General features: G+C 40.8%; 2 protein-coding genes across 2 annotated transcripts in view; both read left to right on the top strand.

Annotated features, from left to right (window-relative positions):
* Positions 1 to 12,579, top strand: part of sypb (synaptophysin b) — a 24,330-nt gene extending 11,751 nt beyond the window's left edge. The window contains exons 3-8 of the mRNA XM_060930732.1: positions 4,018 to 4,142; positions 6,388 to 6,586; positions 9,523 to 9,714; positions 11,286 to 11,424; positions 11,776 to 11,953; positions 12,513 to 12,579. Of these exons, the coding sequence (XP_060786715.1) occupies positions 4,018 to 4,142; positions 6,388 to 6,586; positions 9,523 to 9,714; positions 11,286 to 11,424; positions 11,776 to 11,921 (801 nt within the window). The 3' untranslated portion in view covers positions 11,922 to 11,953; positions 12,513 to 12,579. The remainder of the gene's footprint in view (positions 1 to 4,017; positions 4,143 to 6,387; positions 6,587 to 9,522; positions 9,715 to 11,285; positions 11,425 to 11,775; positions 11,954 to 12,512) is intronic.
* Positions 12,580 to 23,472: 10,893 nt separating this feature from the next.
* On the top strand, positions 23,473 to 55,928 carry plp2b (proteolipid protein 2b). The gene is made up of 5 exons (XM_060930731.1): positions 23,473 to 23,945; positions 50,559 to 50,714; positions 51,940 to 52,038; positions 53,467 to 53,563; positions 54,438 to 55,928. The coding sequence occupies exons 1-5, from the start codon at positions 23,856 to 23,858 to the stop codon at positions 54,443 to 54,445; spliced, it is 450 nt and encodes a 149-aa protein (XP_060786714.1). The 5' UTR covers positions 23,473 to 23,855; the 3' UTR covers positions 54,446 to 55,928.
* The last annotated feature ends 16,161 nt before the right edge of the window (positions 55,929 to 72,089 follow it).

The following is a 72,089-nucleotide window of genomic DNA, read 5'->3' as shown; positions in this document are numbered from 1 at the left end:
GCTAGAGATAATGAGATAAGATGAGATGTTTCAAGAGTGAACTATGTACTCCAAGTACGGTATAAGAGTACATTCAGCTTGTTACATTCCAACTCTGCACTTTACATATTTCTCCTTATGACACATGGTGTTGGTTCTGTACATTCCATACACTTGACGAGCTGCTTGTGCCCGATGCAATGATGTTACATTTTTAATTTATGTGCAGCTGAAATACCAGTAATTAACTGGCTGGTCAGACTCCACTGGCATTAGAGCTGTCTAATTGTCTATCCTGTCTAATTATTCATCTTTTAGCCCGCAATTATCTACTCAAATTAGGGAAAGATTATAGGCTATAAAAGCTGGCTAAAAGATTTGGCTTGGTTCTAGAGTAGTCGTCGTGATCTTGCTTGGCTCCTGTCACATATGAAGCCAAACACGGTCCAAGCAATCACAAAAGCCATAATTATGGAACTGAAAATCATATTGTAGAATGAATTGTACAATGGAGATGTCATTTAATATGATTAAACCAAAAGCATGCAGGTTATGTTGTTTATAATGGGCTCGTTAAGAATCTGCCCTACAAAAAGCACATGAAATTAACCATTAGCTCTCAGACAATGTCTCATCTCATCTCATTATCTCTAGCCGCTTTATCCTGTTCTACAGGGTCGCAGGCAAGCTGGAGCCTATCCCAGCTGACTACGGGCGAAAGGCGGGGTACACCCTGGACAAGTCGCCAGGTCATCACAGGGCTGACACATAGACACAGACAACCATTCACACTCACATTCACACCTACGGTCAATTTAGAGTCACCAGTTAACCTAACCTGCATGTCTTTGGACTGTGGGGGAAACCGGAGCACCCGGAGGAAACCCACGCAGACACGGGGAGAACATGCAAACTCCACACAGAAAGGCCCTCGCCGGCCACGGGGCTCGAACCCAGGACCTTCTTGCTGTGAGGCGACAGCGCTAACCACTACACCACCGTGCCGCCCCTCTCAGGCAATGTCAAATAAGTTAAATGTGAGACTATACACTGATCAGCCATAATGTTATGACCACTGACAGGTGAATTTATAATAAACAGTTATTCCATGAAATCGGGTCGTACATGAGCTGATAGCCGATGAGGTGCATAGCACCAAGTTGGCTATAAGCCATGTACGATGAGATTGAGTAGAATAACTGTTTGATTCTATCCACATTCACTGGATTAAGAGAAACAGAGCATTTTTATTCTTATTTTTTGCCAATTCGATAAATAAAAACTTTATACAAAACGTCCGACAAAATCATTTCCACTTAGAATGTAAACAAACCGGCGAAATGACAGTAGCAATTTGTGAAAAATGCTATAATAATAATTTTTGAAAAATAAAAAAGTTCTTACGATCAAATACTTTTATTCCATATTTTGTTGCTTTTTTTTTGGTATTTCCTGGGGTTTTCTTCTTCTTCTTCTTTAGGGTTTTTTGGCGGTTAGCAAACCAACTTAAAGGTGCATTACTGCCACTGACTGGGCTGGAGTGTGGAACAGGCGATATTGGGGAAACACAAACAAAAAACTATATTCTTTTAGCTATTTCTGTTTCTTTTAAAGACTTGACAACAGTTTTTGGGGTTTTGTTTTCAAGTAGAGTTTTTATTTCGTCCTCGGTTGGTTCAGCAACATGCTCTGCCATTTTGTTTTTCTCTACTCACGGTGTATGAGCTGATAGCCTAGTAGTAGAGTAGCCAATCAGAGCACATGATTGCTCATATCCAGTGAATGTGGATAGAATAACAATGATTATCTAATTACAGTGGCACCTGTCAAGGGGTGGGATATATTAGGCAGCAAGAGTCAGTCAGTTCTTGAAGTTGATGTGTTGGAAGCAGGAAAAATGGGCAAGCATAAGGATCTGAGTGACTTTGACAAGGGCCAAACTGTGATGGCTAGATGACTGGGTCTGAGCATCTCCAAAATGACACATCTTGTGGGATGTTCCTGGTATGCAGTGGTTAGTACCTACCAAAAGTGGTCCAAGGAGGGACAACCGGTAAACTGGCGACAAGGTCCTAGGCGTCAAAGGCTCATTGATTCATATGGGGTATGAAGGCTAGTCCATATGGTCCAATCCCACAGAAGAGCTACTGTAGCACAAACTGCTGAAAAAGTAAATGCTGGCTAAAACAGAAAGGTGTCAGCATTAACTTATTCAGGAGTTTTTTTTTTTCAGCAGTAAGTAGATTCTAGGATAAAAATGCTGGGGTATTCCTAATAACTGGTAAGCTTGTGTTGTTGCATTTATTTGTATTTTTGTCCACAATTATTGTTGGTTTTACGCTGCCTTTCACCCAGTGCCAGCTGGAATTGGCTCCAGCTCACCTGCAGTCCTTAAGGATAAGTGGTATAGATATTGGATGGATGGATGGATGGATGGATGGATGGATGGATTTTCTGTTCGAAAGAAATGAACTATGATTATTTTAGCTCGATTGACTCAAGCATCTGAACACAGGTTATTTTTTTCCCCGCCTCATTTTCGCTCCTTGGTGTGTTATTCTCACCTTCCTCCACATTTTCATATTCTCTCGTTCTCCTCCTCCACCCCCACAACAACAATCACTTGAAACTGTTAATGGCCTGATTGTAATTCCACGTCAAGCTCGGCTAGTTAGGCTTGATAGAAGGCAAACTAAACTGCTTTGGGCTTTTCCTTGTCCCTTTGCGTGTAGTGTGTGACAGGAATTTGTGTTCTTTTTTGTGTGGGGAGAGAAAACATGATGAGATGTGAGTTCACACTGTGTGTCTAATGCCAGTGTAAGACCTGTGTGTGTGTGTGTGTGTGTGTTGGGTGGTGAGCACAGTGTGTTCAGCGACAGATGGTGAAGCACCTCAGTGAGTTTAATATCCAGATTTTCCATTCAATCAGATAAGCAAAAGGAGGGAGGGGCAGCAAAAATATTCTGACTAACTAATCTCTCAGTGTGTATCGGGGGAAAGGCAGGTACTTCATTCCTTTTTGAATAAAAAAGGGATTAATATTAATTCTGTAACCATATTCCCAACACGTACCGTACCTTTATTTTATTTTAATGGACTATGTTACTGAATTAATCAGTATTCAGTCACATGCACATCTAATCCTAAAGCATTTTGTGTGAATTTACATGAAAACTGTCCATATTACTAATAAGACAATTTTACAATGAAATTTTCTAATCTCATGTGAGTATCTCAGAACTTTTATTATCACAATAGTGTTGGTTTTATATTAGAAACGATTTTTGCCAAAATATACACTCACCGGCCGCTTTAATAGGAACTTGTTCTTGATTCTAAGATTCCTGTTCTTGGCTGCAGGAGTGGAACCCAATGTGTTGTTCTGCTGTTGCATGCTGAGATGCTTTTCTGCTCACCACGGTTGTAAAGAGTTACTATGAGTTGCTATGTCCTTCCTGGCAGCTCGAACCAATCTGGCCATTTTCCCCTGACCTCTCTTATCAACAAGACGTTTGTTTCCACCCACAGAACTATCGCTCACTCAATATTTTTTGTTTTTCACACCATTCTGTATAAAGTCTAGAGACTGTTGTGTGTGGAAAAAAAACAAAACAAAACAGGAGATCAGCGGTTTCTGAAATACTCAAACCAGTCCATCTGGCTCAAACCTACACCCATGCTACAGTGAAAGTCATGCTTTGAGATCACAGTTTTTCCCATTTCTGATGTTTGAAGTGAACATTAATTAACTGAAGCTCTTGATTTGTATCTGCATACTTTTATGTATCGTGCTGTTGTCAAGGGATTGGCTGATTAGATAACTGCATAAAACAGCAGGTGGATGGATGTACTTAATAAAATGGCTGGTGAGTGTATGTATATAAACAGTCTGTGAAAAAAAGACTTGCCTTATGTACAGAACCCACTCTCATGTTTATTCGCTTTTACATCCAATTGATATTTTATTTTAAATAAGAAGCGTTCACAAAGTGGTTAATATTATTGTATTTTCTCCTTTGTCTCCATTTTCTTTGCCAGTTTTTCGCCATCTTTGCTTTCTCCACCTGTGGCTCTTACTCTGGCATCTTCCGCTTGAGTGTGGAGTGTAAAAACCGCTCGGAAAGTGACCTGGACATCGATGTTGAGTTCGATTACCCATTCAGGTCAGGGTTATGGTACCATTAATACAACCCCGATTCCAAAAAAGTTGGGACAAAGTACAAATTGTAAATAAAAACAGAATGCAATGATGTGGAAGTTTCAAAATTCCGTATTTTATTCAAAATAGAACATAGATGACATATCAAATGTTTAAACTGAGAAAATGTATCATTTAAAGAGAAAAATTAGGTGATTTTAAATTTCATGACAATACCACATCTCAAAAAAGTTGGGACAAGGCCATGTTTACCACTGTGAGACATCCCCTTTTCTCTTTACAACAGTCTGTAAACGTCTGGGGACTGAGGAGACAAGCTGCTCAAGTTTAGGGATAGGAATGTTAACCCATTCTTGTCTAATGTAGGATTCTAGTTGCTCAACTGTCTTAGGTCTTTTTTGTCGTACCTTCTGTTTTATGATGCGCCAAATGTTTTCTATGGGTGAAAGATCTGGACTGCAGGCTGGCCAGTTCAGTACCCGGACCCTTCTTCTACGCAGCCATGATGCTGTAATTGATGCAGTATGTGGTTTGGCATTGTCATGTTGGAAAATGCAAGGTCTTCCCTGAAAGAGACGTCGTCTGGATGGGAGCATATGTTGCTCTAGAACCTGGATATACCTTTCAGCATTGATGGCGTTTTTCCAGATGTGTAAGCTGCCCATGCCACACGCACTAATGCAACCCCATACCATCAGAGATGCAGGCTTCTGAACTGACTGCTGATAACAACTTGGGTCGTCCTTCTTCTCTTTAGTCCGAATGACACGGCGTCCCTGATTTCCATAAAGAACTTCAAATTTTGATTCGTCTGACCACAGAACAGTTTTCCACTTTGCCACAGTCCATTTTAAATGAGCCTTGGCCCAGAGAAGACGTCTGCGCTTCTGGATCATGTTTAGATATGGCTTCTTCTTTGAACTATAAAGTTTTAGCTGGCAACAATGGATGGCACGGTGAATTGTGTTCACAGATAATGTTCTCTGGAAATATTCCTGAGCCCATTTTGTGATTTCCAATACAGAAGCATGCCTGTATGTGATGCAGTGCCGTCTAAGGGCCCGAAGATCACAGGCACCCAGTATGGTTTTCCGGCCTTGACCCTTACGCACAGAGATTCTTCCCGATTCTCTGAATCTTTTGATGATATTATGCACTGTAGATGATGATATGTTCAAACTCTTTGCAATTTTACACTGTCGAACTCCTTTCTGGTATTGCTCCACTATTTGTTGGCGCAGAATTAGGGGGATTGGTGATCCTCTTCCCATCTTTACTTCTGAGAGCCGCTGCCACTCCAAGATGCTCTTTTTATACCCAGTCATGTTAATGACCTATTGCCAATTGACCTAATGAGTTGCAATTTGCTCCTCCAGCTGTTCCTTTTTTGTACCTTTAACTTTTCCAGCCTCTTATTGCCCCTGTCCCAACTTTTTTGAGATGTGTTGCTGTCATGAAATTTCAAATGAGCCAATATTTGGCATGAAATTTCAAAATGTCTCACTTTCGACATTTTATATGTTGTCTATGTTCTATTGTGAATACAATATCAGTTTTTGAGATTTATAAATTATTGCATTCCGTTTTTATTTACAATTTGTAATTTGTCCCAACTTTTTTGGAATCGGGGTTGTAGCATTTTCAATTTGCAACAGTAATTATTCATGAATGAATGAATAATTATCGATGTTCTGCTGGTGGATAAATCATTCTGCTTGGTTCATTTAGTTTTCATATTGCACCAGAAGTCAGGATGAAGCAATGTTGTTGGAGCTCAGGGATGCTCTATTGGGCTTTGTTTAATAAACGTGAGAAACAGAATGAAGGAAAATATTGCTATCCCAAAATGTTTGAAAGCAGCATTGATAACTTGACTATGAATCCTATAAGACAGATGTACACAGAGCCTTAAATACACTAAATTAACTAATATACCTTTGACATTATAATATTAATTGACTAGTTGAAGTTAACAGAGGCCCTTTTAAACTCATAGCCTCCTGGTCATGAACACAGAACCTTAACCTCTGGAAGATGTACTGCTTAGATTACATACATGCCTATGTACAATCAGTGAAGAGCCTCAGTCATTAACCTAGCCCTGACATACAGTTTTAACATTTATTATCACTTTTAATTAGTGTGCAAATATGGACTCCACCTGCTTTAGATACTACACAGCAGAGTAAACAGTAAGAACACACACAGCCACATACACCAACACGTTCGCTCTTTCTATGTCCAAATAGACTCCATCAAGTGTGGTTTGACGTGCCCACATGTAAAGGTGCCGAGCCGGAGCGGCTGTTCCTCGAAGGTGACTACTCTTCCTCAGCTGAGTTCTTCGTCACTATTGGTGTTTTCTCCTTCCTTTACTCTATGGCAGCTCTGTCTGTCTACATATTCCTGCTCGAGAAATACCGCGAGGGAAACCGTGGCGCACAGGCCGTAAGTGTTCTTATACTGATCGCTCAGTGTTTCATACACTCTTTATCATATTAACATTTTCATCAAGCACTGGCTATGGAAAATCTTACTCTAGGAAATTTTGTTTATTTTGTATTATTTATGAATGAGCAGGGATGCCCCATGAACGAAAGCAATACTATCCATAGTTGTAACTCAATCTCCATGATCCTGGTATCTTCCTGGAGTCAATATTGCAATTCAGGCTGATTGATTTTAATAAAAGATACTGAAGGGTACAAAGCCAAGTGGTTAAATTTAATCAAAAACTAATACAGAGCTCCCGAGCAGCCTGTCCATTTGGCAGTATGGGTCACTAGTGTGTTAAAGGGGCTTCATTATGGTGCTTTTTACGACTCCTCATTGCCAATATTACCACTTTGGCCAACGATGAGCAGCTTTGAGAGAAAAGCTGAACGGGCAGTTGATGTTGAAAATGAGTGTATTTATCATTATCTAGAGCAAATGTAATCTAAAAGTTAATCTCAGCCTCAGACACTCTGCGCATGTGCTATGGAGCATCTGTTACCTTTTGTACACTTTTCTGGCAATAACCTTCAGAATCTTACTAGCTCTCTGCACTTCTGTGTATTGTTACAGTGGGGCAAAAAAGTATTTAGTCAGTCACCAATTGTGCAAGTTCTCCCACTTAAAAAGATGAGAGAGGCCTGTAATTTTCATCATAGGTATACCTCAACTATGAGAGACAAAATGAGTAAAAAAAAAATCCAGAAAATCACATTGTCTGATTTTTAAAGAATTTATTTGCAAATTATGGTGGAAAATAAGTATTTGGTCAGTAACAAAAGTTCATCTCAATACTTTGTTATATACCCTTTGTTGGCAATGACAGAGGTCAAACGTTTTCTGTAAGTCTTCACAAGGTTTTCACACACTGTTGCTGGTATTTTGGCCCATTCCTCCATGCAGATCTCCTCTAGAGCAGTGATGTTTTGGGGCTGTTGCTGGGCAACACGGATTTTCAACTCCCTCCAAAGCTTTTCTATGGGGTTGAGATCTGGAGACTGGCTAGGCCACTCCAGGACCTTGAAATGCTTCTTACAAAGTCACTCCTTCGTTGCCCGGGCGGTGTGTTTGGGATCATTGTCATGCTGAAAGACCCAGCCACGTTTCATCTTCAATGCCCTTGCTGATGGAAGGAGGTTTTCACTCAAAATCTCACGATACATGGCCCCATTCATTCTTTCCTTTACACGGATCAGTTGTCCTGGTCCCTTTGCAGAAAAACAGCCCCAAAGTATGATGTTTCCACCCCCATGCTTCACAGTAGGTATGGTGTTCTTTGGATGCAACTCAGCATTCTTTCTCCTCCAAACACAACAAGTTGAGTTTTTACCAAAAAGTTCTATTTTGGTTTCATCTGACCATATGACATTCTCCCAATCCTCTTCTGGATCATCCAAATGCTCTCTAGCAAACTTCAGACGGGCCTGGACATGTACTGGCTTAAGCAGGGGGACACGTCTGGCACTGCAGGATTTGAGTCCCTGGCGGCGTAGTGTGTTACTGATGGTAGCCTTTGTTACTTTGGTCCCAGCTCTCTGCAGGTCATTCACTAGGTCCCCCCGTGTGGTTCTGGGATTTTTGCTCACTGTTCTTGTGATCATTTTGACCCCATGGGGTAAGATCTTGCGTGGAGCCCCAGATCGAGGGAGATTATCAGTGGTCTTGTATGTCTTCCATTTTCTAATAATTGCTCCCACAGTTGATTTCTTCACACCAAGCTGCTTACCTATTGCAGATTCAGTCTTCCCAGCCTGGTGCAGGTCTACAATTTTGTTTCTGGTGTCCTTTGACAGCTCTTTGGTCTTGGCCATAGTGGAGTTTGGAGTGTGACTGTTTGAGGTTGTGGACAGGTGTCTTTTATACTGATAACGAGTTCAAACAGGTGCCATTAATACAGGTAACGAGTGGAGGACAGAGGAGCCTCTTAAAGAAGAAGTTACAGGTCTGTGAGAGCCAGAAATCTTGCTTGTTTGTAGGTGACCAAATACTTATTTTACCAAGGAATTTACCAATTAATTAATTAAAAATCCTACAATGTGATTTCCTGGATTCTTTCCCCCCATTCTGTCTCTCATAGTTGAAGTTTACCTATGATGAAAATTACAGGCCTCTCTCATCTTTTTAAGTGAGAGAACTTGCACAATTGGTGGCTGACTAAATACTTTTTTGCCCCACTGTATGTGCTGGTTTTCAGTGACAAAACAAACTTATGAATACTGCGACATGTGTAATCTCTTCTTCAAAAGTTATTAGTGTTGACCAAACAAAGTAATATATTTGTTGGCATGCTATAGGAACAGATCAGTGAATGGTTATATACTGTACCGTGTCATTCATATGGCCTCATTCTTGACTGCGTTTAATGACAAAAGGTAACAGACTCTGTAGAGAAGCAAGTGGTCTAGCACGTCAGACTATCTAAGCATGTCTTAGCTAGCTAGTTATGCTACCTACCTTGGTGCTTGATAGTTTGCTAACGCTGGTACCATTTATACATTACATGAGAGTGACTCTGAGAAGTCAAAATATTGGTTTGTACTGTAGGCATTTCTTTCATAATTAGCCCAAATAAATGTAAAACGTTTTCTCTTGTTGTTGTTGCTTGGTGGTTTGGAGTCTTTAGTTATTTTTGACTGTTTATAGTTTTAACTACTGGCAGTAAAATAGGTAAAATAATTTAAGTATGTGGCAAGAGTATGGCTTCTAGCTAGAAAATACAAAATACAGTATATTGCACAATGCAATGCAATGTTGTGTATGACCATGGCAAACATTCCAAAACACACTTTCAAAACACTTCCTAAATACAACCTGGTGTGCATTTGGTGTAGATGGATAATAATCTAATACATTCGTACTGTTTGTTACATTACTGTTTGGCTGTTCCTCAGGATTTTGTGGTGACAGCTATTTTCACCTTCTTTTGGTTGGTGAGCTCAGCAGCATGGGCTAAAGGCCTCTCAGATGTTAAGGAAGCCACCGACCCTGATGAGGTCATCAAGCTCATACCAGCCTGTCGGCATGAGGAGAACCGCTGCAAAGAAGTGCATGAGCCCATTGTGTCTGGCCTAAACACGTCTGTGGTTAGTGCTCTAGTTGCCCTATTTTCTCCTGTATATCTTTATTTGTTTACAGTGTGTTTTAACTTTTGATACTTGTAGATGGATGATTGGTTGGGATGGATGCATAATACATGGATGGACATATGGTTGGAAGGATGGGTGAGTGGTGAGATGGATGGATGGATGTGTAGATGAATGGATGGATGGTATTTGGTGAAATGGATGGTAACATTGGTTGAGTGGTTCGGATGGATGGATGAATTAGTGATAATATGGATGGATGTTAGAATGAACAGATGGATGGATGGATGGATGGATGGATGGATGGATGGATGGATGATGGATGGATGGTTAGAATGAATGGATGGATTAATTCATGGTGATATGGATGAATGTTAGAATGGATGGATGAATTAGTGATGATATGGATAGATGGTTGGGATGGATGAATTAGTGGAGATATGGATGGATGGTTGGAATGGATGGATAGATGGATGGATGGATGAATTAATGGTGATATGGATGAATGGTTAGAATGGATGGATAAATTAGGAATTATATGGATGTATAGTTGGAATGGATGGATGGATGAATTAGTGATGATATGGATGGATAGTTGGAATGGATGGATGGATGATTTAGTGGTGATATGGATGAATGGGTAGAATAGATGGATGCATGAATTAGTGGTGATATGGATGGATAGTTGGAATGGATGTATGGATGAATTAGTGGCGATACAGATGGATGGATGAATTAGTGGCAATATGGATGGATGGATGGATGGATGGATGGATGGATGGATGGATGGATGGATGGATGGATGGATGGATGGATGGCGATATGGATGGATCATTGGACTGGATAGATGGATGAATTAGTGGTGATATGGATGGATAGTGGGAATGGATGGATGAATTAATGGTGATATGGATGTATGGTTGGACTGGATGGATGAATTAGTGGCAATATGGATGAATGTTTAGAATGGATGGATGGATGGATGAATTAGTGGTGATATGGATGAAAGCTTAGAATGGATGGATGGATGGATGGATGGATGGATGGATGGATGGATGGATGGATGGATGGATGAATTAATGGCGATATGAATGGATGGTTGGACTGGATAGATGGATGAATTAGTAGTGATATAGATGTATGGTGGAAATGGATGGATGGATGAATTAGTGGTGATATGGATGGATGTGGGAATGGATGGATGGATGGATGAATTAGTGGCAATATGGATGAATGTTTAGAATGGATGGATTAATTAATGGCGATATGGATGGATGGATGGATGGATGGATGGATGGATGGATTAATGGCGATATGGATGGTTGGACTGGATAGATGGATGAATTAGTGGCGATATGGATGTATGGTGGGAATGGATGATGGATGAATTAGTGGCAATATGGATAAATGCTTAGAATGGATGGATGGATGGATGGATGGATGGATGGATGGATTAGTGGTGATATGGATGGATGATTGGAATAGATGGATGGATGTCTGAAATGGATGGATGAGTGGTTAAATGGATAGATGGACATGTAATGAGTCATTTTGCTCCCACTGTCCTGCAGGCATTTGGGTTCTGTAACCTGGTGCTATGGGCAGGGAACCTCTGGTTTGTGTTTAAGGAGACTGGCTGGCTTGGTGCTGTTGCTGGCACCTACGTGCCCTCGGAAGGAAAACAGCCAGCACCAGACTCTTATGGCCAGGGTGAGTGAATAAACTGAACACACACAGGCTAGAGGTGAAATACAATACAGATTGAGTCAAGAATAAACAATTGTTTTGGTCAAGGAATTAAAATTTTAATCAACAAATTGAGTTTTGTGGACCAACAGAAACTTTTATGTTTATAATAGGTCTTAATTAACCTTTTAATGTTTGAGAGTATAAGATACACTGCACATACGTGGGGAAATCAGGGTCAGGGTTAGATAATTGTGGATGCTCAGGTGAAATGTAGGGGTCAATATGCAGGATATGATCCTCATTAGTAGGAATTAGGTGTAACAGCAGGTTATACATGACTATACATGACATCACTACTTCCTTTTCTGGTAGCGGGTTATGGTCAGGACCCTTATGCTGGCTCTCAGGGTGGATATCAGCCCGACTACGGGCAACAAGCAGGCGGATACGAGGGAGGAAGCTACAACCAGGGAGGGTATGATCAGGGTGGACCGACCTCCTTCTCGAATGAAATATGAGTAAATTCACACAACAGAGCAGCTCTGTGCAGGTGAGTGGACACTGACAAGGGACTAAGGTTTGCATTTGTCTTGCTGTCATATGCTGACTTTCATATAACTGCTTCATCACAGTTTATGATATTATCACAGTATTGTGGTGGGAAGCCTCTGCCTTTGAAATTCTTTTCACTTCTAGTATATTGTGCACATTGCAGTTTTACTTGCAATGCTTGTTGGCTTTATGTAAGCTACTGAGCTTAATTTAACTATGAGAGAACGCTGCATTATTTCCTTGGCCCTCCATTTTTCATAAGCTTGACAAACATTAAGAACAGTAACCAAGTGTGGGTGTGGCTTTGCATGAATCACTTCGAAAAAACTGTCTGCCATGTTTTCACAAATTCATGTCTAGTGAAATGACTTCCATGACTGAGCAGGGTACATCCCTACATCGGCAGCCTTAAAAAAAAAAAGAAAAAAAAGAAAAAGGAAGAATATTCATTATTATTATTATTATTATTATTATTATTATTATTATTATGTATTACGTGTTATTAATCAATCTTACTTAATATCTGTGTTTGCATGACCTGTCATTTCTACCTGCAGAGCACATGAGAGGCCGGTTACATAAGCAAGGAGAAAGGAGCCTGCCTATTACCCATGATCCCACACTCCTCTGTTACCCTATATGAACAACGTGTGTACAGTCTGAGGGAGGGAGGGAGGGAGGGGAGGGTACATGTTGGAATTTGGGACAGGGATGTTCATCATATTCAGTGGGAAATGTACTTGTCTAGGAGAAACAAAGGCTGTAAATTAAACACAGGGTTTTTTTTTTTTCTTGCTTGGAAATCTCTGCAGGAGAAATTTAGGGAATGTCTATTTTATTAAAGACCCGAGTACACTACCAAAATATCAATTATAAAATATGTGTTATATATGTATATGGAAGTGATATTAGTTTAACGAGATTATAGAAATGTTAAAGTACCCCTGAACTTGTAATTGTAAACCATAAAAAAAAAATACTGTGCAGAATAATATGTTGTTTAATATATTTTATTTAATGACCATAGAACCATTAAATGGCATTGGAACATCTCAACACCAATACCTCTCAATAAATATACAAAATATGCATGCTGGAAACAATCCTGTGTCCTTCGACTATTGCAGATAGCTAGCTAGTTAACGTCTACGAAACTAGCTCGCATGTGTGATAGGTAGACATGAGTGGGATTTCAGTATCCGAGGCACTATATACAGTATGTTGTCGTATTCTCAGTGGAAATATTCTGAAACAAACACAATTGTGTATATTAGTTAAGTAGAGTTTAGTTAACGACTAGCTAGCTTTAGCATGTGGGTTCTGTGGCTAAAATCTACCACCATTTAATAATTTGCATATTAAACACCATGATCTCAAGCCATTGAGCATATTTCATCTTATTTTTCAGCAACTGATCTTGTACATAATCCTTCATGAATTTCACGATAGGGTTCAGGGGTACTTTAAACATCAGTGTATTTCAGTGTGCTGTGTAAATATATATATATATATATATATATATATATATATATATATATATATATATATATATATAATGTGTGTGTGTGTGTATATATATATATATATATATATATATATATATATATATAAAATGCAAATATTAATGGTTATAGTCCAACAACAGAAGGATTCAGCTGTGTCTATGTGTTTAGAAGCACAATAATACATTCGTGTTTTCTTTCTTACCTTGAGTTGAATTTAACCTGTCTGTGTTGTTTGTCAGAACGAAATTATTTTTAAAAAAGCATATATATATATATATATATATATATATATATATATATATATATATATATATATATACAGTGCCTTGAAAAAGTATTCATACCCCTTGAACTTGAATGTGAAAACATTTTTCCACCTTACAACCACGAACTTAAAAGTTTATCATTGAGATTTTATGTGATAGACCAACACAGAGTAGCACATAATTGTGAAGTGAAACGAAAATGATAAATGGTCTTCACAATTTTAAACAAGTAAAAATCTGAAAAATGTGATGTGCATTAGTATTCAGCTCTCCCGCATCAATACTTTGTAGAGCCACCTTTTGCTGCAATTACAGCTGCAAGTCTTTTGTGGTATGTCTCTACCAGCTTTGCACATCTAGACACTGAAATTTTTGTCCATTCTTCTTTGCAAAATAGCTCAAGCTCAGCCAGATTGGATGGAGAGCGTCTGTGAACAGCAATTTTCAAGTCTTGCCATAGATGCTCAATGGGATTTAGGTCTGGACTTTGATTGGGCCATTCTAACACATGAATATTCTTTGATCTAAACCATTCCATTGTAGCTCTGGCTGTATGTTTAGGGTCATTGTCTTGCTGGAAGGTGAATCTCCTTCCCAGTCTCAAGTCTTTTGCAGCCTCCAACAGGTTTTCTTCCAGGATTGCCCTGTATTTAGCTCCATCCATCTTCCCATCAACTCTGACCAGCTTCCCTGTCCTGCTGAAGAAAAGCATCCCCATAGCATGATGTTGCCACCACCATGTTTCACAGTGGGGATGGTGTGTGCAGGGTGATGAGCAGTGTTAGTTTTCCGCCACACATAGCGCTTTGCATTTAGGCCAAAAAGTTCAACTTTGGTCTCATCTGACCAAAGCACCTTCTTCCACATGTTTGCTGTGTCCCCTACATGGCTTCTGGCAAACTGCAAATGGGACTTCTTATGCCTGTCTTTCAACAATGGCTTTCTTCTTGCCACTCTTCCAAAAAGGCCAGATTTGTGGAGTGTACGACTTATAGTTGTCCTGTGCACAGATTCTCCCACCTGAGCTGTGGATTTCTGCAGCTCCTCCAGAGTGATCATGGGCCTCTTGGCTGCTTCTCTGACCAGTGCTCTCCTTGCTCGCTCTGTCAGTTTAGGTGGACGGCCATGTCTTGGTAGGTTTGCAGTTGTGCCATACTTTTTCCATTTTTGAGTGATGGATTGAACAGTGCTTCTTGAGATGTTCAGAGCTTGGGATATTTTTTTTATAACCTAACCCTGCTTTAAACTTCTCCAGAACTTTATCCCTGACCTGTCTGGTGAGTTCTTTGGTCTTCATGATTCTGTTTGTTCTTCAGTGTTCTCTAACAAACCACTGAGGCCTTCACAGAACAAGTGTATTTATGCTGAGAGTAAATTACACACAGTAGGACTCCATTAACTAATTAGATGACTTCTGAAGGCAATTGATTGCACTGGATTGTATTTAGAGGTATCAGAGTACAGGGGGCTGAATACTAATGCACACCACATTTTTCAGATTTTTATTTGTTTAAAATTTTGAAGACCATTTATCATTTTCGTTTCACTTCACAATTATGTGCTACTCTGTGTTGGTCTATCACATAAAATCTCAATAAAAAACTTTTAAGTTCGTGGTTGTAAGGTGGAAAAATGTGAAAAAGTTCAAGGGGTATGAATACTTTTTCAAGGCACTGTATATATATATATATATATATATATATATATATATATATATATATATGTATATATATATATATGTGTGTGTGTGTGTGCGTGTTTGTGTGTGTGTGTATATATATGTATATATATATATATATATATATATATATATATATATATATAGAGTGGTGAGTGCTGATGAATGTGTGATTTTTTTTTATTTATAAAATAAATGTAGAACAGCAAAGGAAGAAGTGATACTTTTTGGCAAAAATATCTTGAAAAATCAAAAAGTCTTGAGGAAGAGAGATATTGAGAAAAGAGAATTTCCACAGGAAGGAAGAGAGAGAAAAAGAGCAAAACCCAAGAGTAAAGTCCAAGCTTTAAACTTACGTTCTACAGATTCTTCAACATTATATAATATAGTTTATAAAGTCAGTATTTGGCAAACGTGACCTAATGGTTCTGTTTACATTCCATGCACGTAGCAGACACTCTTATCCAGAGCGACGTACAACATACCCAGAGCAACCTGGGGAGCATTTGGGAGTTAGGTGCCTTGCTCAAGGGCACTTCAGCCATTCCTGCTGGTCCAGGGAATCAAACCAGTGACCTTTTGGTCCAAAAGCTGCTTCTCTAACCATTAGGCCATGGCTTCCCATGTTGTTTAGACTGCCACTATGTTAGCGCAAAAGATTCCGTTCACCTGTTGTGACGCAAAACTCTTTCATATTCCAGCAAAACTCTGAATGAAAACAGATCCATAGTTCAAATAACTTGCCCTCTGTCTGTTCTGCAGCACAAGGAAAAGGCAATAATCCCCTGATAATATCTGAAACCAAATGGTTTGCACTCATTTTGTTTAGGCTTTTCAGACATTTTAAAAAGCCCTCTCTAAGGGCCACCTAAATAAAATCTAATTTGTCTCATCTTAAGGTTTTATGTGCAAACATTGGGGGCTGATCCAATAAACAAATAAGTGTGTATTGAATATTGGGGAAAGACGTTTGCATGGTACTCATTACGGTGCTATTGAGCAACGTGAGGAACTCTCTGTTCACAATGTGTACTATCCAGCATTCAGACTATTACTTTGAAACGCAGTCAGGATGGCCTTTTCCCTCTATGTTCCTTCCTCCCTCCTTTCTCTCTCTCACCCTGTGTATCTTCTTCATGTTTAATAAAGTGTTGTCAGTAGTAACTACCTGTGGCTGTCCTGGTGCTGGTTTTTCATGGACCTCTGTTAGCCACTGTATTATGTATGCAGTCATATTTAACTCAGAACAAATTTTATTCACCTTTCACAATATTTCATTCCTGCAGCAGGGAGGAAAAACATGTCGGCATCCTCTACTTCTTATTTAACAGATGTAGCCTGAAAAACAAACAAAATAAATGAAAAGTCGTGCAGAGCACGGGACTTGCGAAAATCACAGATCATTCAGCTCTGATTGATAAGTACCTAAAATCAATATGGAGTTTACGGTTCCATGAAAGAATCCATCCATCCACTGTAGCCGCTTATCCTGTCTTTGCAAGGCTAACACATAGACAACCATTCACGCTCACACCTACGGTCAATTTAGAGCCACCGATTAGCCTAACCTGCATGCCTTTGGGGGAAACTGGAGCACCTGGAGGAAACCCACGCAGAGCATGCAAACTCCACACAGAAAGGCCCTTGCCGGCTGCTGGGCTCGAACCCAGGACCTTCTTGCTGTGAGACGACAGTGCTAACCACCATGCCGTCCCCACGAAAGAATCTTTCCTGAAAATTTTAAGTTAATTGGAACAGCGGTTCAGGAGCTATTGTGTTAACAGCACTGTTTTACACTCATTGACCTCTACAGATCCATCATGTTAACGGCGACATAAAAAGAAAGAAAAACAAGGAGCTACATTGCACAGGGCAACGATATGGGCAGGTTATGCGCGCCAATCAAAACAGGTAATGGTTGTTCTGCAGCACAACTATGACGTCTCTTGAGTCCATCACCATCACTTTTTTCTGACAGTATGGTATTCACAAAACAGTACCCGTCAAGTTGATTTTCGTGACCTTCAAACAAGGTCATAATTGGGTCAAGGTCAAATGTCCCACACTACAATGTTCCCCGAGTCTATTGGTACCACTCACTAGGCTGTACCATTGTTTATTCTGGTAATTATGGTATTCACAAAGTAGTACCCGTCAACTCGATTTTCATGATATTTTAAGTGTTTTTTGTGACGTTCAAACGAGGTCATATTTGGGTCAGGGTCAAATGTCTCATATGGGTGCACAACAATGTTCCCCGAGTCCATTGGGACCACTCTCTAGGCTGTACCATTGTTCCTTTAGGTAGTTATGGTGTTCACAGAGTAGTTCCCCTCAAAGTGTGACTGACAGACAGATGGACAGAATGATTATAATGGGAATTCGATGGAATATGATGTGATTTTTTTGTGACATCATTATCAAGTTCGCTCAAGATTTTATTTTATCGATCAAAAGGGGTTTTAATGGAGAACCTACAAAAAAGAATTCATCCAATTCTGAGTTCAACTTTCTTGAAATGTTGGCACTAAAAACTGGTACTGTGACCTTTGGACCCCAAATTTTGCATATGGCTTTAGAATTAGACCCAGAATGCTAATTCATGGTCAGAGTATCAATATCAAATAGATAAACACGTTTTTGAGGTCAAGGTCAAATTTGTCAAAAATCTGGTGAAATTTGACCTCATTTTTCGACCTCAAGATGACGTCACAGGTAAAATGTCAATGGTGTACTCGAAAGGGATTCGAAATTGCTTTCCAACGCCACCAGTCCCATCTCGATACAAACGCTAGTTCAGAAGTTATGGCCGATTAGGTGTTTTTATAAGATTTGACCTTGACCCACCAAAAACTAATGGTGTCTTTGTGTGACACGAGTGAGCTGTCCTGTGCATTTTGGTGAAGACTGGTCAAGAAATGACGACGCTAGAGCACCAACAAACAAACGGACAAACGGACAGATCAACATACTAAGGTCACAGACCTGCAAAACACTGGTCTAACAGCATTACTGAGCTGCCTGTGTAATGTTTGGAGTACTTGGCTACCTGTGAGGTGAACAACTTAGAAAGTCTGTATGGGTGGATGCATTTTGCGACATGACCACAAGAGGGAGACATTACACTGGTTGCACAGACTGGCTGTTTCCATGTTCCAGCTGTTTGCAGAATTTACTCAGTATTGTTCGACCACTTTCACTGGATATGAGCAATCGCGTGCTCTGATTGGCTACTCTATTACTAGGCTATCAGCTCATATACTCTGAGTAGAGAAAAATAAAATGGCGGACCATGTTGCTCAACCAACTGAGGACGAAATAAAAACTCTACTCAAAAACACCCCCCAATACAAAAAAGCAACAAAAAAAAGAAGAAAGAAATGAAAGTATTTGATGGTATGAATGTCTCATCTCATCTCATTATCTCTAGCCGCTTTATCCTGTCCTACAGGGTCGCAGGCAAGCTGGAGCCTATCCCAGCTGACTATGGGCGAAAGGCGGGGTACACCCTGGACAAGTCGCCAGGTCATCACAGGGCTGACACATAGACACAGACAACCATTGACACTCACATTCACACCTACGGTCAATTTAGAGTCACCAGTTAGCCTAACCTGCATGTCTTTGGACTGTGGGGGAAACCGGAGCACCCGGAGGAAACCCACGCAGACACGGGGAGAACATGCAAACTCCGCACAGAAAGGCCCTCGCCGGCCACGGGGCTCGAACCCGGACCTTCTTGCTGTGAGGCGACAGCGCTAACCACTACACCACCGTGCCGCCCCTGGTATGAATGTATCTTTTTTATTTTTCAAGAATTATTATTATCGCATTTTTCACAAACTGCTCCTGTCATTTATGGAATCAATTTTGTGCCAAAATGTTCATACAATACTTTTGAAATATCAAACAAAAACGACAAATCAAAATACAAAAAAAAAGTCAATTTTTTTAGACTGGCAAACAAATTATTCGTGTAATCGTGCAAAATATCAGTCTATTACTCTTCAGAAACCTTTTATTTTTGTTCCGCGTCTTTCTCAGTTTTGCTTGACGTAATTTATTTTGGTTGCGATTCCAGCTTTCTCGTTTGCGCTCCCTGACTTTTTGCTTGCAGTTTTGGCACAAACTTCACGTGTGGGTGGGCTGTCCAGGAATGCATTCCCATTGGGTAACTTGTGTTTAACTGACAGCTACGCTCAGCGATTCCCCCGGAGGCTGTTGCGGCCATTTCCTACTCGGATTCTGGCGGACTGTTTGACGAGTGACCGATCCATTGACGGTAAACAAGGATCGAGTGGACTTCAGTGGCGACTATGATATTACACTCGTCACTCGTCAAACAGTCCGCCAAAATCCGAGTAGGAAATGGCCGCAACAGCCTCCGGGGGAATGGCTGAGTGTAGCTGTCAGTCAAACACAAGTTACCCAATGGGAATGCATTCCTGGACAGCCCACCCACACGTGAAGTTTGTGCCAAAACTGCAAGCAAAAAGTCAGGGAGCGCAAACGAGAAAGCTGGAATCGCAACCAAAATAAATTACGTCAAGCAAAACTGAGAAAGACGCGGAACAAAAATAAAAGGTTTCTGAAGAGTAATAGACTGATATTTTGCACAATTACATGAATAATTTGTTTGCCAGTCTAAAAAAATTGACTTTTTTTTGTATTTTGATTTGTCGTTTTTGTTTGATATTTCAAAAGTATTGTATGAACATTTTGGCACAAAATTGATTCCATAGTCATTTCGCCAGTTTATTTACATTCTAAGCAGAAATTATTTTATTGGACGTTTTGTATAAAGTTTTTATCAACTTTGCAAAAAATAAAAATAAAAATACTCTGTTTCTCAAAATCCAGTGAATGTGGATATAAGAAAAGAGTTATTCCACTCAATCTCGTCATACATGGCTGAAAGCCTATCAGCTCACATACGATTCGATTTTGGAGAATAACTGTTAAATAGTACCAGTCAAAAGTTTGTACACCCCTACTCATTCATAGGTTTTTCTTCAATATTGAACAATACTGAAGGCATCAAAACTATGAAATAACATATGGAAACGAGTCTATCATGACATTAAGACATATCTAACATATGTACAGTATGTACAATCATTAAAAAAACTTGTTTCTCAATTCCAGAAAGAATAATCAAAATTCAAGCTCCATTGTTTCTAAATAAAATTTAAAAAAATCTGCCAAAAACATTCATTATACATAAAGAGAGAGTTTTTTAGACACTGAACACAATGTCTAATATTTAAACTGTTAAAACAAAACAAAACAAGGTAGAAGTGATCAACTTTAGACAACAGCGTCCAACATCAGGCAATTCATTCTGAAAATACATATACATATTATTTACCGGGCGGCACGGTGGTGTAGTGGTTAGCGCTGTCGCCTCACAGCAAGAAGGTCCAGGTTTGAGCCCCGTGGCCGGCGAGGCCCTTTCTGTGTGGAGTTTGCATGTTCTCCCCGTGTCCGCGTGGGTTTCCTCCGGGTGCTCCGGTTTCCCCCACAGTCCAAAGACATGCAGGTTAGGTTAACTGGTGACTCTAAATTGACCGTAGGTGTGAATGTGAGTGTGAATGGTTGTCTGTGTCTATGTGTCAGCCCTGTGATGACCTGGCGACTTGTCCAGGGTGTACCCCGCCTTTCGCCCGTAGTCAGCTGGGATAGGCTCCAGCTTGCCTGCGACCCTGTAGAACAGGATAAAGCGGCTAGAGATAATGAGATGAGATGAGATATTATTTACCAGCTTAAGGTCGGTCTGTATCGTGAAATACCGTGACCGAGATCTTGAAAATACTGACCAAGGCCTCTGGGCCAAGGTCAGTATTTTCAAGGCCGAGGTCACAGTATTTCATGATACAGACCGACCTTAAGCTAGTAAATAATATATTTATTTTTTTTCTTTACCAAATTCTAACAGAAAATGAGAGCGCCCGAAAGGGAAAACCGAGCCGAGGCGAGCCGGCATTTTGGATCCTCGTTCACGGCTGTAATGCAAATGGCTTCCTCCTCGGTATACAAGTGCACTTCCATGGCAGGAAAAAAAACTACATTTTGCCGTCTATGTAGTCCTCTATTTATACAAAATGGAGTCATTCAGGATTCAGCCATGTTTTTGCTCGGCATTAGCAACAGTTACAAGTTTTTGGCTTTCTCCTGAAATGTTTTCTTTTATTTCATCTTCATCAGGGTAGTAAAACTCACTTTCGCTGTGAACACTGTCGTTATCGCTATCCATGCAATAAAATTAATGCTATTATGCTCAGAAATGTGAAAATAAATGTTGACAAAAAATTGCTCCTGGGGTGGCATGGTGGTGTAGTGGTTAGTGCTGTCGCCTCACAGCAAGAAGGTCCTGGGTTCGAGCCCCGGGGCTGGCGAGGGCCTTTCTGTGCGGAGTTTTTTAATGTTCTCCCCGTGTCCGCGTGGGTTTCCTCCGGGTGCTCCGGTTTCCCCCACAGTCCAAAGACATGCAGGTTAGGTTAACTGGTGACTCTAAATTGACCGTAGGTGTGAATGTGAGTGTGAATGGTTGTCTGTGTCTATGTGTCAGCCCTGTGATGACCTGGCGACTTGTCCAGGGTGTACCCCGCCTTTCGCCCGTAGTCAGCTGGGATAGGTTCCAGCTTGCCTGCGACCCTGTAGAACAGGATAAAGCAGCTAGAGATAACGAGATGAGATGAGATGAGATGAATCTCACCGTGCTTGAAGTGTGCATGTGACAAATAAAGGTTTCTTCTTCAATAAGAGCGTGCGGTTTAATGGAAACCGGGCTGTGAAAAAATAATTTCCTTTTTTCGCAGAAATATTACACCCTGGGTGTGCTGAAACCATTTCGCTTGTAGGTTTTGTGTACAGGTGGCACGGTGGTGTAGTGGTTAGTGCTGTCGCCTCACAGCAAGAAGGTCTGGGTTCGAGCCCTGTAGCTGATGAGGGCCTTTCTGTGCAGAGTTTGCATGGTGTCCGTGTGGGTTTCCTCCGGGTGCTCCGGTTTCCCCCACAGTCCAAAGACATGCAGGTTAGGTTAACTGGTGACTCTAAATTGACCGTAGGTGTGAATGTGAGTGTGAATGGTTGTCTGTGTCTCTGTGTCAGCCCTGTGATGACCTGGCGACTTGTCCAGGGTGTACCCCGCCTTTCACCCGTAGTCAGCGGGGATAGGCTCCAGCTTGCCTGCAACCCTGTAGAACAGGATAAAGCGGCTAGAGATAATGAGATGAGATGAGATGAGATGAGATGAGATGAGATGAGATGAGACTATGGCCCTGCCTAGGGAGCAGTCAGGGGTTAGGTACCTTGCTTAAGGGCACCTCAGCCAAGGCTGCCCCACATAACCCTAACTGCATGTCTTTGGACTGTGGGGGAAACTGGAGCACCCAGAGGAAACCCACACAGACACAGGGAGAACATGCAAACTCCACACAGAAAGGCCCTCGCCGGCCACGGGGTTCGAACATGCAGGTTAGGTTAACTGGTGACTCTAAATTGACCGTAGGTGTGAATGTGAGTGTGAATGGTTGTCTGTGTCTATGTGTCAGCCCTGTGATGACCTGGCGACTTGTCCAGGGTGTACCCCGCCTTTCACCCATAGTCAGCTGGGATAGGCTCCAGCTTGCCTGCGACCCTGTAGAAGGATAAAGTGGCTAGAGATAATGAGATGAGATTAGATGAGATGAATCTCACCGTGCTTGAAGTGTGCATGTGACAAATAAAGGTTTCTTCTTCAATCAGAGCGTACGATTTAATGGAAACCGGGCTGTGAAAAAATAATTTCCTTTTTTCGCAGAAATATTACACCCTGGGTGTGCTGAAACCATTTCGCTTGTAGGTTTTGTGTACATTCTGTTGCCAAAACAGATGGGGAGAGGAAAAAAAGAGGTACTAAGCCACAAACCGCACACTGATCTTCAGGTTCTGTAGTGTGCCAACATTAGGGGGAAACAGAGGACTTGGCAACACAGTCACACACACACACACACACACAGAAAGAAAGAAAGAAAAAACAAACATTTGTCACATCTGTCGTTCCTCTCATACAGTCTTCTGAGTCCATCCCCAGAGAGAGAGAGAGAAGAGAGGGAGGGAGAAGAGAAGAGAAGTGAAAGCCAACGCCCCGTGTTTTTTTTTTCTTTCCTCTCTGCCACAGAAGGAAAGATTGTGTTGGCTGTAAAATATTCAGTGGCTGTACATTTTCCCGCCTACTTTCTTATGACTTCTCTGTCCTCACTTCACTTCACTTCACTGTTTCTTTTCGCCTCTTCAAGCGTTTATTTTCTCCCTATTGGACTCCATTTATATCCCTATAGTCATTAAAACACCTCGGGACATATCTCACCTCTTCTCCACGCAGGTTTATTTCAGACATCATATCATATCATATCTCTCATTCTGCTGTTGCTAAGGGCGCTGACTGGAAACTGGTTATTAAAATAAAAAATGGCAGATACAGAAACAGGTACAACCTTCGTGGACAAACTGAAGGCTTATATACGGACTCGGAAAGGAACCATACTGACTGTCGAAATAGTAAGTGACTTCTTTAAGCTTTTTTTCCGCCACCATTTACCTTTTCACACCGCTGTAAACTTAGTGAAGTAAATAATCTTTGTGTGGAGTTAGCCAGTTAGCTCTGTTCCTGTCAGGATTAGCTTCACACACAGCAACCTGTAGCTCAAAGTCAGAAAGAAAAAGGTTTGTTCATCAAAATATTGTTTATTTCCTAACTTAGAAACACGGGAAATATATTTCCGTGTTTAAATCATATTTTCGAGTCAGGAAAAATATATCCATCCGGTTATATTTATTAAAAAACAACTTCTTTGTGTCTGTCTAGCCTAGCTATTAATTTTGTCACTCTCAGGTAATCCTCGAACATTTTACAAGTCGTGTTTTTTTTTTGTCTTAAATGAGAAAAGTTCAGCCTTTTACTTCAGAAATGTTTTAAAATCTTGTTCTATGTTGGAGGAAATAGTTGTGCTGTTTATACACACTGGAAATGTAGATATTAATTCGCACATTAATGCTCTAATGCAGAATCCACACTGCAACTGCCAGTGCTAATACTAATACTGCAACTGCCAGTGTTAATACTAATACTGCAACTGCCAGTGTTAATACTAATACTGCAACTGCCAGTGTTAATACTAATACTGCAACTGCCAGCGTTAATACTAATACTGCAACTGCCAGTGTTAATACTAATACTGCAACTGCCAGCGTTAATACTAATACTGCAACTGCCAGTGTTAATACTAATACTGTAACTGCCAGTGTTAATACTAATACTGTAACTGCCAGTGCTAATACTGCAACTGCCAGTGTTAATACTGCAACTGCCAGCGTTAATACTAATACTGCAACTGCCAGTGCTAATACTAATACTGCAACTGCCAGTGTTAATACTGCAACTGCCAGCGTTAATACTAATACTGCAACTGCCAGTGTTAATACTAATACTGCAACTGCCAGCGTTAATACTAATACTGCAACTGCCAGTGTTAATACTGCAACTGCCAGTGTTAATACTAATACTGTAACTGCCAGTGTTAATACTAATACTGTAACTGCCAGCGTTAATACTAATACTGCAACTGCCAGTGTTAATACTGCAACTGCCAGCGCTAATACTAATACTGCAACTGCCAGCGCTAATACTAATACTGCAACTGCCAGCGCTAATACTAATACTGCAACTGCCAGCGCTAATACTAATACTGTAACTGCCAGCGCTAATACTAATACTGCAACTGCCAGCGTTAATACTAATACTGCAACTGCCAGCGTTAATACTAATACTGCAACTGCCAGCGCTAATACTAACACTGCAACTGCCAGCGCTAATACTAACACTGCAACTGCCAGCGCTAATACTAACACTGCAACTGCCAGCGCTAATACTAACACTGCAACTGCCAGCGTTAATACTAACACTGCAACTGCCAGCGCTAACACTGCAACTGCCAGCGCTAACACTGCAACTGCCAGCGCTAACACTGCAACTGCCAGCGCTAACACTGCAACTGCCAGCGCTAACACTGCAACTGCCAGCGCTAACACTGCAACTGCCAGCGCTAACACTGCAACTGCCAGCGCTAACACTGCAACTGCCAGCGCTAACACTGCAACTGCCAGCGCTAACACTGCAACTGCCAGCGCTAACACTGCAACTGCCAGCGCTAACACTGCAACTGCCAGCGCTAACACTGCAACTGCCAGCGCTAACACTGCAACTGCCAGCGCTAACACTGCAACTGCCAGCGCTAACACTGCAACTGCCAGCGCTAACACTGCAACTGCCAGCGCTAACACTGCAACTGCCAGCGCTAACACTGCAACTGCCAGCGCTAACACTAATACTGCAACTGTCAGCGTATACTGTAACTGCCAGTGTTAACACTAACACTGCAACTGAAACACTTATTCTCTGTGAGGTGATAGTTTGAAAGACGCTTTAATACCAGTGTGTGAGTGTGAGAAAGGTAGGGTTGGCCATTTGGTCCCGAGGTCAAGGGTCATAACGGTTCACCTGTTTACAGCTACATGTCATGAGACAGTGCTTGTGCCAGTCTTTGCAGCCATTTGTTTCTTAAGTTTTGACACTCTTTATCTTAAAGTAAAGTAAGAGTTAAGGGCTTTAAGTGATGAGAAGTAAAAATGATTTATTCACTAACTAGGCTTACAGAATATTTAAATTGCTGCATATTGTAATTTCTATTATATATATATATATATATATATATATATATATATATATATATATATATATATATATATTAAACTAGCGTAGGTGGCACATTGGTGTAATAAATTGACCATGAGTGTGAATGGTTGTTTGATTGTCTCTATGTATCAGACCTGCGATGACCTGGCAACTTGTCCAGGGTGTACCCCATGTTTCGCTCATAGTCGGCTGAGATAGGCTCCAGCTTGCCTGCGACCCTGTAGAACAGGATAAAGCGGCTACAGATAATGGATGGATATTAAACTAGCGTAGGCGGCACGTTGGTGTAATAGTTAGCACTGTCACGTCACAGCAAGAAAGTCCTGGGTTCGAGCCGACGAGGGCCCTTCTGTGTGCAGTTTGCATGTTCTCTCCATGCCTGTGTGGGTTTCCTCCAGGTGCTCCGGTTTCTTCCACAGTCCAGAGACATGCAGGTTAGGTTAACTGGTGACTCTAAATTGACCGTGAGTGTGAATGGTTGTTTGATTGTGTCTATGTATCAGACCTGTGATGACCTGGCGACTTGTCCAGGGTGTACCCCATCTCTCGCTCATAGTCGGCTGGGATAGGCTCCAGCTTGCCTGTGACCCTGTAGAACAGGATAAAGCGGCTACAGATAATGGATGGATATTAAACTAGCGTAGGCGGCACGTTGGTGTAATGGTTAGCACTGTCGCGTCACAGCAAGAAAGTCCTGGGTTCGAGCCAACGAGGGCCTTTCTGTGTTGAGTTTGCATGTTCTCCCCGTGTCTGCGTGGGTTTCCTCCAAGTGCTCCGGTTTCCTCCACAGTCCAAAGACATGCAGGTTAGGCTAATTGGTGGCTCTAAATTGACCGTGAGTGTGAATGGTTGTTTGTTTGTCTCTATGTATCAGACCTGTGATGACCTGGGGACTTGTCCAGGGTGTACCCCATGTCTCGCTCATAGTCGGCTGGGATAGGCTCCAGCTTGCCTGCGACCCTGCACAGGATAGGCGGCTACAGATAATGGATGGATATTAAATTTAGCGACAGTATCAAATGTGCGAAAATGCCACTTCAATTCCCAAAATACAAATTCCTGTTTTCTGCCTGTTCAAACCAGGTGGGCGTGTCCGATTCTGATTGACAGTGGCGTCTCCCAGGCTGTGTAAACCCGTTATGCAGTGCTAGTGCTAGAAAAGTGTGTAAGAACGACAGAGTGATGCTTCCACAACATTTTTTCTTTCCTCTCAGAAATTTCAAATCCGAGCTGCTGTATTAGTATACACTCACCACCCACTTTAATAGGAACTTGTTTTTGGCTGGTGGAAGTGAAAACCAGTTTGGTCTTCTGAAGTTGCATGCTGAGATGCTTTTCTGCTCATCACGGTTGTAAAGAGTTGCTATGAGTTACTATATCCTTCTTGGCAGCTCAAACCAATCTGGCCATTTTCCTCTGACCTCTCTTATCAGCAAGACGTTTCCACCCACAGAACTGTCCCTCACTTGATGTTTTTTTGTTTTTCGCACCATTCTGTGAAACCCCAGGAGATCAGCAGTTTCTGAAATCTTCAAACCAGTCCATCTGGCTCAAACCAACACCCATGTCATAATGAAAGCCACACTTTGAGATCACAATTTTTCCTGTTCTGATGTTTGAAATGAGCATTAACTAACTGAAGCTTTTGATTTGTATCTGTGTGATTTTATGCATTGTGCTGCTGTCAAGGGATTGACTGATTAGAGAACCGCATAAAACAGCAGGTGGATGGCTGTTCCTAATAAAGTGGCTGTTGAGTGTATCTTGTAGCAGGTTTGTTCTAAATATGGTTTCCTTTTCGGGCGGTCTCATTTTCTGTTAGAATTTGGTAAAGAAAAAAATATATATATTATTTACCAGCTTAAGGTCGGTCCGTATCGTGAAATACCGTGACCTCGGCCTTGAAAATACTGGGCCTCGGTCTGTATTTTCAAGACCTCGGTCACGGTATTTCACAATACGGACCTCCCAGCTGGTAAATAATATATATTTATTTTGCATTAAGAAAACGTGTTAACGTGAGCTTTAATAACTGTCGGTGAACTCATGATGCTATTTCATGACCACATCTTGCACTCATCAGAGCCAGAGGTTGGTCCGAACGCTCTTAAAATATATGAGGAATGGCGATAGGGATCAGTATGTAGTAACGCATCCATTGCAAGGTTTCACATTGCTGCAGTGTTTAAGAAATTGTGCAGCGTTATGCGTTAGTGCTTCGGGTTTCAGATCACTTGAAAACAATGTCTGTGACTCAATTTTATTTTCACATCAGTAGACATGATTGCTGAATTCATAATTACCTGAGTAATGTATTCGTAGTATTTTATGATTGATTGCAAAATGTACTGTATGTGTGGTTTTTTTTTTTTTAATTATTGCACAATTTGAAGACTTCATTAATGAAAACCTTGAATGGTCGGAAAGTTACAGTGCTACAAGGTAACTCGGGAGTATTATGCTTAAAGATACTTACTCCACAGTATTGTCAGTGTAACCGTCACAGAGTTTACAGTGAAATTAGCAGAATTCAACCCCACCCTGTCCAGCGGCTTTCTCCCGGAATAGAACAGACATAATGTAATGGCACAGTGGCTGTGTGTGTAAAAACCGCTAGAGTTTCAACAGGGAAGGAACTGATTTTAAATAAGAAGTAGGAACATGCAACATCTGCAAAAAAAAAAGTGTTTTTACGTATTTTAAAGAATGCAAACATCAGTCATCTGTGATACTTCCGCAGGTAACTGCAGTACAGTAGAGCTGAAGGATTTGCTTACATGAGCCATGAAATATAATTAAGATTAGAAAACATGTATCCATACAACATTGTTGAAATATATATATATATATTTTTAAAAAGCTATATTTGAAATGACCTGGATGATTGAAAACTTTCATCGGGAAACAACAGGTGTGGTATGATTTTAGTTGCACAACCTGCATGACCCAAAAAAAAATGTTTTTGTACATTTTCTCCAAATTTTGACACCCACCAGTCAGTTCTCCTCCGTCATGTGACGCCAACCGATTACATCTTTCTGGTCATTCTGTTTCACAAGGCAGCGCAACGCATTCAAAGGAAAAAACATTCTGCCCTGTTCCTCATACATGATCTTGTAGATGCCGATGATTGGTTAGTGCCATTGTGATTGAGAAGTGAGGGAGAGTATGCCACCCCTTCCACCCAGAGAACCCAGAGACTTTGGATATCATGTCTCAGCAAATTAATGTGGAACTTCCTTCCTCCCCTACAAGTTCTGCTGAACTACACATGAATGTAGGCTCAGTGCTAACTCAGCACTAAGCTGCTAAATTCTTTATATTCATCCCCTTAGGTGACAGTTTGTCTAACTGTAACACTGAAGATATGGGAGTCTTGGGAGAAGATATATCTATAATATATATAATATAAAACTTGACCTTTTACAACGTTTATCTTTTTTTGCTTACCCAGTCCATAGTCACCAACGAAGTTTCCTGTACCATATTGCATCCTTCCTGAAAATTAAATATCTGGGTCATTTTGAGAGAGAGATTTTTGTCATCAGTGTTTCTGATTTTGTCAGTCACTTTTTATAGCTTTCTAGCTTGCCGTGCCCTTTTCCTGTCTGTGAACAAGCTCCGAATCTTATGTTTGCTGATATCGCCTTCATCCAGAATGGTTGCTAATCAGAGCTGTGCTGTCGTATCCGCTCATGTCCCATGACAATACATACCTCCTTGCAGAATGTTGATCATGACAACATTAAGCCTGTTTATTCACTTTTCCCCAGAGTGGCACAAGCATCCAACGAAAGCAGTGTATCATCCATGACCTGTTTTGTACCTTTCTAAAAATGTGTGATGGAAGATGATTCTGGGTTGTGCTTAAAGTCTATATAACACATATTGTGAGAGTGTTGTGTGTGTGTGTGTGTTACGGTACATGCAGATCTGTGAAAGATGCAGTAGGAATACTAAATAGACTAGAACTGTGAAAAGCAGCGTAGATGAATAGATTAGTGCACTTTCAGAAGTATAAATCACGTAAGAGGGTCAACATGTAAGGAGGGTCAGTTATCTTAAAGGAACAGTCCACCGTACTTCCATAATGAAATATGCTCTTATCTGAATTGAGACGAGCTGCTCCGTACCTCTCCAAGCTTTGCGCGACCTCCCAGTCAGTCAGTCAGACGCAGTCAGACGCGCTGTCACTCCTGTTAGCAATGTAGCTAGGCTCAGCATGGCCAATGGTATTTTTTGGGGCTGTAGTTAGATGCGACCAAACTCTTCCGCGTTTTTCCTGTTTACATAGGTTTATATGACCAGTGACATGAAACAAGTTCAGTTACACAAATTGAAACGTAGCGATTTTCTATGCTATGGAAAGTCCGCACTATAATGACAGGCGTACTAACACCTTCTGCGCGCTTCGACAGCGCATTGATACGGAGCTCAGATATCAATGCGCTGCTGAAGCGCGCAGAAGGTGTTAGTACGCCTGTCATTATAGTGCGGACTTTCCATAGCATAGAAAATCGCTACGTTTCAATTTGTGTAACTGAACTTGTTTCATGTCACTGGTCATATAAACCTATGTAAACAGGAAAAACGCGGAAGAGTTTGGTCGCATCTAACTACAGCCCCAAAAAATACCATTGGCCATGCTGAGCCTAGCTACATTGCTAACAGGAGTGACAGCGCGTCTGACTGACTGGGAGGTCGCGCAAAGCTCGGAGAGGTACGGAGCAGCTCGTCTCAATTCAGATAAGAGCATATTTCATTATGGAAGTACGGTGGACTGTTCCTTTAAAGTGAGACGGCCTTTCGATTTCATAAAATCGGTGAAGCTTAGTTCCCTCTGAAATTTGGTCATTGTGATGCATGTTTATTTCTGTAATATCTCAAAAAAACAGGCCATTCTGTGGCTGGGAAGTTATTTAATTTGAGGGGATTCCCTAGCAAATAATGTGCATGAAATCACTCGCTTCGCGCAGTCAAGCAGACAGAGGAAGTCCGTGTGCGCATGCGCACTCTTACCTGAGCTGCCATCTACAGGTTTACCTTTGACAGTGCACGGACAGTTCCATCATTCTGTCGTTAAACAAACAGCTGATCACACCGAGGTGCTCGTTGACCGCCGATATTTATTAGTTTGGTCCTGCGTTTCCTTTCCTTTGCAGCATAACGTCTTTTCTTCACGCTTTCTGTTACTGTAGTCGGTCTTCCACGTTTCATGTGCACACTCACATCCTCCATTGTTCTCTCCTGTTTCAAATTTGTATCCCACAATGCCTTGCGCAAATGGGGGAAACCCCACCATGTCATGTATGATGTAGTATCTTGACGTGAGGCAAGGAAAAAATGGCGGAGAATTTAGGGCCAAGGGGGCTCTAAATTAATTAATTGTTCTTTTAGGGGAAAAAAAAGTTATAAAATAATAATTGGGTGCCAGGGAAAATTCTTTTTATGGCCTAAATTTGAGAAATCTGAAAGGCAGTCTACCTTTAAGTGATTAAAACAGAAGAGATGATGCCAGGCTTGTAGTACTCAAGTCCGACTCATGCCCCAGTTTTAAGGACTTGTGACTCAACTTAGACTTGAGCACTGATGACTCGGACTTGTGCATTAACTGCATTCAGACTCATAAATTGGAGACGAGGACTCGGATTATTTATTTTTTTTGTAACATTCTATAATAATTTAGCATAAGATATTTATATCTACATTAATTTTTGTGCTAATTTCATATAAGGGTGTCACACCTGTGCGCCTTGGCATGTGCATCAGATAGACTCTTGGGCGCGCTGTCCGGACAAGCGGACTCTCACGCACGCACCGTAAACGACTCGCACCTGCACAGGAATAAGACGCAATCAGTTCACCTATATAAAAAATGACAACGCACTTCCTTTGCAAAATATTGAGTTGCGTTGCTGACACATTACTGACTCTTATTTCCTGTTTCTCGTTTTTGATTCTGCCGAGTCTACGATAGCCTGTTTGTGCCTCGCTCGACCTATTGCCTGTTTCACCGTTTTACGATTTTGCCTGCCGTTCTGGATTGTTTCCCTGTCTTCACTTGTATTAATAAACGCACCTTCTGCACTTACATCCGTCTCCCAACCATCTCTGACAGAATACTTCACACTCCCTGATAAAGAGAAGCACATTCACCTGTTCATACATCATGTCCAGGAACAAACTAATGTTAATGGCGCTGAAACAGCCGCCCTCAAATGGTGCAGTTGGAGTCCTGTACTCAAACTCGACTCGGATCAATAGTGGATTTGACTCGAAAATTTTTTTTTTTTTATGACTTGGACTTGAACACTGGGGATTCAAGACTGGACTTGGACTCGAGGTTTAGGCCCACTTTACACGGGGACGGTCTGAAACAAAAACGCAAAAGTCCGTTTTCGTTCTCACTTTTTTCCGCGTCTACACGACCGTTTTCAAGGAGGAAATCTGCGTCTATACGGTGACGCATAAATGTGTGGAATTCAATTGGATGTGCATGCCAGGCGGCTAGGTGGTGCTGTGAAAGACCTCCGCTATGTCTGCACGCATGCGCAGTGTCTTCTGTCTTGTCTGATCTGCACATCTACGCCGCGAAAACTTTGACTACTCTGGCTATGGTAAGTAAGAAAGTAAGTAAAAAAGTAAGAGCATACTATACCCGCCTCTGTTCATTAACGGTATATGTGCAGATTCGGTATAGATGTTCGAAGGACTCCTGGACGTTTATTAAAGCTGCCAGAGCAGCTTGAAGGTCCGTTGGATCGATGTAATCAGACATGCTCTTACTTTTTTACTTACTTTCTTGCTTCCCGGGCTGGCATGTACAGTATATGACATATGTATGACGTAAACGCGTACCCAACGTGAGCAGATCCGAGCAGAGTTTCGCGTATTGGGTAGTTTAGACGGATATGAACGGGGGCTGTTTTTAACTTATCCACTCTGGAAGGCGTTTTCAATTTTTTCCGTTTTTCAGCCTCGGAAACGCCGTCCCCGTGTAGACGAAAGGCACTTCCGATAAAATATTTAGTCGTTTTTACCTGACAGCGTCCTCGTGTAAACGGGCCCTTAGTGACTCGACTGCAGCACTGGATGATGCATATAATAGATAAAGTAAACAAAACCCATTGAGAAAAATAGACAACTAGTCTTGTAAGGCAGATTTATTACTATTTGTGGCTACTTGTAGCAAAAAATTGCTTACTTTTACAGGAAGGGTGTATCTTGGGTTACTTTCTTTTCTCCTCCCCCAATCCAGTGACTACATCTTGCTCTGAAAAGTTAACGATGTCACATTTTCAAATGTTTGTTTTTCTGTCATAGACAAACATATAGAAGTGTATGTACAATCATACTGCAACCTTCAAACGTGAAAGATTTTGACGTTGAATTCATTACGAATGAGCCTCGTGCTTGCCGACGCACCGTGTCCGATTGACATCTTGTGTGCACTCCTTTCTGTGTCTGTGGTTTTCTTTTTTGTTGTTGTTGTTGATGTTGAAGTGGGGTGTGTATCTGTCACATGCGTTTAATGCCTGCTCTGTGTGTAGAACGAGTGTTTGCTGATCTCTCAGCAGTAGGCGTCCGTAAAGAGACAGTACTGCCAGCGTGAATAGAGGCTCATTGTGTGTTTGCTGGAGTTCAGTCAGCCGCTGAGGTTCACAGAGGCAGCTTGTGCCAGTCTCCTCTCCTCATAAAGCTTCAATACAGATGAGTATGAAGGAGGGTTGGCTGCTTGCAGCACCTCAAACCCCCGCCCTGTCACACTCTTGAAAGATCTAATAGCTGAGATGGGCTAGAAGTTGACCTGAAACTCCCGAGGCTGACCTGATTTGGGTTGCACATCTTGCTTAAAGGGGAACTGAAAGCAAATTTTTTTTTTTACCATCAAAATTCTATTTATCACATTTTATAAAATGTAGAAATGCATTTCTGATAGCTATTTTGTCACTGCTATAGCAAGTTATGAGTGTTTGAAATATGCTATGTAATATATCAGTCTATATGTCAAAGCAATGGCCGTAAACGAGATTCGTTGAGACCTGTGCGAGACATCGTAGGACGGAAGTAAAACGTACAGTGGAAATCAAAGTGACCAACATCTGCCAATGTTGCCAAAAGACGCGCGCGCCCTCCTTCGAATGCTGACGTAATCAAGCCGGAAGTTTTCCCTGTGTCCGAAATCGCTCCCTACTCGCTATCAATCAATCAACCTTTATTTGTCCCCCAGTGGGGCAATTCGTTTCACAACAGTGGGGAGCACCAAACATATACAGGTAGCCGTCGACTTACGACTGCGTTTGGTTACGACTGACCGGTCGTAAACCGATCTGGTCGTAAGTCGGCCTATGTTAAATGAACGTAAGTATATTGTGATGTGTAATGATATTGTAATCATTCTTAAAGTCTTATTTTATCAACATTTCCTTATTTCATTACCTTGGCTCATTATTTGGTTTAAGTCAAACACTGCATACTACACTGCGTACAGTACAATTCGTTTAATATGTGCAAAACAAAAAATACGAAATACAGGTGTGAAAAATAGAAAACATTTTAGTTTATAACATACCAAAATACAAATGTAAAACAGAGCAAAATACAAAACTTAGTGACCGCTGGCATCACTGGTGCTTGGCTGTGGGTCGTCTACGTCATCATCAGCTGTTGCAGCGTTTGGGCTGGCGGGAGCATTTGCTCGTTTCATAAACCAGGAGCTGGGGCGGAAACTGTTGTATGCGGCGAGAGGCGCTGCCGGGAGCTGGGGCGGAAACTGTTGTACGCGACCAGAGGCACTGCCGGGAGCTGGGGCGGAAACTGTTGTACGCGACCAGAGGCACTGCCGGGAGCTGGGGCGGAAACTGTTGTACGTGACTAGAGGCGCTGCCGGGAGCTGGGGCGGAAACTGTTGTACGTGACTAGAGGCGCTGCCGGGAGCTGGGGCGGAAACTGTTGTACGCGACGAGAGACGCTGCTGGGAGCTGGGGCGGAAACTGTTGTACGCGACGAGAGGCGCTGCCGGGAGCTGGGGCGGAAACTGTTGTACGCGACGAGAGGCGCTGCCGGGAGCTGGGGCGGAAATTGTTGTACGCGACGAGAGGTGCTGCTGGGAGCTGGGGCGGAAACTGTTGTACGCGACGAGAGGCGCTGCCGGGAGCTGGGGCGGAAACTGTTGTACGCGGCGAGAGACTGCCGGGAGCTGGGGCGGAAACTGTTGTACGCGGCGAGAGACTGCCAGGAGCTGGGGTGGAAATTGTTGTATGCGGTGAGAGGCGCTGCCGGGAGCTGGGGCGGAAACTGTTGTACGCGGCGAGAGGCTGCCGGGAGCTGGGGCGGAAACTGTCGTACGCTCAGCTAGCTCAGCTGGGAAACAGTTGCCAGTCATAACCAGACGGTCGTAAAGTCGATCGGTTGTAAGTCGCATAGGTCGTAAGTTGACGACTACCTGTACAGGACACTATATAGTAGGGACGCCATTTTGTAGTGCTGTCCGAAACCTTAGTGAGGATTATGTGAGAAATGCGCTCAGTATAATATGTATTTATCACAAAAATACATGCATTGTATTTATTATTTTGAAAACCCACCAGCCGCCTGATCTGGCACGTTTTAATTGTGCAACAGTAATGACGTAAATACCAGCGCGACAGACTAGTTCTTATCCCATTGTCTTTCCAATGCTTCTCTGTTCCACATTGGTTCGAAGTCGTATGGAATAATCTCCATCACTGATAAAGCTGGCAAATCTCGAAATTAATCTAAATTGGAACGATATGGCGATCTGGCCGCTGTGTAAACAGTTCATATTTGAAGTCTCACACAAGTCTCGTGAAGATCACGCGGGTAAGCGACGCCTGCCGTGGACCACACAAACTACATTCAATGTGGCTAAAGGCCGATAAGTGTAATATAATATGCCAATACGAGTCACGATATAAGGTTAATAAAACCGAAAACGTAATTGAATAGCATGTTAATCAAGAAATAAAGCAAGTTTAAAAATGACTTCAGTTCCCCTTTAACTGTAAAGGTGTTTGTTTACGCCTGATTTAGTTTATGCAACTTGCAATTTTATTTATTTATTTTTATTATGACCTTTTTCGGAAACGTTTTAACCACATTTACACTTGCATCACATTAACTGAATTTAAATCAAAATGAAATTTACAAACACAAAACCGTCCCCTCATCACACATTTGATTCACGTTGAGAAAGCATGCATTCGATAGCATTAGTTAATCTTAAGCGGTTTCCAGCCCACCGCTTGGATTTCATTAAGACATAATGGTTTCCCAAGAGTGTTAATCATTTGTCCGGTTAAGCAGATTGAGCTCAAAGAGTGGTATTAAAGGAAAAGTGCTGGCGGGAATTTATGAGCATAACCCATGCTGGCGTTGGTTCAGAAAACTGGGTTGTAAAGAATGCTTGCTTTCTTTTTCACCCAGCTTCTCTGTTGGAAAACATGCTCTTTTAGGGTGCCTAGAATGCTTGGCTGAGACTGCTTGATAAGGCAATAACAAAAAAACTTGAGGAATGTTCATGCGAATGGAACCCAGCCCCACTAATGAAGTGTTCGAACCACACCCTAACAACATAGTGGGTTCGGTCAACCATGGCGTGTAAGTACAAATAATTATTAAAGCCAGGAGTGTTAGATTAGAGGTGAAACCATGTACAGCGTTTATGGACTTTAAACTTCCTGTATATGTAGCAAACTCGCTGGTTGGGAGTGGTGCTTGCTATATGATTGGTGCAAATTAAAAAAAAAAAAGCAACGGTTGACAGTATAGGAGGGCTCTTTACACTGTAGTACACACACTTGCATAATATTAAAATATTAAAAACACGTTTGGATTTAAGGGAATATACACTCTATTAGGTACATCTGTACAATCATGCAGTTATCACACAGCAGTTTGTAGAGTTTATACAGAATGAGGAAATTGAACATCCAGGAAACAGCAGTTCTGCAGACGGAAGTAGGCTACAGTGGACACAGGACCACAGAAAATGCCACCCCCACCCCCAGTTTTCAACACTCTCGCTGGTGTGAGTGTAAAATGGCTAGCAAGCATTTATCCATTTACTGGAAACCCACACATTAATTATATGTATGGCTATGAAAATGCATATTTTCTTCATCACAAATAAGAAAGTAGGTTTTTTTTTTTCCCCCCTCGGTACTTTTGTTTTTACAGAAAATTTGAGTGGAAATATGATGGGGATGAATACCCATACTGCCCTGTGTATTACACATCATTCTATAAATCTTGTTTTGCTCTTAGAGACGGATTTGAGTAGGTAAAGATGAGACAATCTCGATTTATTTTTCCCTTCTCTGTGGTCTCTCAGCCTACCAGTAACCCAAAAATAAACACAAGTTCCAGTGAACCGAAGTTCGAGTATAGAGTGCACACTGTTTCCTTGGCAACAGTTTTGTTGTGCCGCTGTGTTGAGCTTTATCCGTTCACAATTAGTAAACCTTTACACTAGCAACCTATCAACCATCACTGCTGCTGCAAAAGAGAGGAGCGTCGCATCCTGATTTTGTAGATCTGAAACTTCACATTGATGATACAGTAAAATACAGAAGTCCTCAAGAGATCAGGCAGACATGTGTTATAAAACTACAGTTGAATCTACCAAAATTAGAACTGGTTTTTTTTTTTTTTTTTTGGTAGCCATCTGGGGGCTGTAAAATATAACCATGTGTAGGAAAGAGTCCAGTACACTCGCCCCTGAAAATCACTAGCCTGTTATAGCCGTCTGAAGATGGCAGTTGGTGTCTCCTTCCAAGCGTATTTGGTTTCCATATGGTGCCCAGAGGAAGCATGTGCCAACTCTCACACACACTCTGGCACCAAACTTTACTTTTCCTTGTCACTGGGTGATTCCATCAAGGGTGCGTCTTTTGCATTTTCAGTACTGTAGGTAAAGGGTTCACCTGGGAAGGTGCATATGATTTTAGCTTTTACAATACAATTTTAAAGGTACACCTGTGGTTCTTAATGGCTAATTATGTACCGTAATTCTTTTTAAAGGTATGAAATATTCATGTGAGATACATGATATGACCAAAGGTTTGTGGACACCTTACCTACACACTTCATATGTGGTTCTTCCACAAACTGTTGCCATAAAGTTGGAAGCACTCGTATGTATCGGATGTCTTGTATCCTGTAGCATTACACTTTCCCTTCGCTTGAACGAAACAGCCTAATCATGTTCCAGCATGACACTGCCCCTGTGCACAAAGCAAGATTTGTAAAGTCATGGTTTGCCAAAGTTGGAATGGACGAACTCAAGTGAACACCTGAACGCCTTTGGGATGAACTGGAACACTGATTGTACTCCAGGACTCCTTGCTTGATGTCAGTGCTTGACCTCACTAATGCTCTTGAGGCTGAATGGGCAAATCCCCATAACCACGCTCCAAAATCTAGTGGAAACCCTTCTCAGAAAGTTATTATAACAGTGAAGGGGGCACTAAATTTGGAATGGGATGTTCAAAAAGCACATGAGTGTTATGCGTCGGTGTCTACAAACTACTTTTGGCCATATAGTGTGCATAGTAAAGGTATAAACAATATACATGATATTGCCAAAAGTATTCGCTCACCTGCCTTGACTCACATATGAGCTTAAGTGACATCCCATTCCTAATCCATAGGGTTCAATATGATGTCGGTCCACCCTTTGCAGCTAGAACAGCTTCAAGTGTTCTGGGAAGGCTGTCCACAAGGTTTAGGAGTGTGTTTATGGGAATTTTTGACCATTCTTCCAGAAGCGCATTTGTGAGGTCACACACTGATATTGGATGAGAAGGCCTGGCTCTCAGTCTCCGCTCTAATTCATCCCAAAGGTGTTCTATCGGGTTGAGGTCAGGACTCTGTGCAGGCCAGTCAAGTTCATCCACACCAGACTCTGTCATCCATGTCTTTATGGACCTTGCTTTGTGCACTGGTGTACAGTCATGTTGGAAGAGGAAGGGGCCAGCTCCAAACTGTAAAAACAGTCTGCATGCCTCGGTGCTTGATTTTACGGTGTACACCTGTGGCCATGGAAGTGATTGGAACACCTGATTCCGATAATTTGGATTGGTGAGCAAATACTTTTGGCAATATAGTGTACCTATGATGGTACCATCCCAGCGACAAGAAAAAGTGCAGTTTGGTCCCTTAATTTCTTTAAGAAGTGCTATTTAGTTAGTAGCTGTTGTGGAGTAGAGATGAACTAGCTAGTGTTGGCAATGACCAACTGAAATAAAATGGGGTTAAAAAAACAGAGATTAAATTGCACGTGTTGTTCATTCTATATATTATTTTTGTATCGCTTTGATAAGGGGTCCCAATAACGCCGTTGATGATGAGTTACTGTTTCAATAGAGTAATAAATGTAGCACAATACAGTATGAACAGGACAGGTAAATAACTATACAGAATACTTAAGATAAACTAGATATGTAGACAGGCTTGGCGCCATATAAGGGCAATTATGGTACGCAGTTAGATATGGCAGAATAAATGTGAATAATTTACCAGGTTAAATAAATAAATGATTAGTAGCAATATTGTTCAGCAGCTGCACGCTGCATAGCAGGAAAGTTATCCTTACAGGATGAATGAGGATTGTTATTGTTAGGTGAGATGTTGGCCAGACGTGACATAAAACAACAAATTGTATGGATATACTGTACACAAATGGCCGAGCCTTGACCTTCAGTTGTACTAAATAGTGAATGTTGTCTTCATTTACATTGTTAATTTGTGGAAATAAATCAGCTTGTGTCGCAGTAATCAGCTGAATTGGGAACACAGACTTTTACGTTAGTATATTTTTATACGTCCTTGTGTGCTTATGTAAGGTTTGTTTGTAGACAGGATAATGAGCATTTCCACTATTTCAGGTTTAAAGGGCTGATGACACGAACATGACTCTATGCAATTTCTTAAATAAACTATACAACATGGCAAACATGTTAGATTTCTGTTATAATTACGTGAAAAGAAGCTGTTGTTACGCAAATATCCAACTTTTAATTGCACAGCGCAAGAAAACTGGGTCCGTGGCTCGCGGCCATGTTGTGACGTCAGCGGGAGAACACGCTGCGGTTCACTGGCTGTTCTACTCTGGTTCTACTCAATGGAAATGGCGCATGAAAACGCCGGTGAACTCTCTAGTGCTAGCTCTTCCTCTTCTGGGAGTCTAGAATTGTGTTGATCTCTTCCGAATAGAATCTATGACAGTCTACCCTCTTTACCCTTTGCCTCTCGTTGCTAGGCGGCAGTTACATGAAAGCCGCAAGCTTTCACAAGCAAATACATGACTGATATCACGCCGACTTTATGATTACATTTATGATTATCATGTAGAATTTATAGCTCTACGTACCTTTATCTTATGTCGTTTCACAACACATGTTCTGACAGGAGGACTGTCTTTGGATCCGGCATAGCTACTAGTAGACCCCCTCCGGAATACTGGCAGTGTTGCCAGATTGGGAGGAATCCCGCCCAGTTGAGCGGTTTCAAGTGCATTTTGGTGGGTTTTGAACATATTTTGGGCTGGAAAACGTCAGCAGTATCTGGCAACAGATACTGCTGACGTTTTCCAACCCAAAATATGTTCAAAACCCACCAAAATGCACTTGAAACCGCTCAACTGGGCGGGATTCCTCCCAGTCTGGCAACACTGTGTAGGCACTGCTGATGGTAGTAACACACGTTTGTGCTGAACTGAACACCCAAGAGATTCTTTTAAGCTGGGAAGGGTGTCAAAACAATCCAAATCGAAGTGTTCAGAGCACAGGACGGATGTTGGTGAGGGCTCCCACTTGTCACGAGTGCGCCTGACTTGCTTCACCCACTTCGCATGCAGCTCGGGATCTCTGGGAAACTTGAATAAACTTACCCCATCCTTGTAGGTTTTGGAGCAAAAGCCGGCAACACAACGCGAAGGCATAATAACTAATATATATATATATATATATATATATATATATATATATATATATATATATATATATATATATGAGTGATTCCACGCTTATGGGTACTGAAATGGGGACATGAACTTATTCACCTAAAACCATTTCTTTTTTTACCATCAGGTCACAAAACATGTAATCTTTAATGAATGATATGTTAAAAGATAACTTTAATTTTCTGAGATGTAATAAAGACATTTATATGCCAAAGTCAAGCCTATGAGTTCCAAAATGATGTCTGTTACATTACTTCTGTTACGATTGTCCATCTCGCGTCTGTTACAAATTAATTACAATCTAGCTATATACCATGTTAATCTTATTGAAAGAATGTGTATGTTTATTCTACTACACATGTTTATTAATTATATTTGCTAAAACATCACCTTCCTATGTTTCAAAAAGTAATTCTACATTGTTAAAATTGAGAATATATATGTCCACAACACTTCTGTTACGTTCTGACTTTGGCATATAAATATGTTTTTATTACATCTCAGAAAATTAAAGTTATCTTTTAACATATCATTCATTAGAGATTACATGTTTTGTGACCTGATGGTAAAAAAAGAAATGGTTTTAGGTGAATTTTTAAAAATAAGTTCATGTCCCCATTTCAGTACCCATAAGCGTGGAATCACTCATATATATAAAATAATGTATAATAATAATACTAATAATGACAAACTGAACACCTGTCGCATTAACAACAAACTGGTAAGTTAGGAGGAAGGTTCTTTCGCTGACGTCATATAGCTCTTCCTCCTCTTTCGTCTCCTGGGTGCTGCAGCCCTGTCAAATTTGCCCAAATAGCCGCGTTTTTTATCATAACTTGTAAAATAGGCGCCTTCGTGAATTAATATATGGATCATCAGGAATTACTGTTTGTTATAAAACATCGCCAAAGATGTCAAAAACGTGTCATCAGCACTTTAAGGTGCGTATGGGAAGGTGTAGTAATATAATATGAACTGTGCAGTCGGGAACTGCTTGCTGGCAGTGGCAGTCAGGGAAAATTCTGCTGGATGGTGGATTTTTAGGTCATTCTGCAATAATGCGTAGTAAACAGTAAAAAAGCTAACGTTAGCTACTTTTTTTTTTTTTTGTATAATCTTTTTCCAAATCAGTTGTCCAATATCCACATGGCCAAAATTTCTCACTGTTGAGCTGCTTCTCAGAGTGTCTGAGGAAAAAAAAAAAAAAGCATATTTAATACAGAAGATTAAACTGTTATATTGCATAACACTGTCAGAAATAGGACCACAGTAGGAGTCCATTTCTGTCCCTCAAGGTACCCCCTTGGGCTCATTATTGGACCTCAGGGTAACTACGTGTCCCTTTTTAAGGCCAAAAAGGTCCATATATGTTCCCAAGCAGTATGTAAAGTGTACAGATACTGTAAGTACCTTAGAGGGTACTACCCCAGTGACATGCTGTTGTAACCTTAAAGGTACAGTAGTGTACTTTTATTTTCTGAGTGTGAAGCCTAGTGGAAATTAGCTGACAAAGTGGCACATGTACAAGACCTAGGCGACGTTGTTCATACCTCAGCCACGCCAAAAAAAAAACCTTGCCCAAAATGGTTTAAAGAATATCCAGTAAACTAAATCCTCAGCACTGAAGTGGAGAATGAATGTTTTTTTCCAGCAACATTTCTCCATTTCCTCTGGACTAAGGCTAATGCTGTCTCTCTGTCAGTTGCTCAAACTCACGAGCAGCTGCTCCTGTGACCAATTTTGCGGCATATGTACAAGCACAGGTGCTACATCAGCCTGCATGTGTGCAAACTCTGACGCACTCTGAGCTGACCTAATACATTTTTTTAAACCGTTAACAATACAAGTGACGAAAATGTGATGTTCATTACCTCAATGTTGATGTCATTTGGACGTTGTGTCTGTCTGAAGTTTACACATACGGAGTCAAATTTCCCCCCACGTAGTAATACAGGAAGGTTTGGGAAAGTAGGTACTTGGGTATTAAAAACATTTTCTCTATTATTCCACATATCCACTCACTAGCTGCTTTAATAGAAACGCCTACTTATTTATGCAGTTATCCAGTCAGCCAATCACGTTGCAGCAGTACAGTGCGTAAAATCGTGCAGGTCAAGAGCTTCATGGAACCGAACTGTTGTCTTGCATCTTCCTTGATGTTTTGTGTGTTCTGAGATGCTTTTCTGCTCACCATGGTTGTAAAAAGTGGTGAATTGAGTTACCATAGGCTTCCTCAAACCAGTCTGGTCAAACTCGTGCAGTCATGCCACTCAATTAAGGTCCCCCCACCCCCCTCACTATTCTGTATAAAGTTTAGAAATTGTGTGTGAAAATCCAAAGAGATCAAAAGCTTCTGAAATACTGAAATCAGCCCTGGACTCAACCACCATACCATGTTTTAATGGAACATTAACTGAAGCTCTAGAGTTGCATCTGCATGATTTTATGTATTGACCTCCTGCCACATGATTGGGTGTTTCGGGTATATGTATACGGTTCAAGGACACTTTAAACAGCATTGGAAACGTTTACAATGCTCGAAAAACCGCGTGTCCGATCATCCAAGACGACTAAAAGGACGAGTAAAACCTTTAATGGTAATCATCCGATCGGACGACAAAAGTTAGTACTGGCAACCTAAGCAACACAGACAACCGCTCTGTGGTGCAGGTTTATTATTATTATGCAAAGTGAATCATGACCTCTGACTCCTCCTCAAAACAAAGTTCACCTGTGTCTGTCGAAAATCTTGTTTTCCTGGACTGGTTCCTGTATAAAATTAATCCTACCAAGCATCAGAGACATTGACTGTATGCTCACTCTGCCTAAAGCTGGGCATACACTGTGCGATTTTTGGCCCGATTTTGACACGATTTTCACTCGTGCGACTATTTTGGAGATCGGGCCGAGTTTTGGCTCAATCGTGCGTCTCGGATCGTGTAGTATACATGGGGTAATGACAAGCGATTAACACCTCATGACCTCCTCCCGATCGATCGGATGAAAATCAAACCTGTTTGAAATCCTGAGCATCGGATCCGAGCATCGGATCGTATAGTGTGAGAACAAGAATCGTAAGCTGCGTGCTGTTTACCCCCGCGATTCACTCGTACAGTGTGAGCAGCAGCTGAATACCGCGATTGAAAAAATCGCAGTGTATGCCCAGCTTAAGAGAGCAGGGAACCAGTCTAAAGTAGCTCGTCTCGTTTCACGGGAAATGCGTTAAGTTTTATTCGTCAACACAGTATATAAAAGTACAAAAAATATTTTGAGGAAATCATTCAAATTTCCTTGTGTTTGGTTATAATTTGTTGAAGTATGCGTGTGCTTGAGTGTACTGGAAAAGCTCGGCTCAGAGGGGTCCACGTAATGACGTAATTATACCAATTGGCTAAGAGCGACGAGGGTCAGGGACATCGTGTGCCAGCAGCGGGCAGGTGTCAAACTTGGAACTTTTATATCATGATTGGAGTTAATAATAAACAATATCTCTGAATAATGTTCCTGACCTCGAACTAGTGTGTGTGTGTGTGTTGTTTTTGATGGTTTCATATATTTCATAATGATATCATTTTTATTTTCTAAATATTTATCAACATACTGCCATTGCGGGCGGCACGGTGGTGTAGTGGTTAGCACTGTCGCCTCACAGCAAGAAGGTCCGGGTTCGAGCCCCATGGCCGGCAAGGGCCTTTCTGTGTGGAGTTTGCATGTTCTCCCCGTGTCCGCGTGGGTTTCCTCCGGGTGCTCCGGTTTCCCCCACAGTCCAAAGACATGCAGGTTAGGTTAACTGGTGACTCTAAATTGACCGTAGGTGTGAATGTGAGTGTGAATGGTTGTCTGTGTCTGTGTGTCAGCCCTGTGATGACCTGGCGACTTGTCCAGGGTGTACCCCGCCTTTCGCCCGTAGTCAGCTGGGATAGGCTCCAGCTTGCCTGCGACCCTGTAGAACAGGATAAAGCAGCTAGAGATAATGAGAATGAGATGAGATACTGCCACTGCGGTACGGGAACCTGTGGTTGGTGGACAGCCAACAAAGTGTGTCTCCCATTGGTTGTAAATTGCGACATAAAAATCTGCTGATTGGCTGTTCACATGCTGAAGCCAAGCGGAGATGTCCGGCATCTGTTGCTGTTCTCCGAAGAAAACTACAGCTAAAAAAGCTCTACTACTGGATTACTTGGACAGTCTTAGTCAGGAAGAAAAAATCAACTGCATTCTGTCCTCTCCAAAATAAAATAAAGCTCTGGGCAAGTGGAATTGTTTTTCAGGCAAGTATGTTTTGGGTGGTGCTTGCCCATTGGGCAAGTAAGGCTGGGAGATTTTTTTCGAGGACTGGTTTAGAAGGTGTTTTTAGAGGGCTGTCATACAAGCAAGTCAAGTCAAGTTTATTTGTATAGCGCTTTTAACAATAAACATTGTCGCGAAGCAGCTTTACAGAATTTGAACGACTTAAAACATGAGCTAATTTATCCCTAATCTATCCCCAATGAGCAAGCCTGTGGCGACGGTGGCAAGGAAAAACTCCCTCAGACGACATGAGGAAGAAACCTCGAGAGGAACCAGACTCAAAAGGGAACCCATCCTCATTTGGGCAACAACAGACAGCCTGACTATAACATTAACAGTTTTAACATGAGGACAGTTTCGTTGATGTTATAAACTCTTCATTGATGGAAACTTGAGTGCAAAACTGTTCATGATAACTGCAGTCCTAAAGTTAGCAAGACAACTGTAGTCCTCAGCCATAAAAGCATTACTGTAAGAGTCCAGAGCGTCCTCCAGGTATAACCCTCAACTGTCCTCATGGGGCCGTCCTTCACAGGAGCGGTGCGATAAAACTCCGACCAGACACAGGGCACCAGGAAGGATCAAGCAGGTCCGAGGGGCAGAAGAGGCCAGCATCTCAATCCCAGGACCAACATGTAACTCAGAGGGACAGATTGGGGGGGGGGGGAAGAGAGAGAAAAAGAAAACACATGTTGTTAGGTATGCCCTAAAAATGACAAGTATTAAATCTGTGTGGTAGGCTCGCAGAGACGAGTGTCTTTACATCAGGCATAACACACAACAATGGCATGTTAATATGGTAAAAATATATCATGACCTGCTCTGGCTGGATGCTTGATTGGGTGATGGGAGCACACTCCTCAGCAATGATGAGATGCAGATGGGACCCTTAGGGCTGGCCAAGACAATTCAGTGACATTTCACCGGGTCTGGGACATGCGACAGAAAGTCTGACGGCCGATTCCCTGCAGGCTACGATAGCCAGTCGAGGTCCCCACCGTCTCCACCAAAAGATTTCCTGTTGACTCCATGTAACTCAGAGGGACAGATTTGGGGTGGGGGAGGGGAGGGAAAGAAAACACAGGTTGTTAGGTATGCCCAATATCACCTGAATAAGTAGGAACAGTATACATATTGCACCGAGTACAAGCAGGGACTCCGGCAACTAACTATGACAGCATAACTAAAAGGAGAGAGCCAGAAGGTAACACAGGCATGAGGGAGCCCCGGGACATAAAGCAGCAGCCACTACACCGTCAACAAACTCGAGTGAGCAAGCGAGTGGGGACTGACAGCATCCATACATCCCAGTTTACCAAAACACTCTATGTCTGAGGACCCTCCAGATCTACACCTTTACCTCATAAACACCATTAACAAAAGGCTTGACTAAACAGATATGTTTTCAGCCTCGACTTAAACCCTGACTCTGTGTCTGATTCCCGAACACTACTTGGAAGGCTGTTCCATAACAGTGGGGCTTTGTAAGAAAAGGCTCCGCCCGCTGATGTAGCCTTCACTATACGAGGTACCAGCAGATAGCCTGCACCTTTTGATCCAAGTAGGCGTGGCGGGTCATAGAGGAGCAGAAGTTCACTCAGGTACTGTGGTGCGAGACCATTTAGTGCTTTAAAGGTCAAAAGTAGTATTTTATAATCAATACGAAATTTGATTGGGAGCCAATGCAGTGTGGATAAGACAGGCGTGATGTGGTCATATTTTCTAGTTCTAGTAAGGACTCTTGCTGCTGCATTTTGAACTAACTGGAGCTTGTTTATGCACTTATTGGAACATCCAGACAGTAAGGCGTTACAGTAATCCAACCTGGAGGTAACGAAAGCATGGACTAGTTTTTCTGCGTCACGCAATGACATTAAATTTCTTATCTTTGCAATATTTCTGAGATGAAAGAAAGCTATCCGGGTGATGTTATCAGTATGAGTTTCGAATGAAAGACTGGGGTCAATAATCACTCCGAGGTCTTTTACTGCTGCACGTGAGGAGACAGAAAGGCCATCCAGAGTCACTGTGTAATCAGAAAACTTACTTCTAGCTGTATGTGGTGCTAGTACAAGTACTTCAGTCTTGTCAGAGTTAAGCAGAAGGAAATTAATAAGCATCCAGTGTCTAATGTCTTTAACACATTCCTCAATTCTATTAAGCTGGTGTCTCTCATCAGGTTTTGCAGAAACATACAACTGTGTGTCATCAGCATAACAGTGGAAACGAATACAATGTTTACGAATAATATCACCCAGAGGCACAGAAGGCGGCGGATTTCCCTTGTTCGTTGTTTTATCAACACGTTTGAGTTTGCTGTAGCAACAGTGAGTCAGCAGTGAAGGATTACTCCCTTTTTATTTGCATTTAGCGCAAATGGTTAAAGTAAATAGATATTTAAACACTGTTGCCTTGTTGCGTAATTGCCCTTGCTTGGCAGGTAAAGTCATTTCTTACATTAAGCGACTAGTCATCGCTTTGCTTCTGTTATGCTTTAACTTGTGAATACTTGCATCATGTAGGACAGATCACACATGAATTCATCATGCTGCCTTTGTCATGTTTGTACAGAAGAAAATTAAAATATATTTGATCCATTACCTCAGTCCCCACAGCATTTGAGCCACAGTGTAATAAATAGACCACTGTACGAAAATAACAGTTATATAAACGGCGTATGAATGAAGTAATCTGAGCGTCAGAAGTGAATGGAGTATACTCAGTGCGCAGTAACGCTTCTGTAATAGACAGGATTATGAGCTCCTCGTGTGAAACCTTGTAAGGCTCCTTCCATGCACAAACCCCAACTTTAGCATGAGGTGTGGAATGCAGTCGGAACAGGAGCCATGCTCTTCTCTCTCTCACCATGGTTTGGTAATTTAAAAAAAAATAAAAAGAAGAAAATGTTTAAGTACCCCCACAAACTCTCAAGGAAACGAAGAATTTGGAGTGTAGGTGTTAAGACGTGTAAGAACAAATGGCTGGTCCTGTTGGTGTGTGAGTAATGTAGGAGGCTACTACAGGTGCTGAAATTTGGCATCAGGGTAACCACTATTTATACAACAGGAAATAGCAAAAGCCATATCGGCGTTATGAATCCAACCTCAGCATCAATGAAACGTGTGTGTTCACATGAATACGAGCCAGTATTTGAAGTGTGAGACTGATATATGTGTAAATGGATACTGAAGCACATACAAGACATTTTAATAAATGCTGCACATTTTAAAGACCCTTGTAGAATACAGTGTGTATATACACACTCCCAGAAACATTTGGACACACTGCATTGACTGTACTTTGTATATCTTTCTTACAGACCTTCTGATAAAAGCTTATGGTTAATTTCTAAGACAACTGTAAATGTGTTCACTTATTTCGGAATCCAGTTTTTTACATAAAATGTAATTATTTCCCCAAACAACCTGGTTTGTATTTTACTTAAAAGTGCTCAGCATGTTTGGGACATTTAAGAAAGGAAACCTTCTTTTACGAAGCTGTTTGAGATGTCGCCAGCAAACTGTGCAAAGATTCATCAGGAACACTTAAGAATTTTAAAACGAATAGTATTGATTTATTTGACTTAAAGCATAGTTCCATGCTTGTGATGATGTCTTCATATATAACACACATTATTCTATCCAAATTCACTGGATATGAGCAATGATCCAATTCTTAATTTCCCTGAGGGAACCCTCCCAAAGGGATCAATAAAGTTTGATCTAATCTAATCGCATGCTCTGATTGGCTACTCTACTACTAGGATATCAGCTTGTATACCGTGAGTAGAGAAAAACAAAATGGCGGAGCGTGTTGCTGAACCAACCGAGGTAGAAATAAAAACTACTCGGGGGGGCCCAGAAAATACAAAAAAGCAACAAAATATGGAATGAAAGTATTTCATGGTAAGAACATGTATCTTTTAAAATATGTATTTCAAGAATTATTAGAGGGGCGGCACGGTGGTGTAGTGGTTAGCGCTGTCGCCTCACAGCAAGAAGGTCCAGGTTCGAGCCCCGTGGCCGGCGAGGGCCCTTCTGTGTGGAGTTTGCATGTTCTCCCCGTGTCCGCGTGGGTTTCCTCCGGGTGCTCCGGTTTCCCCCACAGTCCAAAGACATGCAGGTTAGGTTAACTGGTGACTCTAAATTGACCGTAGATGTGAATGTGAGTGTGTATGGTTGTCTGTGTCTATGTGTCAGCCCTGTGATGACCTGGCGACCTGTCCAGGGTGTACCCCGCCTTTCGCCCGTAGTCAGCTGGGATAGGCTCCAGCTTGCCTGCGACCCTGTAGAAGGATAAAGCGGCTAGAGATAACGAGATGAGAATGAAGAATTATTATAATAGCATTTTTGGGGCGGCACGGTGGTATAGTGGTTAGCACGGTCGCCTCATAGCAAGAAGGTTCTGGGTTCGAACCCAGCGGCTGGCGAGGGCCTTTCTGTGTGGAGTTTGTGTGGGTTTCCTCCAGGCGCTCCAGTTTCCCCCACAGTCCAAAGACATGCAGTTAGGTTAATATGGGACGGCATTGGGCTGAGGTGCCCTTGAGCGAGGCACCGAACTCCCAACTGCTCCCCGGGTGCTGTTAGCATGGCTGCCCACTGCTCTGGATGTGTGTGTGCGCTCATTGCTCGTGTGTGTTCACCGTTTCAGATGGGTTAAATGCAGAGAGGAAATTTCACAAGTGTGTGATGAATAAAGTTGTGCTGTCTTTTTTCACAAATTGCTACTGTTATTTCGCCGGTTTGTTTACGTTCTAAGCGGAAATGATTTTGTCGGACGTTTTGTATAAAGTTTTTATTTATCAAATTTGCAAAAAATAAAAAACTTTTTCTCAAAATCCAGTGAATGTGGATATAATAAAATAGTTATTCCGTTCAGTCTCGTCGTACATGGCTTATAGCCGACTTGGCGCATACGACTTGATTTCGTGGAATAACTGTTAAATATTCTGTAATAATAAACTTTTACGAGCATGTGTATCCTAACTTGACGAGCAGTGTGTTGCCGAGAAGTTGAAAACATATAATTTTTAGGAAAAAAAACCTCTACCATCTTATTTATTGCTTAAACACTAACAATATTTGTGAACCATTTTACAGGATATCTAAACCTATTCTCATCTCCTCCTGTCTCTGTCTGTTTGTAGTTCTTGAGTTTGATCATCGTCATTTGTTATGCAGCATCAACGTATGGCGGATATTCAGCAGTGGCTATTTGTGAGCTGGTCTTTGCCATCATCTTCTTTGTCGTCTTCATGATGGGGCTGGACAAACAGTTCCTGGTCATCAACTGGCTTTGGAGTGTAAGTAATACAGACAAAGTTCATTCACCTCCTTTTAGGCGGCAGCAGGAGGATATTTACCAACATCCTGTATGAAGAAACGGCATATATAATGCACATTAATTTCTCAATAAATACATTTTCTAAAATTAAACTCGCCAAGCGTCTTGTCCGTGCTACCATCTGTCCTGAAGAGTACAGATCCTGTTTCTAATGCAGGCTTTCGTCTAAACGGGGGAACAGGGGCGCTGCGCCCTCTTACTCTCGGCGTGCGCCCCCTTACCGACTCCGTGAAAACATCCCAGCAACACTACGTGACAATGTGTCTGATCATCAAATACGTTATAATTGCTCCAAAAATATTCCAATCATAGTAGATACACCGCCAGACGGTGCAAAAACAATCCGAATTGGCGTTTTCCAGACTGAGGCGCCATGTTGTTTAGTTGTTTACTTGTCGCGGCTGCTCTCGCGAGATTTGACATGGGTTACATACAAGGTCAGCTGACTTGTAGAGCGAGATTTCTCAAGACTGAATGACCTTTCACCCACCGGCGCGGGAGCTTTTGACAGAAGTAGTTCGCGAGTTGTTTTTGTTGACACTTGGGCATTTAAAGATGTCGTCCCGCGGCACGAAGCGGAAGAAAGCCAAAGACTGTCCGGGGCAGAAGAAGATTACTTCTTTCTTTTTCAGTGTTGACAGACAATTTGTTACAATTTCCCTCTCAGATAGCCTCAGAATGTCCCATTGGAGCATTTTTCAAAGGCTTTGCACGGCGGGGGGGGACAACCGGCACCATCTCCCCCCCCCGCTTCGCTCCCTCGCCATGGTGAGCGCCCTCATACTAAATTTTTCTAGAAAAAACCCTGCTAATGGAAAGCAATTATTTGAAAGTGTATTCCAAACAACAGTTTTATGAGAGAACTATATAATATCTTTTTGTTGGAACGCTTCCTATTTTTGTTGAGTCTTACTGCTGTGTTTTGAAACACTTCTGTATCATCACTTCCTGAAACAACACAGATTTGCTGCAACACTCCTATTAGACACAGCATCAAGTATTGCAGTAATACTAACCATTCAGCTCTGCATAATCACAATTTACACACATCACTTCAGACGTGTGCATGGTTATACTGGTCATTTTAATGTATATATATTCAGTAAAGGAATAGCAGAGTGTGCTGAATGTGCAGAAACACACCGATGGAACTAAACATACCTTTGTTTTCTTGTCTGCTTTAGGATTTGTTCCGCGCTGCGATTGGTGCACTGCTGTACATCATCACCTCTCTGATTTGTGTGATCCGTGGAGGCAAAGATGACGCGCGCATCGCAGGGGGGGTCAGAACTAACTTTCAGAATTTTCCTTTGCCTTTGATACGCGTGTTAAAATTAAATCAAGTTTTGCACTAGAGTCTGTATTTATATGTTCAAGTCATAGCCTTCTCTTAAGTTATACTGCATGTCATTACATGAGACATTTAATAATATGGATGGATCCATCCATCCATCCCGAGGGGATGTTAGGCATCCATTAGGCCAAATAAATAAAATAGTGTGTTTCCGGTAACCCGACCGATCGAGAATTTCCGCGTCGAAATTGCCGACCGTAAAGTTTTTATTACAAATTTCCCTCGATCTTTTAGTGTAAGCGGCGTTAGTTTGTCATAATTTTTTGTTTCAACGCATTCAAGTTGTGAAAGAAACGATAAAATGTTTCGCCACTTCTATCAGCCCTCCTCCATAAACATGGAAGCGCACTTGTATACTGAAGGAGGAAGGGAAAACTGAGCCGAGCCGCCATTTTGAATCCTCATTCAAGGCTGTAATGCAAATTGCTTCCTGTTCAGTATACAAGTGCACTTCCATGGCAGGGATAAACACTACATTTTACCGCCTATGTAGTCCCCTATTTATACAAATAGGAGTCATTCAGGATTCAGCCATGTTTGTGCTCGGTGTTTTTGCTCGACCCGAGTTCTACAGTAGGCTAGGCTAGGCCGTCTGCTTTTAATGGAAGTAGCCTAGCCTAGGACGTTATTTTCACATTATTTCTAGGTGTTTTCACGTTATTACATGAAAATATCATGAAATATCGCTTCCGTAGATCATAACTCGAACTCTCGCGATATTTTTTTTTTTTTTATTCGTTTAAAGATTTAAAACACTTTTATTTTATTATGATGTGTGGTATAAAGGATTCTGTCCCAAAATACTATTTTGTAAGATGTGTTAATTTTTTCGAACAAAATTTAAAAAATGAAGAAAAAAAAACTTTTTCCTACCTACCGACCTTATTTTAGTATTTCATGTTACCGGAAACACACTATTTTTTTTTTGGCCTTAGCTTATACAACTTATAAGAACACCAGTACACACAAGAATAACAAAAAAAGTTAAAAATGAGAAAAAAAAAGAGCGATTAGAAAGGCTGTCACTTGCATTAGCACCAAAAATTGTGATATGAAATTTATATTACTGAAATGTTCAAGACTCCAGAATAACAAAATGAACTAAAATTGACTGGTCTTTGTAAATATTAAACGAAAAGGGATTTTACTACTTTTTAAACTCTCTTATTTATACCCTTTCAGCTGTGTGTGTGTGTGTGTGTGTGTGTGTGTATATATATATATATATATATATATATATATATACATACACACACACACACACACACACCCCTGGTGTGAGAAGCATCCCAATCTGTCCATTATTTTCTGTCTCAGTGAAACAGCAGTGGATAATCTGTGCTGTTCTTTATTACAGGTGTTTGGACTTCTCGCTGGCATTTTGTTTGGTTATGATACCTACACAATTTTTACAGAAATCAAGAGCACCGGAGGGCGATCAGCCGTTTCCACAGGTATCAGTTGCTTATTGTAACATGTATACACACACACACACACAGGTCAAATGTTATTGTTAAAGTTGAACTGAAGGCAAATTTTTTTTATCATCAAAATTCTATTTCTCTCATTTTATTAAACATAGAAATGCATTTCTGACGGCTATTTTGTCACTGCTATAGCAACTTATGAGTGTTTGAAATATGCTAAGTATTATATCAGTCTGTATGTCAAAGCAATGGCCGTAAACGAGATCCGTTGAGACCTGTGCGAGACATCGTAGGACGGAAGTAAAATGTACAGCAGAAATCAAAGTGACCGACATCTGCCAACGTTGTCAAAAGACGCGCGCGCCCTCCTTCGAATGCTGATGTAATCAAGCCGGAAGTTTTGTTTGTTTTGATAGCAATCAGAAAAGTTTGAAAAAAGTAGGCAGTAATCGTCATTTAAACTCGTTTTTGTGCAATATTTCATTTGGAAAACAGTTTTCAAAATGGCGGCGCTGACACTTCGCGTTTCGAAGTCTCGCACAAGTCTCGTGAAGATCGCGCGGGTAAGCGACGCCTGCCGTGGACCAAACGAACTAAATTCTACATGGCTAAAAACCGAATAGGCCGATAAGTATAATATTTAATTGCAATTAGTTGCCAATACGAGTCACGATACAAGGTTACTAAAACCGAAAACGTAATTGAATAACACGCTAATTAAGAAATAAAGCAAGTTTAAAAATGATTTCAGTTCTCCTTTAATGAACCATTATGTGATTCGTACATGTAGGTTAAAAAGATACAAATCTTCAGGTTTTACCTTGCGTTGTTTGTTTGTATTTAATTAAAAAATAATCTCCTCGTACAACATGTTCTTATATTTATTGTTTTTATTTCACAGATGCTTGAACACTATTACAACAGCAGCAGCACCCGCTTGGGAAGACTTGGGAAGAAACAAGGGATTGAAACATTGGCAAGCTAAGAATTTCAAAGGTTTTCTTGGGATGATGAGGTCAATGTTGTGGAGTAGTGAATGCCATACAATGTTGAAAACATGAGACAAACAGACTGAAATATCTGAACTAGTTAAAGGGAGGCACTGTATAGGAAAGCAAGTTGTAATTATTACTTAAGCCAAAGCACCACAAATAATTGGAGATCCCATTTCAGAGCAGATATTTCAGCTGTTGAAACACTTCTTTTATGTCAGAACGGCTCCTTTTAACATCACACGGCGCGCTCAGACACGACTAGGGAATAAAGAAAGGAATAGATGAGACTCGGCACACTTTAAAAATGTTCAGTCCGTCTTGCCCAAGTGATCAAGCAAATATCACACCAAGAAAGGGAACTGAAAGGAAGAAATTTTAGCTCAGTTTTGGTTCGGAGCTTTGAGTTTGTTTAAAATACAATCTCCATTTGAAATGGCAAGGTTTAATGTTTCAGCCACAAATTATTATTTCTGACAACTAATATTTGAGAATTGTATTGGTTCTAGTTGTGCATTTGCTTAAAATAATTAATCTGAAGTGCTGCAGTTGTAGAGGTGAGATGTTTATCTGGTTAGTTAAAATACTAGCAGTAAAATGAATAGAAGTAATAATATAACTTTATAACAGTGTTTTGCCATATTTCTGTTTCATTTGTTTTTAGTATTTTGTTTGTTAAAAGAAAATCAAGGGTGCTAACAAACCCTGATGTTTAAATGACTGACCCAAGTCCCAAAAGTGGATTATAGATTTTTTCGTTTAAATATGTTCAGTGTACACTTGCAACAAGAATAAAGCTTGAATGCAGCCTCACTCTCCTATTACGAAATGATGATTCTATAGGAAATGGCTAAAAACCGCCACCTAATTTTTAGCCCTCTAAAGAACATGACTATGTATTCATTCATTCATTTGATATTGAACACACTTCTTTCCTTAATTTGTGATCTGGCCTAATTTTTTTTGTGTGTGTTATCGAAGTACAGTTTTCTTTCTAGATTCACACAGCCCTGTATAAAGAAATTCCAGTGTTTTACATTGTTTTATATGATCTCCTGTCTATGAAGACCTGCAGTTGTTTCTTTTCCCATGTAGTTCCCTGCTCACAAGGTTAATATGCTTTATTGCTTTTGACACAGTCTTGGTTTTTATTCTTTCATAATAAAAAATAGGCTACTGAAAATGTCATTATTAGTTGCCTGTACTGTAACAGTGCCTTAAGACTGTATTGTCAAAAACTCAGGATAAACCTTTCTTCCGACGTTCAACACTTATGTTTGTTCTTGATAAGAATGAGAGGATATTCTGCAGTATTTTATTTTGTCACATTTCTAATGTTACTGTTTTTTTTTCTTTTTCATAAAGCAATGCAGAATAAAAATCTTATAACCAAGTGCAAATATCTGTGGTACAGCCAATGGAAACTCAGCATTGTGGGAAATGGTTGAATGCAGCACTACCTTGTGTCTACAAAGAGAATACAACTTTAATTTACATTGACATTTCTGGCATTTGCCAGATGCCTTATCCAGATTGACTTTGAAGTCTCCGTCTGATTGATTTGTTTATTTCGAATATGAAAAGCAAAATAATAAAAAGAAAAATAAAATAAACATAATACATAGAAATACATATTTGAAAAGGAGTGAGAAGAAGTATAACTTATAAACTCCCACCCCTTCTACTTAAATAATGAATAACAATAACAAGCTTCCTTGTTACCTGTCTAGATGCTCATGCCTGGTACTTATAGATAAATAAAATGCATTTCTGACTTTGTATTTAGAAAAACCTAAATGTAATTTATATATCTCCATACCCATATATACATACATGCATGCACAAGCATAAACACATGTATACATGTACAGTGGGGCAAAAAAGTATTTAGTCAGTCACCAGTTGTGCAAGTTCTCCCACTTAAAAAGATGAGAGAGGCCTGTGATTTTCATCATAGGTATACCTCAACTATGAGAGACAGAATGAGAAAAAAAAAATCCAGAAAATCACATTGTCTGATTTTTAAAGACTTTATTTGCAAATTATGGTGGAAAATAAGTATTTGGTCAATAACAAAAGTTCATCTCAATACTTTGTTATATACCCTTTGTTGGCAATGACAGAGGTCAAACGTTTGCTGTAAGTCTTCACAAGGTTTTCACACACTGTTGCTGGTATTTTGGCCCATTCCTCCATGCAGATCTCCTCTAGAGCAGTGATGCTTTGGGGCTGTCGCTGGGCAACACGGACTTTCAACTCCCTCCAAAGCTTTTCTATGGGGTTGAGATCTGGAGACTGGCTAGGCCACTCCAGGACCTTGAAATGCTTCTTACGAAGCCACTCCTTCGTTGCCCGGGCGGTGTGTTTGGGATCATTGTCATGCTGAAAGACCCAGCCACGTTTCATCTTCAATGCCCTTGCTGATGGAAGGAGGTTTTCACTCAAAATCTCACGATACATGGCCCCATTCATTCTTTCCTTTACACGGATCAGTCGTCCTGGTCCCTTTGCAGAAAAACAGCCCCAAAGCATGATGTTTCCACCCCCATGCTTCACAGTAGGTATGGTGTTCTTTGGACGCAACTCAGCATTCTTTCTCCTCCAAACACGACAAGTTGAGTTTTTACCAAAAAGTTCTATTTTGGTTTCATCTGACCATATGACATTCTCCCAATCCTCTTCTGGATCATCCAAACGCTCTCTAGCAAACTTCAGACGGGCCTGGACATGTACTGGCTTAAGCAGGGGGACACGTCTGGCACTGCAGGATTTGAGTCCCTGGCGGCGTAGTGTGTTACTGATGGTAGCCTTTGTTACTTGGGTCCCAGCTCTCTGCAGGTCATTCACTAGGTCCCCCCGTGTGGTTCTGGGATTTTTGCTCACCGTTCTTGTGATCATTTTGACCCCACGGGGTGAAATCTTGCGTGGAGCCCCAGATCGAGGGAGATTATCAGTGGTCTTGTATGTCTTCCATTTTCTAATAATTGCTCCCACAGTTGATTTCTTCACACCAAGCTGCTTACCTATTGCAGATTCAGTCTTCCCAGCCTGGTGCAGGGCTACAATTTTGTTTCTGGTGTCCTTTGACAGCTCTTTGGTCTTGGCCATAGTGGAGTTTGGAGTGTGACTGTTTGAGGTTGTGGACAGGTGTCTTTTATACTGATAACGAGTTCAAACAGGTGCCATTAATACAGGTAACGAGTGGAGGACAGAGGAGCCTCTTAAAGAAGTTGTTACAGGTCTGTGAGAGCCAGAAATCTTGCTTGTTTGTAGGTGACCAAGCACTTATTTTACCGAGGAATTTACCAATTAATTAATTAAAAATCCTACAGTGTGATTTCCTGGATTCTTTCCCCCCATTCTGTCTCTCATAGTTGAAGTGTACCTATGATGAAAATTACAGGCCTCTCTCATCTTTTTAATTGGGAGAACTTGCACAATTGGTGGCTGACTAAATACTTTTTTGCCCCACTGTACATACATACACACATACATCCCTATATACACACACACACCTCCCCATACATACATACATACATACATATACCCATATAAATTATATCTATTATAAGCATACACCTTCACATACAGTACGCATGCACAACCCACGCACACAGACACGAAAAGTAACAGCAAAGTGTTCTCATAACACTTACGTAGTGCTACCCATCACCTCCCTCATCCTTGTACCGCTTGAAAATAGTGTCTTTGAACCTCATTTTAAACTGTTTCATGTTTGGACACTGCTTCAAGTCCATGGTGAACCTGTTCCATAGTCTCACCCCGCTAACTGAAACACAAAACCTTTTCCTGTTTGTACGAAATAAAGTTAAATTAAAGTTAATTTTTTTCCCTTAAATTATAACTCCCCTCATGGATACTGAATAATTTTTGTATATTTATTGGTAATAGATTATTTTTAGCTTTGAACATTATTTGAGCTGTTTGATAATCCACGATGTCTGTAAATTTGAGTAATTTGGAGTGTAAAAATAATGAGTTTGTGTGTTCCTGATAGCCAACGTTGTGAATGATCCGTATTGCTCTTTTTTGAATGATGGTTCGTGGCCGTAGTGATGTTTTGTAATTGTTGCCCCAAACCTCAGCACAGTATTGAAAGTATGGTGAGACTAGGGAACAGTAAAGAGCATGGAGTGATTTCTGATCCAAAACCTTTTTTGCCTTGTTTATTATTGCAATGCTTCTTGAGACTTTAGTTTGTACGTGTCTGATATGCGATTTCCAGTTGATTCTGTCCTCTATGGTTACCCCCAAAAATTTAATTTCGTGAACTCTTTCTATTTCAACTCCATCTATTTTTATTAGTACCTGTGTATTCAGTGTACATTATTTTTGTCTTGCTCAGATTTAGTGATAACCTGTTTCTATCGAACCATTTTTTTAGTTTGTTCGTTTCTATAGTGATGTCCTTCTGTAATTTTTGTAAGTTATCCCCAGAATAGAAAATATTTGTGTCATCAGCAAACAACACAAAATGCAATACCTTAGTGACTTTACATATCATTTATGTACAAAATGAAAAACATAGGGCCCCACAAGCAATGTCCAAACATGAAGAAACGCAGTCACCCAATTTCACAAACTGCTGTCTCCCACTTAAATAACTTTTCACCCAATCCAGCACTATTCCCCGATACCATATCTTTCCAGTTTCTTGATTAATATTTCATGGTTGATTGTGTCAAAAGCTTTTTTTTAAATCAATAAATACTCCAATAGCATATTGCTTGCGATCTATAGCATTTGTGATTTCTTCTATTGCCTCTATTATTGCCAGTGATGTTGACCTGTTTGACCTAAACCCATACTGATTCTCTGCGAGAATTTTGCGTTTTTCTAAAAATGTGTCCAATCTGTTGTTGAGTTTTTCCAGTATTTTTGCGAATTGTGGGAGCAAGGAGACAGGTCTATAGTTTGTGAAATGATGTTTGTTTCTAGCCTTGAACAGAGGTATAACTTTAGCTATTTTCATTTTATTTGGAAATGAACCGGTTTGAAATGATAAATTACAGATGTATGTTAATGGCTTAGCAATGCCCTCAATGACCTTTTTTATCAGTGACATATTGATATCATTAAAGTCAGTGGACTGTTTGTTCTTACATTTTTTAACAATATTCAAAATTTCATTTCCATCTACTGCTTGAAGAAACAATGAGCAAGGATTTCTCTCTAATAACTGTTCATCATATGTACCTGAATCAGGGATTTTTCTTGTAAGGTCACTTACAAAGAATTCATTAAAGCTATTAGCTGCATCTTTCATGTTATAATTTTCAGTATCCTTATCAATGAAATACTTTGGCAGATTATTGTGTTTAGATCCATTTCTTATAATATTGTTTAGTATTTTCCATATTCCTTTAATGTTATTTCTATTGTCATCTAATATCCTCTTATAGTAATCTTTCTTACTTGCCCTTATAATATCAGTTAACTTGTTCTTATATTTTTTATATTTATATTCTGCCTCTTTAGTTCTCTGTCTTATGAAATCTCTGTAGAGTGTATTTTTCTTTTTGCAAGCATTTTATAGACCTTTTGTAATCCATGGGCAATTTGTATATGCTAGTTTTCTGTTATATTTCTTAATTGGACAATGCTTATCATATAATGAGGAAAATATTCTTAGAAACTCGTTATATGTAAGGTCAACACTGACCTTACATACGTTATATGGATTGACACTGAAAAAGGTATAGACTTTGAATTAGATGGCTATGAACTCAGGTATATAAACAGACAAAATAAGGGTGGTGGAGGAGTTGCGATGTATATTGATAAATCTTTAGACTTCAGGGTTTTGAATGGAATGACAACTGGGATTGATAATCTACTTGAATGCTTAACAATTGAAATCTGCATGGAGAAGAATAAAGTTATTGTTAGCTGTATTTATAGAGCACCAGGGTCAAGCATAGATACATTCAGTGAGTGCATGGAAAGTGTATTTTCGAAAATAGGTAATAAAACTATTTTTATGTGTGGGGATTTCAATATTGACATATTAAATCCAAATAAACACAATGCTACAGACGAATTTATCAATACAATATATAGCATGAGCCTATTTCCAAGAATCACTAGACCCAGCAGAATTACATCTCATTCTGCCACTCTCATTGATAATATTTTCACCAATGGCGTTGATAATAATACAATAAGCGGATTATTAATCAATTACATAAGCGACCATTTGCCAGTTTTTACAGTTTGTGGCATCAGACACTGGAAAAAGTCAAACAAGCAAAGAGTATATAGACGAGTAAGAACAGAAGAATCCATTAACACACTAAAAAATGAATTATTGGAGTATAATTGGGATATAATATATATAAAGTCTCCGTCAATAAATACATCCTCATACAGGTTCATTAGGTCAGGTACTAAGAGTACTCTTAGTCTAAAAAGAGCTCACCAAGAGAGTGAATATAGAGGGAGAGCAGAAATGGACCATGCACTGAGCCTTGTGGGACACCAGTGGAGTAAGTATGTACGTATAGAGCGCATATGAATCCCCTCCGTGTCACCTGACATGACTGTCCATTGAGGTAGGAAGTGACACATTGCTTTGTGGTTTCATGAATTAAAAAATTCATGAGGAGGAACAAGAGAGTCTTATGGTTGACTGTGTTGGATGCTGCTGAAAGTTTTAAAGAGTGTATATATACTTCATATATGACAGTATCCACTAAATGGTCATTGTGATCCTTTGGCATTTCAGAAATTATAATAAAATCTTAAATACAAAGCTAAATTTGATACATAAAATAAATACATACATATACGCCAGTCAAGCTCGCTACATTTCTTGGTACGATAAGTTGAATTTACACTCACCACCAGTGGCGGCTGCTGGTTTTTAAAACGGGAAGCCCATTTTACGCATTCATCGTAAAACCTGTAGGCCGGATATCAAAGCATAGAAAGGTGTGCCCCATTAGCATAGTGAACTAGACAACCCTACCTAGTGGCAGAAATTATTTTTGCTTGTACATTTCATGTTATAGTCTGGCTTGCCAGGCTAGTGCCTCATATCCTTAATCAAAAATATCAAACATCCAAAAATCACTGGCTATTCAACGAAGAGCCTTGAACATCATACCCTGATATGCAACACAGAGTCTTTAACACAACACCCAGCTGTGCAACACATCCTTGAACATCTTCTGCAACACAGTCTGGAAATTCATAACCAGGTAGGCTATGCAACACACAGAACCTTGAATATTATACCCAGGTATAACCTATAACACAGAGCCCACCATTCTCTTAACATTACTGAACAATATACACACTTCAGATTCATGAACACTATTTATACACAAATTCTGCCCTCCGCTCCTTTTCCAGAAAATGGTCTGTGACCCTGTCATACCAGCTGGTTGTGCTTTCCAGAGACTTCACCAATTTCTGTTAGCAGCTAGCACTGCAGATCCCAATAAGGCTCAAGCTTGCCTACAACCAGATTGAACTACAAATGAAATAAACGAGTGAATTCATGAATGATCAAACTGATAGAATGGATGAAAGTTAACGGAGCACAACGAGTAATATTTACATTTATTTACAGAGTAATGTACAGAGAAATCAATGAGAAGAAACGTTTATATGAAAAGAAATTCGGACAGCACTTTGGCACACGACTACACTTTCTCGACATCTGCTAGGGACTGACTGATCATGCTTCCGTGTTCCTCGCCGAAGTACCGCCCTCCTCATGTCTTTCAAACACCACCTCCAATAATCCTTTATCAGCCCGGCTTCTTGTCCCTCCCACTGTCTCGTTTAGTCCCAGAGAAGCCTGGCTTCCCTGGAAGTGACGATTTTGTTGATTTTAACCAATAACAACTAGCCGAAATTGGCTGTTCAGAGCCGTCTCGTAGACTGCAACGGATACCCGGCTGCCAGTCAGTGTTGCCAGATACTGCTGACGTTTTCCATTCCAAAATATGTTCAAAACCCGCCAAAATGCACTTAAAACCGCCCAATCTAACTCTTAATAAAGGTATTATATCAGCTACATATAACTGCTTGTTAGGACTCAATACACACTCCACATCATATATCAAAACAAAATGGGAAACCGAATCAGGGACTGAAATAACAGATGAAGAATGGGAAAAAATATGGAAATTTCAATGGAAATGCACCAGTTCAATGAACTGGAGGGAATTTAACTGGAAAAAACTTAATCAGATATTTTATAACACCACATCAGAAATGCAAATTCAGTGACATTATCCCTGTTTGTTGGAGACAATGTGGCCATCAATGTGCAAACCACCACCATGTTTTCTGGGACTGCCCCAACATAAAAGCTTTTTGGTCTGAGATACATAAGGCCCTACAGGACATCTTTGAAGAAGATATTGCACTGGACTTTAAGACTTTGTACCTTGGATACGTTCCCGAAAACTGGCTGAAAGTGGACAAATATCTTATTAACATTCTATTGGTGGCCAGTAAAAAAGCCATCACCAGGAACTGGCTACAACCACACAGCCCAACAATTATTACGTGGAGAGATATTGTGGTGGAAATTTACAAGATGGAAGGAATAGCAGCACATGTTAACCAAAAAACTGAGGTTTTTTTGGACAGATGGTTGAAATGGTTTTATTTTGTCCCTGCCAAATGGCCAAATGAATCCTTACTATAAGTGTATATATTACGTATCCTTTTGTAAGTACATGTATGTGAAAGACTACTCCCTGTCTGTAAATAGTTGTTGTTACTGTTGTTGTCGTTTTTTTGTCCCCCCCATTTCCTGTCTCTCTTTTTTTTTTCTTTCTTGTTTTCATGTACCCACCACCCTTTACCTTGAAAAATAATAAAATATAAATAATAATAAAAAAAAACGCCCAATCTGGCAACACTGCTGCCAGTCCATAGAGCCCATTGAAATAAGAAAGGTTACAGCCTGGCAGCAAAGGTGATTCTCATAGCGAACTGCAAGTTCGTCAGACATCACTCAAATAAGTTACAGGATAGTTATGAACATAAATACAATCTTGGGCATATATTATGTTATGCAAATTATTGTTTTAATGAGAATTCAACGTTGTAGACGCCGCAGTTTGGGGAGAGAATTTTAGGGGAAGCTTGGCTTCCCTTGTTGTCTCTGAGAAATCGCCCCTGCTCACCACCCACTTTAATAGGAAAGCCTATATCCTTGCTCATTCATGCAACTGGTAAAACTTCGCCTGATCTTTTTCCAATCTTCAGTGGCCAGTTTCAGTGAGGCTGTGCATACTGTAGTCTCAGATTTCTGTTACTGGATGACACTGACATCCAGTATGGGCTTCTGCTGTTGGAGCCCATCTACAACCCTGATTCCAAAAAAGTTGGGACAAAGTACAAATTGTAAATAAAAACGGAATGCAATAATTTACAAATCTCAAAAACTGATATTGTATTCACAATAGAACATAGACAGCATATCAAATGTCAAAAGTGAGACATTTTGAAATTTCATGCCAAATATCAGCTCATTTGAAATTTCATGACAGCAACACATCTCAAAAAAGTTGGGACAGGGGCAATAAGAGGCTGGAAAAGTTAAAGGTACAAAAAAGGAACAGCTGGAGGACCAAATTGCAACTCATTAGGTCAATTGGCAATAGGTCATCAACATGACTGGGTATAAAAAGAGCATCTTGGAGTGGCAGCGGCTCTCAGAAGTAAAGATGGGAAGAGGATCACCAATCCCACTAATTCTGCGCCGACAAATAGTGGAGCAATATCAGAAAGGAGTTCGACAGTGTAAAATTGCAAAGAGTTTGAACATATCATCATCTACAGTGCATAATATCATTAAAAGATTCAGAGAATCTGGAAGAATCTCTGTGCGTAAGGGTCAAGGCCGGAAAACCATACTGGGTGCCTGTGATCTTCGGGCCCTTAGACGGCACTGCATCACATACAGGCATGCTTCTGTATTGGAAATCACAAAATGGGCTCAGGAATATTTCCAGAGAACTTTATCTGTGAACACAATTCACCGTGTCATCCGCCGCTGCCAGCTGAAACTCTATAGTTCAAAGACGAAGCCGTATCTAAACATGATCCAGAAGTGCAGACGTCTTCTCTGGGCCAAGGCTCATTTAAAATGGACTGTGGCAAAGTGGAAAACTGTTCTGTGGTCAGACGAATCAAAATTTGAAGTTCTTTATGGAAATCAGGGACGCCGTGTCATTCGGACTAAAGCGGAGAAAGACGACCCAAGTTGTTGTCAGCGCTCAGTTCAGAAGCCTGCATCTCTGATGGTATGGGGTTGCATTAGTGCGTGTGGCATGGGCAGCTTACACATCTGGAAAGACACCATCAATGCTGAAAGGTATATCCAGGTTCTAGAGCAACATATGCTCCCATCCAGACGACATCTCTTTCAGGGAAGACCTTGCATTTTCCAAGTTGACAATGCCAAACCACATACTGCATCAATTACAGCATCATGGCTGCATAGAAGAAGGGTCCGGGTACTGAACTGACCAGCCTGCAGTCCAGATCTTTCACCCACAGAAAACATTTGGCGCATCATAAAACGGAAGATACGACAAAAAAGACCTAAGACAGTTGAGCAACTAAAATCCTACATTAGACAAGAATGGGTTAACATTCCTATCCCTAAACTTGAGCAACTTGTCTCCTCAGTCCCCAGACGTTTACAGACTGTTGTAAAGAGAAAAGGGGATGTCTCACAGTGGGAAACATGGCCTTGTCCCAACTTTTTTGAGATGTGTTGTTGTCATGAAATTTAAAATCACCTAATTTTTCTCTTTAAATGATACATTTTCTCAGTTTAAACATTTGATATGCCATCTATGTTCTATTCTGAATAAAATATGAAATTTTGAAACTTCCGCATCATTGCATTCCGTTTTTATTTACAATTTGTACTTTGTCCCAACTTTTTTGGAATCGGGGTTGTATTTCAAGGTTCCACATGTGCATTCTGACTTGCTTTTCTGTTCATTATGGTTGTAAAGAGTGGTTATTTGAGTTACCATAGCCTTCCTGTTGGTTCAAATCAGTGAAAATCCCAGGACATCAGTTCCTGAAATACTCACCAACAACCATGCAACAAAGTCACTTATGTTTCTACAGTCGATGTTGTAACTGAATGTTCACATCAAATACCAGAATGGAGGGAAATGTGATCTCTGGCTTTATCTGCAGCATGGTTGTTGGTACCAGATGGACTGGGGTGGGTTTCCCAAAAGCACCGTAGCACAAAGATCATCATTAAATGTTAGAGTGAGCATCACAATGAACACTCTCTCTCCTAGTTAAGATGCTCTTAGCGTTAAGGGGCTATTGGGAAACCCACCCTTGGTTTGAGCAGAAACTGTTGATCTGGGAATTTCAGACAACAGTCTCTAGAGTTTACACAGAATAATGAGGAAAAACAGTAAGCATCTTGTGTGTAGAGGGTCTCGGATGGGTTTCCCATAAGCCTCTTAACACTAAGAATATCTCAACTAGGAGAGAGAGTGTTCATTGTGATGCTTGCTCTACCGTTTAACGATGATCTTTGTTCTATGATGCTTCTGGGAAACCCACCCCTGAGCTGACAGGATGTCCATAGACACTCACATAATCACTCTTTACAACTGCTGCAAGCAGAAAAGCATCTCAGAATGCACAACACATAAAACCTTAAGGTGGATGGGCTACAACAGCAGACAACCACATCCGATTCCACTCCTGACTGCTAAAAACAAGAATCTAAGATTATCATGGGCACAGACTCACTGAAACTGGACAACTGAAGACTGGAAAAAGACCAAGTGAATTTTTTTCCCCCTAATTTTCAACTGTCTACTTGGGGTGAGTCTGTGCTCTGTTGCCTCAGGTTCCGGTTCTTGGCTGACAGGAGCGGAACCCAATGTGGTCTCTGTTGTTGTACTGTACTCCAGCCATCTCAAGGATGTTTTGTAGATTTTTTACAACTCTTTTTATTGGGGTTTTCAGAACATATTTACAAAGACAAACATACAAAGAAATAAAGACAACTAGGATGTCAAATAGAAAAATTAGTGTTTGCTGACTTCTAATTAGATGTGGCTAGTTTGCAGGAAGAGTAAGTGTGCTGTTATTGAAGTGATCTATAAAGCGTTGCCAGGTCTTGTAGAATTTATCCTCACACCCTCTCAGTGAGGTTTTTTTTTCTAAATCCAAATTCTGTATAACATCTTTCATAAGAGCAGATTGAGTTGGGACTTGCTGCTTCCAGTTTAATATCATCAGCCTGTGTGCTAAAAGGGTTATAAATAATCTCATGCGATGTTGAGAGCTGGTTAGCATGAGATCTGAACCCTTGACTCCAAAAAGTACCATCAATGGATTAGGATCAATAGATTTACCCATGATGTCTGAAATTGAAAAATGTTTTGCCAATATATTACGATTCTTTGGCACTGCCAGAACATATGGGCAGGTGAATAATGAAGCAGGTGACTGCCCACAGCGATCACGTACATGATTCATACCTGGATACATTTTAGAGTTTTTCTTTGATATATGTACGGTAAGCAATGTAAACCTTTGAACTGTAAGAATCCTTGTCTAGCACAGATTGAAGATTAATGTATTGGTGTTTGGGCCTCCGCACACAGCTCCTGTGTAATGGCTACACCTAGATTGTCTGCCCAGGCTGTCTTAAAATAATCTAAGGAGGTGGTATGGTCTAAACATGAAAGTTTGTTATAAATAATGGAAATGCCACCTTTGGCCAGGGGAAATTTAGCCAGAAAGATGGATTCTATAGGTGAGCTATTTGGAAACCTTAAGAAGGACATAGTGTTTTTTTTTTTTAACAAAATAGTGTAGCTGTAGATATCTGAAAAAATGTGTGTGGCAGGTCGAATTTATCTTGTAATTGTTTAGATGTTGAGAATATACCATAAATGAAAATATCTCTGAAGGAAAGAATACTTTTCCCTTTTCCCGGTTATATAAATAAAGAAATATCTGAATCTGAGCCTTCAGGAAAAATGCAGTGTTGAAAATATGCAATGGTGGTTCTAACCACTAGAGGGCAGCACATTCATATGTGTATACAAGTGTGTGTGTGTGTGTGTGTGTGTGTGTGTGTGGGTATATATATATATATATATATATATATATATCTCATCTCATCTCATTATCTCTAGCCGCTTTATCCTTCTACAGGGTCGCAGGCAAGCTGGAGCCTATCCCAGCTGACTACGGGTGAAAGGCGGGGTACACCCTGGACAAGTCGCCAGGTCATCACAGGGCTGACACATAGACACAGACAACCATTCACACTCACATTCACACCTACGGTCAATTTAGAGTCACCAGTTAACCTAACCTGCATGTCTTTGGACTGTGGGGGAAACCGGAGCACCCGGAGGAAACCCACGCGGACACGGGGAGAACATGCAAACTCCGCACAGAAAGGCCCTCGCCGGCCACGGGGCTCGAACCCGGACCTTCTTGCTGTGAGGCGACAGAGCTAACCACTACACCACCGTGTGTGTGTGTATATATATATATATATATATATATATATATATATATATATATATATATATATATATATACAACCCCGATTCCAAAAAAGTTGGGACAAAGTACTAATTGTAAATAAAAACGGAATGCAATAATTTACAAATCTCAGAAACTGATATTGTATTCACAATAGAACATAGACAACATATCAAATGTCGAAATTGAGACATTTTGAAATTTAATGCAAAATATTGGCTCATTTGAAATTTCATGACAGCAACACATCTCAAAAAAGTTGGGACAGGGGCAATAAGAGGCTGGAAAAGTTAAAGGTACAAAAAAGGAACAGCTGGAGGACCAAATTGCAACTCATTAGGTCAATTGGCAATAGGTCATTAACATGACTGGGTATAAAAAGAGCATCTTGGAGTGGCAGCGGCTCTCAGAAGTAAAGATGGGAAGAGGATCACCGATCCCCCTAATTCTGCGCAGACAAATAGTGGAGCAATATCAGAAAGGAGTTCGACAGTGTAAAATTGCAAAGAGTTTGAACATATCATCATCTACAGTGCATAATATCATCAAAAGATTCAGAGAATCTGGAAGAATCTGTGTGTGTAAGGGTCAAGGCCAGAAAACCATACTGGGTGCCCGTGATCTTCGGGCCCTTAGACGGCACTGCATCACATACAGGCATGCTTCTGTATTGGAAATCTCAAAATGGGCTCAGGAATATTTCCAGAGAACATTATCTGTGAACACAATTCACCGTGCCATCCGCCATTGCCAGCTAAAACTCTATAGTTCAAAGAAGAAGCCGCATCTAAACATGATCCAGAAGCGCAGACGTCCTCTCTGGGCCAAGGCTCATTTAAAATGGACTGTGGCAAAGTGGAAAACTGTTCTGTGGTCAGACAAATCAAAATTTGAAGTTCTTTATGGAAATCAGGGACGCTGTATCATTCGGACTAAAGAGGAGAAGGACGACCCAAGTTATCATCAGCGCTCAGTTCAGAAGCCTGCATCTCTGATGGTCTGGGGTTGCATTAGTGTGTGTGGCATGGGCAGCTTACACATCTGGAAAGACACCATCAATGCTGAAAGGTATATCCAGGTTCTAGAGCAACATATGCTCCCATCCAGATGACGTCTCTTTCAGGGAAGACCTTGCATTTTCCAACATGACAATGCCAAACCACATACTGCATCAATTACAGCATCATGGCTGCATAGAAGAAGGGTCCGGGTACTGAACTGGCCAGCCTGCAGTCCAGATCTTTCACCCATAGAAAACATTTGGTGCATCATAAAACGGAAGATACGACAAAAAAGACCTAAGACAGTTGAGCAACTAGAATCCTACATTAGACAAGAATGGGTTAACATTCCTATCCCTAAACTTGAGCAACTTGTCTCCTCAGTCCCCAGACGTTTACAGACTGTTGTAAAGAGAAAAGGGGATGTCTCACAGTGGTAAACATGACCTTGTCCCAACTTTTTTGAGATGTGTTGTTGTCATGAAATTTAAAATCACCTAATTTTTCTCTTTAAATGATACATTTTCTCAGTTTAAACATTTGATATGTCATCTATGTTCTATTCTGAATAAAATATGGAATTTTGAAACTTCCACATCATTGCATTCCATTTTCATTTACAATTTGTACTTTGTCCCAACTTTTTTGGAATCGGGGTTGTATATATATATATATATATATATATATATATATATATATATATATATATATATATATATATATATATATATATACTACTGTAGCAAACTTATGTCTAATGAAAAGCTGTGAATAAATACTGGGACTTTACTTAAACAAAATCCATTAGTAAATAACACATTTCACCTTTGTAAGAAGAAAAAAAAAATCCTACTTAGACTTTGGTTCAAGCAAAGCCAGCTCAGTAAACAGGAGATGTAAGGCTTGTTTAGACTTAGACTCCACAGCCACCAGATGGCCCTCTAACAAATGTAAAGTTTAAAACTGTTGTAGTGAGTTGTGTCTCATCATGACTATGCCCTAGATCACATGCTACTTTGGGCGGCACGGTGGTGTGGTCGGCTCACAGCAAGAAGGTTCTGGGTTTGAACCCAGCAGCTGGCGAGGGCCTTTCTGTGTGGAGTTTGCATGTTCTCCCTGTGTCTGCGTGGGGTTCCTCCGGGTGCTCCGGTTTCTCCCACAGTGCAAAGACATGCAGTTAGGTTAATATGGGACAGTCTTGGGCTGAAGTGCCCTTGAGCGAGGCACCGAACTCCCAACTGCTCCCCGAGCGCTGTTAGCATGGCTGCCCACTGCTCTGGGTGTGCATGTGTGTGTTCACTGCTTCAGATGGGTTAAATGCAGAGAGGAATTTCCCAAGTGTGTGATGAATAAAGTTGTGCTTTCTTGTGCTTTCTACTAAATATCCTGTGAAACTAGTATGTTATGCCATCAACAGCATGGTGTTCAGACATAATAATGGGTCTTGTAAATACAACCCCGATTCCAAAAAAGTTGGGACAAAGAACACATTGTAAATAAAAACGGAATGCAATAATTTACAAATCTCAGAAACTGATATTGTATTCACAATAGAACATTGACGACATATCAAATGTCGAAAGTGAGACATTTTGAAATTTCATGCCAAATATTGGCTCATTTGAAATTTCATGACAGCAACAAATCTCAAAAAAGTTGGGACAGGGGCAATAAGAGGCTGGAAAAGTTAAAGGTACAAAAAAGGAACAGCTGGATTAGCAAATTGCAACTCATTAGGTCAATTGGCAATAGGTCATTAACATGACTGGGGATAAAAAGAGCATCTTGGAGTGGCAGCGGCTCTCAGAAGTAAAGATGGGAAGAGGATCACCAATCCCCCTAATTCTGCGCCGACAAATAGTGGAGCGATATCAGAAAGGAGTTCAACAGTGTAAAATTGCAAAGAGTTTGAACATATCATCATCTACAGTGCATAATATCATCAAAAGATTCAGAGAATCTGGAAGAATCTCTGTGCGTAAGGGTCAAGGCCGGAAAACCGTACTGGGTGCCCGTGATCTTTGGGCCCTTAGACGGCACTGCATCACATACAGGCATGCTTCTGTATTGAAAATCACAAAATGGGCTCAGGAATATTTCCAGAGAACATTATCTGTGAACACAATTCACCGTGCCATCCGCCGTTGCCAGCTAAAACTCTATAGTTCAAAGAAGAAGCCGTATCTAAACATGATCCAGAAGCGCAGACGTCTTCTCTGGGCCAAGGCTCATTTAAAATGGACTGTGGCAAAGTGGAAAACTGTTCTGTGATCAGACGAATCAAAATTTGAAGTTCTTTATGGAAATCAGGGACGCCGTGTCATTCGGACTAAAGAGGAGAAGGACGACCCAAGTTGTTATCAGCGCTCAATTCAGAAGCCTGCATCTCTGATGGTACGGGGTTGCATTACTGCGTGTGGCATGGGCAGCTTACACATCTGGAAAGACACCATCAATGCTGAAAGGTATATCCAGGTTCTAGAGCAACATATGCTCCCATCCAGACGACGTCTCTTTCAGGGAAGACCTTGCATTTTCCAACATGACAATGCCAAACCACATACTGCATCAATTACAGCATCATGGCTGCGTAGAAGAAGGGTCCGAGTACTGAACTGGCCAGCCTGCAGTCCAGATCTTTCACCCATAGAAAACATTTGGCGCATCATAAAACGGAAGATACGACAAAAAAGACCTAAGACAGTTGAGCAACTAGAATCCTACATTAGACAAGAATGGGTTAACATTCCTATCCCTAAACTTGAGCAACTTGTCTCCTCAGTCCCCAGACGTTTACAGACTGTTGTAAAGAGAAAAGGGGATGTCTCACAGTGGTAAACATGGCCTTGTCCCAACTTTTTTGAGATGTGTTGTTGTCATGAAATTTTAATATCACCTAATTTTTCTCTTTAAATGATACATTTTCTCAGTTTAAACATTTGATATGTCATCTATGTTCTATTGTGAATAAAATATGGAATTTTGAAACTTCCACATCATTGCATTCCGTTTTTATTTACAATT

Source organism: Neoarius graeffei, chromosome 10, assembly GCF_027579695.1.
Source record: "Neoarius graeffei isolate fNeoGra1 chromosome 10, fNeoGra1.pri, whole genome shotgun sequence".
NCBI lineage: Eukaryota > Metazoa > Chordata > Actinopteri > Siluriformes > Ariidae > Neoarius > Neoarius graeffei.
This window is presented reverse-complemented; position numbering and strand designations above follow the sequence as displayed.

Excerpts from the sequence above, each read along its gene's own strand:
- plp2b (XM_060930731.1), top strand. The coding sequence starts at position 23,856 with ATGGCAGATACAGAAACAGGTACAACCTTCGTGGACAAACTGAAGGCT. Across the intron at positions 50,715-51,939 it reads TCATCAACTGGCTTTGGAGT|GATTTGTTCCGCGCTGCGAT; the intron begins GTAAGTAATACA and ends TGTCTGCTTTAG. Across the intron at positions 52,039-53,466 it reads ACGCGCGCATCGCAGGGGGG|GTGTTTGGACTTCTCGCTGG; the intron begins GTCAGAACTAAC and ends TCTTTATTACAG.